The sequence below is a fragment of the Erinaceus europaeus genome, chromosome 10 (genome assembly GCF_950295315.1).
Source record: "Erinaceus europaeus chromosome 10, mEriEur2.1, whole genome shotgun sequence".
Lineage (NCBI taxonomy): Eukaryota > Metazoa > Chordata > Mammalia > Eulipotyphla > Erinaceidae > Erinaceus > Erinaceus europaeus.
Genome location: NC_080171.1, coordinates 94,197,854 through 94,269,942, shown reverse-complemented (window position 1 = coordinate 94,269,942; position 72,089 = coordinate 94,197,854). Strand labels below are relative to the sequence as shown.

Sequence of the window (72,089 nt, the reverse complement as noted above, 5' to 3'; positions counted from 1 at the left end):
AACTTCTTACACCTATTATTGGGACTTAGGCAATAAGACACATGGAGTGCTTGCTCCTACCAAATAATACAGAGACTATAGGCAGGAGAACATTTTCAAGGGCAGTGTCAACATCAACCTAAATAAGGCAGTAAGCATTTCTCCATCTTCTATGAAATACCTCACTGTGTATAATATCAGCTTCTAATTATAATAATGGACACCTAATGGCATTCAGGTTCAAAGATTTCAAAATATTCTCTTTGACAACATAAAGTCTCTCTTCCTGGATCTTCATCCTGCATATGAGCTTCTTCATATCCAATATCATGTCCTTTATTCTCCAGAAAGTTTCCATATAGAGGCCAATATGGCATAATGTCACTGCCCACCTTCTATAATGTGATAGAACAATTGCCTAAAATGTGTGTGGCCCTCCACATAATATCTTTAAAGAGTGGTTTTTTAAACCACAATTGTAAATCAAATCCAGGACCACATTCATGTGCTTATTCTATAGCTAAGCCACCTCCTAAGCAGAATTTTTATTAGTGGTCTAACAATATTTTACAAAAGTAGAAGATTCCAGGGATACAATTTCACACCTATGTGTGGTTTATGAGTCACCACACCAAACAGTTCTGTACACCGACTACCCCCACCACCCATAACCAACATAATTTTCACAAAGTCCAAGACAGTTTGGTTACCTTTGTTGTTGCAAGTTCATTTGCTTCAGTCAACATTTCATATATGAAGAAAACCATCATCTGATAGTTGTCTTTTGCTTCTTAATGCATTTAGCAGAAGCACTCCCAGATCCAGGCATTTTGTATCAAATGATATAATACCATTATTTTTAACTGCATAGTACTATTCCATTGAATATATATTCCAAAACTTCTTTATCTAGTCATCTGTCTATGGGCACTAAAGTTGATTCCTTATATTAATTATTATGAATAATCACTTAGCTATATATTTTCTTGTGTAGTATTTCCCTTCACAGCATCATAAAAGCAAGCAACTGAATACTTAAGTAGAACTTTTTAAAAATTTTTCTTATTGGGAGATTAATGTTTTATATTCGACAGTAATACAATAGTTTGTACATAACATTTCTCAGTTTTCCACATAACAATACAACCCCCACTAGGACCTCTGTCATTCTTCTTGGACCTGTACTCTTCCCCCAACCCGCCCCATATGTTTTACTTTGGTGCAATACACCAATTCCAGCTCAGGGTCTACTTGTGTTTTCTTTTCTGATCTTGTTTTTCAACTTCTGCCTGAGAGTGAGGTCATCCCACATTCAACCTTCTGTTACTGACTTATTTCACTTAACATGATTTCTATTTTTTAATTGAAAGATCAGTTTTATTATGACACCCAAGTAAACAAGTAACACATCTCCCATCTCCACTGCATGATTGAAAATATATTCATTTCTCAATGAGAAATTTTGAAAGTGTTTCTTCCTGTCTATACTTTTAAATAAAAGCATGTATTACAATTAAAAAGTAGGAACACTTCTTAGGAAACCAATGATTCTAACTACACACCTAGCTAGAGCTTTGTGAATTACTAATATCCACAGCAAGTGTAGGTAGTGTTTTTTATTTCACTGTCTTTTCATTGAAATGATGAGATATGAAGTATGTATGTAGCATGCCTGTGAAAATTTATATATTTTGACCCACATACATGTAGAAAGCATATTCTCTGGCATGTGTGCACACAAATACTTAATATGTAAGTAGTTTGGCATTTTAACTCTGTTTTACACTGAGGAAATACATTCCCTCAGCTGAATTTTCGTTTTTCTGTTATTTTATTGTTGTTGTTGTTTTGTTTGTTTAGCGCAGAGCACCACACAGCTCTGGCTTACAGTGGTGGTTCTGGGAACTGAATGTTTGGTGCCTCAGGCAGAAAAGTCTTTTTTTGTGTGTGTGTGCATAAAAGCCATCTTTCCAACCCTGCATTTTCATTTTCTTTTTAAAAAAAATTTTAAAATTTATTTAAAAAAGGAGACATTAACAAAACCATAGGAGGGGTACAACTCCACACAATAACCACCACCAGATCTCCGTATCCCATCCCATCCCCTCCCCTGATAGCTTTCCTATTCTTTATCCCTCTGGGAGTATGGACCCAAGGTCATTGTGGGTTGCAGAAGTTGGAAGGTTGGAAGGTCTGGCTTCTGTAATTGCTTCCCCACTGAACATGGGTGTTGACTGGTCTATCCGTAATCCCAGCCTGCCTCTCTCTTTCTATAGTGAGGAAGGGCTCTGAGGAAGTGGAGCTCCAAGGAAAATTGGTGGGGTTGTCTGTCCAGGGAAGTCTGGTGGCATACAGCTAGCATCTGGAACCTGGTGGCTGAAAAGAGAGTTAACATACAAAGCCAAACAAATTGTTGAACAATCATGAACCTAAAGGCTGGAATACTGCAGATGAAGTATTGGGAGGTACTCACTGCAAACTACTGTGTCCTTTTGATTTCAGGCATATATTTTGCCCTAGTTTATGGATACGTGTGTACACATATGCTCTATCTCACCGGGCCTGGTCTATATAGGTTTGGGGACTTTGTTAGCAAGTGAACCTCCTGGAATGGAATTAGAGAGTACTATGAAAGGAAAGGTCTCACCCGAGTGATGAAGCTGAAGGGTTGTCATTCCATACCTGAAGTCTCTGGACACAGTCTGAAGTGAAACATGCTGAGGTGGTACTCATTGCGTTGATTAGGTTGGGATGGACGGATGCAATATTACTTGGTATGAATTGAAAGAAGCATGCAGGAAAGTGTGCCCCACCCTGTGGTTCCAGGACTGGGGGAAATATAGGCTCTATAGTGGAAATGAGAGGTTCCTGCTGTCTTAGGGTTAAAGAAGACAATAGGTAGTTATTGTTATAATCACACTATTTGGTAATTGGGTTAACTTTGAAAAATCACTTTGTTAGGATTTGTTGTATAAAACCCAACATCACCATAATTTATGTCCTTTGATATTATTTGTATATAGCTGTGTCACCTGTTGCTTCTGTTCTCCCTGGTCTAGGTTTTTGAGAGAGTCAACATATCAATGACTAAGCCTATGTATTAAAAGACTCAGTCTGTGCTTTAAAAAGTTTGAAACATGCAATCAATTTTCCCCGCTCACATAAATTAAACAGAGATTTATATGACTACAAGTTAATAGGAGTGTACATAAATACCATTCCCACTGCCAAAAGACTGTGTGCCAACCCCTACCCCTGCCGCTGTGGGAAGCTGAATATCCACCCTCAACCTCACACCAGGGTTTTTACTTTGGTGCCCTACCCCAGATTTAGTCAAATCCTGCTTTTAGTTTCCCTTTCTGTTCTTCTTTCTGAACTTCTGTTGATGAGTGGGATCATCCCATACTCATTTTTATCTTTCTGCCTTAGCTCACGTAACATAATTCCTTCAAGGTCTGTCCAAGATGAGTCAGAGAAGGTGGGTTCATTGTTCTTAATAACTGCATAGTATTCCATACCACAGCTTTCTCAGCCACTCATCTGTTGTTGGGCACCTGGATTGCTCCTAGGTTTTAGCTATTACAAATTGTGCTGCTATGAACATAGGTGTACACATATATTTTTGGTTGGGTGTTATAGAGTCCTTGGGGTATATCCCCAAGAGAGGAATTACTGGGTCATATGGTAGGTCCCTGTCTAGCCTTGTGAGAGTTCTCCAGACTGCTTTCCAGAGAGGCTGGACCAATTTACGTTCCCACCAGCAGTGCAGAAGGTTTCCTGTGTCTACACCGCCTCTCCAATATATGTTGCTGTTGTCCTTTTTGATGTATGCCATTCTCACAGGAGTGAGGTGGTATCTCAATGTTGTCTTTATTTGCATTTCTCTGACAATCAGCGACCTGGAGTAGTTTTTCATATGTTTGCTAGCCTTTTGGATCTCCTCTGGAGTGAATGTTCTGTTCATATCCTCTGCCCATTTTTGGATGGGGTCATTTGCTTTTTTGGTGCTAAGTTTACTGAGCTCTTTGTATATTTTAGTGACTAGTCTCTTGTCCAATGTATGGCATGTGGAGATCTTCTCCCATTCGGTGAGGGGTCTCTTTGTTTGTGTGATAGTTTCTTTGGCTGTGCAGAAGCTTTTCAATTTGATGTAGTCCCATTGATTTGTTTCTAACTTAGTCTTTCTTGCCAATTGGGTTTGGATCATCAAAGATGTCCTTGAGGTTTAGGTGGGAAAGAGTTCCACCAATGTTTTCCTCTAAGTATTTGATAGTTTCCGGTCTAACATCCAAGTCCTTGATCTATTTGGAGTTTATTTTTTTTCTGGTGAGATATAGTGGTTCAGTTTCATTCTTCTGCATGTTTCAACCCAGTTTTCCTAGCACCATTTATTGAAGAGAGCGTCCTTCTTCCATTTAATACTTTGGGCCCCCTAATCAAAGATTATATGCCCATAGGTTTGGGGGTTTAGTTCTGGGCTTTCAATTCTGTTCCACTGGTCTGTGTGCCTATTTTTGTTCCAGTACCAAGTTGTTTTGATGATGATGGCCTTATAATATAGTTAGAGATATGGGAGTGTGATGCCTCCATTTCTGTTTCTTTTCCTCAAAATGGTTTTGACAATTCTAGGTGTTTTCAGGTTCCAGATAAATGATTGTAGTTTATGTTCTATTCTCTTAAAGCAGCTTGGTGGAACTTTGATGGGTATTGCATTAAATTTGTATATGGCTCTGGGGAGAATATTCATTTTGATGATATTTATTCTTCCAATCCATGAGCATGGGATGTCTTTCCATTTCTTGGTATCAGTTTCTATTTCCTTGAATAGTGACTCATAGATTTCAGTATACAATTCTTTTACATCTTTGATCAGCTTAACTCCTAGGTATTTTATTGATTTTGCTGCAACAGTTAATGGGAGTGATTTCTGGATGTCTTCTTCTTAAACTTTAGTGTTTTTATAAAGAAATGACACTGATTTTTGTACATTGATTTTGTAGCCTGACACCTTGCTATATTGCCTAATAACTTGCAGTAGTTTTATGCTGGATTCTTTAGGTTTTTCTATGTATCCTATCATATCATCTGCAAATAGTGAGAGCTTGACTTCCTTCCAATCTGTATTTCTTTTATTTCTTTCTCTTGCCTGATTGCTATGGCAAGAACTTCCAATAGTATGTTGAAGAGTAATGGTGATAGTGGACAGCCCTGTCTAGTCCCTGATCTAGGGAAAGTGCTTTCAGCTTCTGTCCATTGAGTATGATTTTGGCTGTAGGTTTGCTATATATGGACTCCACTATCTTGAGGAATTTCCCATCTACTTCCACTTTTTGTAGTGTTTTGAGCATGAATGGGTTTTGGATTTTGTCAAAGTCTTTCTCAGCATCTATTGAGATAATCATTTGGTGTTTGGTTTTGCTTTTATTGATGTGGTGTATGACATTGTTTGACTTATGTATGTTGAAACAGCCTTGCATTCCTGGGATAAATCCCACTTGTTTGTGATGAACAATCTTTTTGATATACTGCTGTATCCTGTTGGCCAGGATCTTGTTTAATTGTTTGGTATTTATGTTCATCAGAGACATTGGTCTGTAGTTTTCCTTTTTTGTTCTGTCCCTATCAGCTTTTGGTATAAGGGTGATGTTGGCTTCCTAAAAGGTATAATAAAGTATTCCTATTTGTTCAATTTTTTTGGAAGAGCTTTAGAAGTATAAGTATTGTTTTCAGAAAGTTTTGTGGAATTCGTTTGTGAAGCCATTTGGTCCAGGACTTTTGTTGTTGGGAAGATTCTTAATAACTGTATTGATTTCTTTGTCTGTGATTGCTGTGTTTAGGTTTTGTAGTTCTTCTTCATTCAGTTTTGGAAGGGTATATGTTTCCAGGAATTCTTCCATTTCTTCCAGATTCTCTAGGTTGGTGGAGTATAGTTCTTTGTAGAAATCTTGCATTATTTTCTGGATTTCTGTGGTGTCTGTTCTGATATCTTCTATATTGTTTACAATTCTATTTATTTGAGTCTTCTCGCTCTCTCTCTTTTAGTGAGTCTGACTAGGGGTTTGTCAATCTTGTTTAATTTTTCAAAGAACCAACATTTGGCTTTATTGATCTTTTGTATGTTTCTCTTATTTTTGATGTTTATATCTGCTCTATTTTTAGTGCTTCCATCCCTCTTTTGCTTTAGGGTCACTTTGTTATTCTTCCTCTAAATCCTTAAGGCATGCAATAAAGTTGTTTATTTGAGCTTTTTCTTGTTCTCTAATATGGAATTATATGGCTATGAGTTTCCCTCTCAATACAGCTTTAGCTATGTCACAAATACATTGATAACTAATATCTTTGTTTTCATTTGTTTCCAGGATCATTTGAATTTCTTGCTTGAGTGCCTCTCTGATCCAGCAGTTCTTAAGCAGCATGTTGTTGAGTTTCCAAATTCTGTGACTTTTAGTAATTTTCTGTTTTTTGTTGAATGTTAGCTTTACCCACTGTGGTCTGAGAAGGTACTTGGGATGATTTCAATACTTTTGAATTTGTTGACGTTGTTTTTGTGGCCTAACATGTGGTCTATCCTTGAATGGGTTGTGTGGATATGAAAAGTATGTCTATTCCAGTTTTTTGGGGTGAAGGACTCTGAAAATGTCCAGGAGGTCTAGTCTGTCCATCTCTTCATTTAATTCTCTTGTTTCTTTGTTGATTCTCTGCTTTGTTGATCTGTCTAATTGTGAGAGTGGGGTGTTGACGTCTCCCACCCTTATTGTATTACTGTTGATGTATTTTTGTAGTTCTTTCTGTACATGCTTGATAGCATGATTTCTTAAAGCTCCAACCAAGATGGGCTGAAAACAGTGAAGTCAACGTTTTTAATAGCTTAGTAGTATTCCACTGCGTATATAGACCCCAACTTGCTCAGTCACTCTTCTGTTGTTGGAAACTTGGTTGCTTCCAAGTTTTGGCCATTACAAATTGTGCTGCTAAGAACATAGGTATACACAAATCTCTTTGGATGGATGTGTTGGGTCCTTAGGATATATCCCAAGGAAAGAAATTGTAGGATTATAGGGTAGGTCCATTTCTAGCATTCTGAAAGTTCTCCAGACTGCTTTCCACAGGGGTGGACCAATTTACATTCCCATCAGCAGTGAAGAAGGGTTCCTTTGACCCCACAACTCTCCAGCATTTGTTGATGCTACCTTTTCTGATGTATGACATTCTCACAGGAGTGAAGTAGTATCTCATTGTTGTCTTATTTGCATTAATCTGACAGTCAGAGACTTGGAGCATTTTTTCATGTGTTTCTCAGCCTTTTGGATCTCTTCTGTGGTGAATATTCTTTCCATGTCCTCTCCCCATTTTTGGATGGGGTTATTTGTTTTCTTGTTATTGAGTTTGGCAAGCACTTTATATATTCTGGCTATTAGCCTCTTGTCTGATATATGGCAAGCAAAGAGTTTCTCCCATTCTGTGAAGGGACTCTTTGTTTGGGTAATAGTTTCCTTTGCTGTGCAGAAACTTTCTAATTTGATGTAGTCCCATAGTTTTTATTGAAGATGACTTTAAAATTTATGCGGAAAAGAGTTCTGGCAATATTTTCCTCTAAGTATCTGATAGTTTCTAGTCTAACATCCAGGTCGTTGATCCACTTGGAATTTACTTTTGTGTTTGGTGAGATACAGTGGTTCAGTGTCATTCTTCTGCATGTTTCAACCCATTTTTTCCAGCAACATTTGTTGAAGAGACACATCTCTTTTAATAGTCTGGGCACTTTTGTCAAGGATAGTTGTCCATAGGTGTGTGGGCTTACTTCTGGGCTCTCAATTCTATACCACCGGTCAGTGTGTTTATTCATGTTCCAGTACCAAGCAGTTTTGATGACAATGGCCTTATAATACAATTTGAGGTCTGGGAATGTGATAACTCCAGTTCTGTTCTTCCTTCTCAAGATTGTTTTTGGCAAAACAATCTTGAGGGGGAAAAAACTAGTATAGCCACAGGCCCTTTGGAATATAACTAAAATATGGCTACTAGCTATATACAAAATGTAGGGCCCCCCAACTATTCATCTGCACTAATGCAGCCATTAGGTCCATGATTGGTCAATAATTTGTTTGGCTTTATATCTTAACTCTTTTCAACCACCAGGTTCCAGATGCTAGCATGATGCCAACCATACTTCCCCAGAGCCCCACCCTACTAGGGAAGGAAAGAGGCAGGCTGGGAGTATGCATTGACCTGCCAATGCCCATGTTCACCTGGGAAGCAATTACAGAAGCCAGCCCTTCCACTTTCTGAATTCCATAATGACCCTGGGTCCATACTCCCAGAGGAATCAAGAATAGGAAAGCTATCAGGGGAGGGGATGGGATACAAAGATCTGGTGGTGGGAACTGTGTGAAGTTCTACCCCTCTTATCTTGTGGGTTAGTCAATGTTTCCTTTTTTATAAGTAAAAAGTTAAAAATAAATAAATAAGTAAATAAAATAAAATCTTTAAAAAAATTAAATAGAATCTTCTCATAATTATATTGGAAATATTAAGGTGAATGTTGCAACCAATAAAAAATGATAGTTGAAGTAATTTAAGTGGAAGGAAGTATACAGGATAGAGGAGTTGTTTAGTTTTAAATATTTTGTTTATTTTCTTTTAATGAGAGCAACACAGAAAGACAGAGAGAGAGACCAGAGTAGTGCTCAGCTCAGGTTTACAGTGGTGCTAGGGATTGAACCTCAGAGTCTCAGGCATGAGAGTCTTTTGCATAACCATTATGCTATCTCTCCAGTCCTTAATCCTTAATTGTTTTTTTTTTCAGGAAGGCAGACTGTCAAATGCAGAACCTCATTTGGATGTATCTGCAGTCTTGGAAGCTTGACTACCCTACATTCTCCTACACATGGACCTTGAGATCTTGTTTGGAGGTTCTAGTATGGAAGTGCTGCTATTATACAAAAGACTGGTCTTCTCTATTCAGGAAAGGCATCCTCTTTGACCAAGTGTGCAGCATGAAGCAGTGAGGGAGGAAGGAGACACCTGCCTAGCCAGCTAGATCAGCAGAATCAATCCTGGTGATCAATACGGTGACAGATGTCACAGCCAGATCACACTCTCATCACCCTTAATTGTACCTTAAAATAGTCTACTCTTAACTCCTGAGCCCTGGGTTAATTATTTGAACTAGTTGTGATAGGTAATAAATGTTTATAGAATTCTATAGTCATGTATGTATTATAGTGTCAAATCTTTGGTGTTCTGATATATTGTTTTGAAATTCTAATAATTCCTACATTGTTGTTGTTGTGGTCAGGTGTCAGGCAGCACTGCAGAAAAGAGAGAAAGAGGAGGTCTGGAGGAATTGGGATACACGAATCTTTATTATAGGATGGGGGGTGGCTCAGGCCACGTGGAGTCAGCAGACAATGGCCGACCCCCTACCTCACCATGCAGAGAGAGAGAGAGCACGACCCGAAGGAGCCCGAGAGAGAAAGCGGGAGTTGAGAGCCCAGAGAGAGAGAGAGAGAGCAGTAGCCAAGATCCCAGAGAGAGCGGGGGGGGGGTGAGGGGGCTTTTATTGGGTGACAACCAGGGGTGATGTGTGGGGGCAGGATTGGTTGAAGGGGGCACTGCTAGGATAACGTGGGTCGTGGTAAAACCTGGGGGTGGAGACTGCATCCGAATAATTCCTCAGCGTCATCTCCTCCTTTCCCTTATATCTAAATGGACACAGTAAAGAAAAATGGAATGGAGCAGGCTTAAATGTTATTAAAGAGTGCTGTGCTCAGGTGGCAAGATGTAGGACTTTCTGTGGAGGAGGGAAGGCTTAAATGGCTGCCAATCTTGTGAGATTTATGTGTCCCGCTGTGCTCAACCCCTTTTTAGAGAGAGAGACTTACCTGAAGGGACTCATCTCATAGGTTTAAGCACAGCCTGCTTAACCATCTCTTCACAAAATCTCTACATCCTTTTTTATCTTTCTACCTAGTAATAGCATAAGATGGTTCAAAGTCTGTAAAAGACTATCATGGAGCAGAAACCTTTTGGGCATAAACCTAAATGATATAACAAAACAGGAAGGGACAAGTAGGGGAGTAGTAAAAGCCAGTGTGAAGTGAAGGGAAGGATTGGTGTGTAAAGGAACGTTCCCTGCTTGGGGGGGGAAGGGGCAAGGGTACATAATGAGGGGGAGAAGGGATGGCATGACCCACCAAACTGAGGGGCTATTTGGCATTGTATAGTCCTCAAGGCAACAGTCTGTAAAGTCTATGAACTACTCAGGATCAGTCTATGAAAAACCAGCAGCATGAGGGGAAATAAGCTGCTTTAAAATTGTGTAAAATGTCTATAGGGTATGCCAGCAAGTCCGAGACAAGTCTCAGTCCAAAGTAGATGTCTAGGGGAAGAATTGGCAGGGGATGAGACACTGCATGAGGGAGGTCAGCCGCTGGAATTCTGCTTTTCTGTAGATAGCCAGCTGGAACCACCAACACGTGACAGGCAAATCAGAAGCAGGAACGGCAAGCAGGTATTAAGAAAGTTCTGTCCTTGGGGTCTGTGTATCAGGTTCTTCAGATCACGTTGAGTGACATCTAGGGTTTTGGGGGTTTGTCACTGTAGTTGTGCTATCTAGTAGGTGACATCAGGGTGTGCAGGGGTTTAGATGGTTTTTCCGGGATTCCTGTGAAAGAAACACAAACAATCTGCTTCTCGTGGTTATATAACTTGTAACAAGTTAGAGGTTTATTATAGTTGATACCTCAATGATTATAATTGGTTTAAATATCTTTATGATTTTATTTAAAGGTCATCTAATGTGACCTCCTGTAGCAGTCTCTACAGCAGGATCTTGAGACCAATTTTAGCTAATATATGTATTTTAAACAGACTCAAATTGCTTAGAGAGTTAACGCATTTTCGTGACAATGATTTTAACATTTACAGTGCCAGATTGATGCCAGATCTGTTGTGGATTAATTTCCACAAGACAGTTTACAGGGCACTTTTGGGGGCCCTCCAAAGGTGTCCTGCATAGAGAATTTATATTTTAGTTTTGGGAATGTATAGTCACGTTAAACATTTAGACTTTTACCTTAAATAGTTACCTTAGCAAATTAATTTTTACCTTGTCTGGTAATAATGTAGCTGTAGGGTTACACTTTTGACCGTTAAGTTAGTGTTACCAAACTTGAGACATACACATAAACATTTAGTTATAACACACTGGAGGAAAAAGAACTTTTGTTATAAAAACATATCATTTTAAAAACAAATTTATATCTGTCATTAGTCACACAGTTTAAGACTAAACACTTACATATATACCAAAACTATATATAAAAATCAAAAGAGGGAGAAAACCAAAAAATTTGGAATGTTTCTGGACGTCTCCAGAAACTTTGGCTGCGTCCAGCATTTTTATATAAAGCCAATTACCTTTTAGAGTACTCCGAGCAGATGGGTCATGCAAAAAAAATTTTTGGTCATTCAACACAATCACTCACAAAACACAACTGGCCAGTTATAACATAAGACATTCAGGGAAAGGGTAGGAGAGAGGTCTTTGTGAGCCATATTTTGTAGGTTCAGCCATATCGTATTATGGGCCCTGGGATGTATCCTGCATCTGGTCCTCTTGCAGTATTTCTTGTTCTTCAGGGATAACAGCGCCATCCTGCGGGTATTGTCGGACATGGAGGGCAGGAACCCAGACAGGTTTAGAGAAATTTTGAGGGAAAACGCATGCGAAACCCCTTCCCATGGTCAATAAGGGGTCAGGCCCTTTCCAAATTTTATCGAGTGGGTCTCTCCATTTGACCTTAATGGATGGGAGGGTAGATGGTGTTTGCCAGTGAAGAATAATAGGAGGTAGGTCCGAATTATTGTAAATATTAAAGATATTTAATGTTGTTAAGGCTTTTGCTAGCTGGATATTAGGGGGATATGTTCCTCCATTATCTTTATTTAATTGAGCCTTCAGAGTTTGATGGGCTCTCTCGACAATGCCTTGTCCCTGTGGATTGTAGGAATGCCTGTGGTATGAGTAATATTCCAGAGGGAACAAAAATCTTTAAATTGTTTGCTGGTAGACATCGACGAGTTGTCTGTTTTCAAACAAAGTGGGAACCCCATAACGGCAAAACAAGAGAGCATATGGCTTACAAGATTTTTAGCGCTTTCTCCTATCTGAGCTGTAGTCCACATAAATTTAGAAAAGGTATCAATTGAGACAAACACACATTTTTGTTTGCCAAAGTTTGGTATGTGGGTGACATTGATTTGCCAAATAGCATTAGCTTTTAAACCTCGGGGGTTAACCCCAAGGGTCTGGATAGCAGGTGTCTTTATGAGACTTGCACAAGAAAAGCATGTAGTGAGAATATGTTTTAACTGTGGTAAAGGAACATCAGGAATTCAAGCTCGAAGGCCTTTAAGATTAACATGGGTTAGAGAATGAAAATTAGCAGGATCAGAGACAGATACTGGGAAAGTTCCTGTGGAGGCAAGGCGGTCAACTGCAGCATTCCCTTCGGAAAGGGAACCAGGAAGAGGGCTGTGGGAACAAAGGTGTTGAATATACAGCGATTGGGTTCGAGAACAGAGCATAGAGGCGATTTGAATCAAGAGAGGGGAAAGTGGGTTGTCATCAATTTTCACATAAGAACGAGCAAGCCATGGAAGTAAGTTAACAGTATACACACTGTCAGAAAAAAGGTTGAATAATTCTGGTACAGCTTTTAATGCAAGGAAAACAGCATAAAGTTCTTTGTACTGAGGGGAATTCTCAGGAAGCACAGTAAAGAGAGGTTTAGGAGATTGTTTGTCTGGGTAATATATAAGGGCAGCAGCTCCCCTTTTTCTGCAATCAGTAAAGACTGTAGGAGCAGAGGGAATGGGATCCCGAGAAAAAAGTTTAGGTGCTAATAGAGGCAAAAGACGTAAAGAAGCTATCAATTTATTAGAAGGAAAATGGTTATCTATTTGTCCTGAAAACCCCACGAAGCTTATGGCAAAGTGGGAATGATGGTGTATAAGCCACTCTGTATCTGTGAGAGAAAAGGGCAGGATAATTAAATCCGGTTCTTTCCCTAAGACCTGCAGAGACCTATTTCTCCCTGGGCGAACCATGAATGCTAACACGTCTATCTCAGTGAGGAGTCTTGGAGCTCCTTCTACTGGCATGTGAAGCCACTCGAGAACCCCATGGTCTTGCCACAATGCCCCTACTACTGTGGGAGTGGAGTTAAAGATTAGAAGGTTTACCGGAGAGGAGGGGGAGAATCGAACAAGGTGCATGTCCTAGAGGGCCTGGTTAACATTTTCCAGTGCCGAGGAGGCCTCAGGAGTCAACTTACATTTTGAGGAGGGCTGTTTGTTCCCTTTCAACAGGGCAAACAGTGGTTGGAGGCAGCTTGTAGGCAGGTAGAGATACTGCCTAAGCCAATTTAAATTTCCTAGAAAACTTTGTAAAGAAGCAAGAGTGAGGTTAGAAGGAAAGGTGACATTAGGTTTTAAGGGACAAATTTGCACTAGAGAAATCTCTGAACCTAGGAAAGGTATTGGAGGAATTAGCTGTATCTTCTCAGAAGCTACATTAAGGCCACTTTTCTTTAATGCAGGAATGAGAAAATCACATAAGGCATAGAGATCTGTATCTGATTTTCCCCATATTAAAATATCATCTGTATAATGAAAAACATTAAGGCCCTTATGAATATATGGGAAAAGGGCAGATTTAATGGCCTCCTGACAAATTGTAGGACTATTGGCCATAACCTGGGGTAGCACCACCCATTCAAATCTATCAGGAATATTGCCAATCTTTACTGTCATAGAAGGGTGACCTCGTTCTAAAACAGGAGTGGTCCACAAAATCTCAGGCCCCAAATTTGTACTATTCAGGGGCGTGCCATCTTTGTGAAAATTTGACCAACAATCTCTCTTCCAGTGAAACCCTTTATGACATCTTGGACAGACCATACGTGGCTTCTGGCTCCCTGACTGAAGGCGGGGTTGTCCTGCTTAGAGGCAGGGTTGCCCTGACTGGAGGCGGGATTGCCCTGACTGGAGGCATGGTAGCTCTAACTGGAGGCGGGGTTGCTCTGACTGGAAGCGTGGTCGAAGCTTATCATGACATTGGTTACACCAATGCCCTTGGCGACTGCACTGAAAGCAGGCCCCGTTTTGACTACGTGGGGTAACTGCATAAACCTGTGTCACAGCGGGTGCCCCATAATTGCCTGATGTAAGTTCTTGTGTCGCTAAAATCCAATTATCTGGGTGTAGGTGTTTAAGATTAAGTCATGCCTGACGGAATTGTGGTGTCATGCCATCCCAGACAATAGAGCGCAGGAGTAGAGAGCGGACGTCAGGATTATAAACCTTTCTCTCTAAGCTTGTCCTCACCCTTTTGATGAAGCTCGCTAATGATTCATCAGTGCCTTGGCGAAGAGAGTTAATGGAAACTGATGAATCTACATTGGGTGGGGTCACCCTTTCACATGCTTGTGTTGCGCAGATGCATACCTGTTCAAAATAACCAGTTGGAAACCTGGCTTCTGCCTTCTGAGTTCCAGATTCAAATGCTCCTGCTCCAAACAGAGCATCAAAATCCCATTCTACCTGTTTGTTACTATTTTCCTGAGATTGTCTAGAGCATTCATTGCAGAAGCATGCTTTCCACTGAAGGTAGAGGGGGTCTGGGAGTGCAGCACAAGCCAGGTCTTTCCAGTCCTGGGGGGTGTTAAGGTGCTGGTAAAAACTCCTTAAAATGGACTTAGTCCATGGCGCATGAATCCCATCATCCCTGACCACTTGTCTGAGTTCTCTGAGCTCTTTAGAGGAGTATGGGTGCCACGCCTGAGGGTTTTGTCTATTGGGGGCCACGTTTACTGGGAAGGTGTGGATTTGGTTCGATGACACTGGGGAGAGAGCTATGGAAGTGGAAGGTGCCGTGGAAACTGCTGTAGTGGCCTCAGGGGAAACTGAACACGTATCTACAGGGACGGAGCTCTCGGGGTGGACTGCAAATGGTTTAAGGTCCTTAAATGCTGAAAAAATATCCTTTAACTCTTGTATCTTAGCCACAAGATCTCTTAATGATGACGTATCAGCAGGGGGAGGATTTAGAGAAGCAGGGACCGGGACCGCGGGGTCAACAGAAGGTGGGTTTAGAGAAACGGAAACCGGAACTAGACCGACAGGAGGCAGGCTTAGAGGAGCGGAAACTGGAACTGGACTAACAGGATCAGCTGGGGGCAGGGTCAAAGGAGGAGCCTCCAAACACGTGTGCGTGTCGGTGGGAACGGAAGCTTTGGGTCTAGCTGCTGATCGCTTAGGGTGTCTAAGTCTTAAGCACATATGCTTTAACTCTTGTATCTCAGCCTCAAGGTCGCGTGTCCTCAAGGCAGACCACGTTGTACACATCTTGTAAGTCGCGATTATAGCTATGAGAACCCATGGTGTAGCGAAAATTAAAGCATCCCTGAGAGCATGAATCTGTCCCAGGAGAGAAGGAGATAATGTCTGGGACACCTCCTCATAAGACAAAAAAATTCCCATGGTGGAGGGAAACGCGGGGCCACAGAGGTGGGCGGATGCCACTTACCTGTGTCTGGGAGGCTTTTGGGGACCTCAGGCCAGGCCACCCAGTGGGGTGTGGGTGCAGAACATGATGGGCACCAGATGTTGTTGTTGTGGTCAGGTGTCAGGCAGCACCGCGGAGAAGAGAGAGAGAGGAGGTCTGGAGCAAGTGGGATACACGAATCTTTATTATAGGATGGGGGGGGTGGCTCAGGCCATGTGGAGTCAGCCCACAATGGCCGTCCCCACTACCTCACCATGCAGAGAGAGAGCGCGCGACCGAAGGAGCCCAGAGAGAGAGAGAGAGCGGGAGCTGAGAGCCCAGAGAGAGAGAGAGAGAGAGAGAGTGGGAGCTGAGAGCCCAGAGAGAACGAGGGGGGGTGAGGGAGCTTTTATTGGGCGACAACCAGGGGTGACGTGTGGGGGCAGGATTGGTTGAAGAGGGCACTGCTAGGATAACGCGGGGCGTGGTAAAACCTGGGGGCAGAGACTTTATCAGAATAATTCCTCAGCATCACTACATAAATACTAGATTCTTCAGTATATCATTTTAATCATCTTATTGAGGGCTTACTGATTTACAATGCCATTGCTGACATATGGGTAGAATTTGTCATCATCTCATGACAGATGTCTGCAAAACACTCTCAGCCCCAACTTAAATACACTTCCAGGATGCCAATATCCTCTACAATCCCTCCTTTCCCCTCTTCTGCAGAGTCCTCTGCTCTTCTATAACACTCTATATCCACTCCAAGTTTCACTTGGACTATTCCTCATTACATCTTATAACTATATCTTTCTTTGGAGAAATGTCTTTTCAAATCCCTTGTTAGTTCTTTAATTGGCTTGTTTACCTGTTGAGTTTTACACTACCTTATATATATTGGTCATTAAGTCTTTATATGAAACATATGCTTTATAAATGTTTTCTTCTATTTTCCTTGTTTTGCAATTTGTTGGCTGTTTCCTATGGCATAAACATCAAGACACTGTAAGAAATTTTAGGAAAAATGAAGAAGAACAGTGGTAGTTGGAGTAGAAGACATGATTTTCCTGGTTCCTTAGAGGACTGTCTTTCATAATTGAAAATAATTAGTTGTTTTCAACTTAATTTTCTAACTGAACACTGGGGATTTGATGAAAAGGTACAAGACAAAAAAAATGAAAAAAGGTTCAATACAACTTCATCAGTTGGGAGAGCCTGGCAGTACCTGGGAATGCACTCATATTGAAGAAGAGTTGAAAGTTTGCCAAAGGTAAGTAAGTGTTAGCCAACTGCAGCAGTGATTGAGATAGTCATAGAAGAAAATTCACAGTTATAAAGCAGACAAAGAGAATAAGTGCATAGCAGTTCTCCCTGTTGTGTGCCTTGAATTGGGACTGCCAAATGAGTCATGATCTCATAAAAATAATATGCCCACAAGTTGGTAACTAAGAATAGGATATGATTAAAAATAAGAAAGAGGCTAAATCTATGCGACACTAGATTCAATGTTCTGGGCCTTTTTTTTTTCCTAGTTAAGTAATAATTCATCTGGGGTTTGGGAAGATATTTTGATCACAATGAGGGCAACAAAAGGGTTGTAAGATAATATCAATATTCAATGTCCAAATTCCAAAATAAAAAATCAAGGAAAAAACTTACAAATTAAAAGTATAGGTGATCCCAAAATAACTACCCAAGCAAGCAATACAAAATAACCAATACCCAATACAAAATACCCAATACAAAATACCCAAGCAATACAAAATACCCAAATAGGCAAAGATTTTTCCCCCAGGTTCTAACTTGTACCTGAGTTGTATTATGATAAAGCTGAATCAGAATATGATTATCAGACAGAATTCTAGATGAGAGAGGAGGTTGTTCTCTCTATGCCCATTTCATCCTCTGATATTACTATCCTTTCTGTAGTCTATTTCCCAGATTCTCTATGTGTCTCTGAAATTAAAGGGAGCTAGAAAAATGAATTTATTGTCTGTTGTAGAAATAGTTCCCATTTCTTATAATTTGTATTAGTCATTTAATAATGATGAAAAATACTGTAAGATAACAAGGGTACAATACCACACAGTACCCACCACCAGGGTTTTATATTCCATCTCCTCAATTAGAAGCTTCTGAGTTCTTTACCCCTCTCTGTGAGTGTGGAACAATATTCTTTATTCGGTGCAGAAGTTGGAAGGAAGGTCTGGCTTCTGTAATTGCTGAGCATGGACATTGACATGTTGATCCATACCCCCAGCCTGTTTCTATCTTTTCCTAGTGGGGTAGGTCTCTGGAGAGGTGAGGTTTCAGGACACACTGGTGAGGTCATCTGCCCAGGGAGGTCAAGACGGTGTCAAGGTAGCATCTGCAACTTGGTGGCTGAAACATGGTAAGATGTGAAGCAAATTGTTCAATAAACAGGAACCTAAAGGTAGGAATAAATCAAATGAAACTAGAGGTATTCATATGAAAAGAAGCTAAGAAGTCTATTTTAGATTTATTACGTGTGGCCCATGACTTGAGTAATGTTTGCCTGAGGTCAGTAAGAAACATGCAGGAGAATTAAAAGTATTATCTTGGAAGATGGTGTTAGAGTTCAGACTATGACTAGAGAGCTGGATTAATGCAGAAAATAGCTCCAAAAATGAGGAAGTTATATAAATATCATTAATTGTTTACCCCATTGATCTGAAGTAAGGCCCATGTCTCATCATATTTAGCACAGAAGCCTTTGTAACCTCTGACTCCCTGTCAATCTAAACTTGCAGTCTATGATCACAACCAGGAACATTCTGATGCACTCATTCAGGATCAGTCTTCCTCAAGTGGCAGAGTATGTTGACCAAATGTCCCTTCAGAGAGTGGGGCTGTCCCTACTATTGCTGCTCTACAGTGAGGGCAAGCTCCTGGAAAGGCCCACAAAAGGACTGATGATGATTTCTTGATGGAACTTACCAGTGATGGTGGAGGGAAGTATCTATTAGAGGTGTAGGCCTATCATTTCAATATGCGAATCCAAAGATTGCCTGACTAATGCCCCAGATGATGGGATGGCCTGGCAGTGACCAAAAAGGTCATTAAAGTCTGCCAGTCTCATGCCCTTATATAGCTTTTGTCGTTCTTACTTTATCTGACAAGGTTAGACAAGGTTGAATTTATTGAGAGAAGTGAAGTAGGAGATAGGAGAGGTGGGTGTGTAGGCCTAAGTAGTGAATATTTGATTAGGTACTTGATGTCTTCTTTAGTTTTTTCTACTTGCTTGCTGAACTTATTGAGTCTATGTCTAGCCACAGCAGATTAGTGAGAACTTTTACTTTGAGGTATATATTTTCTCCTAACTGAATGGATACATGTGCACATGTACCCTGCCCCTTCGGCCCTGGACTATATCTAGAGTCTGTAACGTTGTTAGGGAATGAACCATATGAAATGGAGGTAGGAAGTCCCATGTGTTAGGTAATAAATCTCACCAGATTACTGGAGTTTGAGGGTTGGTAACCGGCTTGGCATCTCTGGATACAGTGTGAAGAAAAACATGGTATGGTGGCCCTGGTTACATGGATTTGATTGAAGGCAGCAGAGACAGTATCATAGGGGAGGAAATCAAAAGGAGAAGCATGAAGAAATACAAACAAAGTCTCATAGTTTCTGGGACTGGAAGAAATGTAAATTTTAAAGAGAATGAGGAAGTTTCCTTGCTGTCTTAGAATTTAAGAAAGCAACAGAGACTTACTGATATACACAAGTTATTTGGCATTGGTTTACTTTGAAAATATCATGGTTAGGTTTAGTGTACCAGAAGAGATGTTACCGTGATTTATGTCCTGTAATGCTATTTACAAATAACTATTAGATGATGACAAGACCGGTTGCTTCTGGGATACCTGGTCTAAGCTTATAAGTGATATAGTATTTCAAAAAATTATTATTAGAAATGCTTTAACAATGTAAGGTCAGTGTCCAAATACATTTGGTGTATAAATCTGAAACATTAAGTTCTTAGACTAAAGAAATATCTACTCAGAGCTGAAATCTATGAATTTAAAGAACTCAAGGCAATCAACTTCCCCCTAACATTGAATAACTAGTGACTTATAAGACTATAAATCAGAGTATAGATTAACACCATTCCCACCATCAAAGATCTGTGCCCCATGTACAAACTATTGTATTTTACTGTTGACTATAAACTTTTAATCCCTCAATGAGGATTTAAAAAAAAAAGGTGTGTCACTACCCCTACCCCCATATAGTGGAGCTGAAAATCTACCCTCCCTCAATCCTGAAACATGTACTTTGGTGCAATACTTCATACCCAGTCCAAATTCTGCTTTGAGTTTCCTTTCTGTTTTCCTTTCTCAACATCTAGTTTATGAGCAGGATCATCTCACTCATCTTTCTATTTCTAGCTTATCTCACTTAACACAATTCCTTCTAGCTCTATCCAAGATGGGTCAAAGATGTTGTATTCTTTATTCTTTATAGCTGAGTAGTGTTCTATTGTGTATATATACCACAATTTTTCTCAGCCATTCATCTGTTGCTAGACATCTGGGTTATTTCTAGTTTTTGGCTATTATAAATTGTGTTGCTATAAACCTAGTTATACAATTTAGATGCACCTGCATATCAGATATCAGGCTCAGGAAAAAGAAACATCTAGTATAGTCTTAGGCCCTTTGGAATATAACTAAAATAGGCCTACTAACTATCTATGAAACAGAGATCCCCCACCCCAACTCTTCATATGAACTTTTCCAACCTTTAGGTTCAGGATTAGTCAACATTTTTTTTTTTTGATTCTATGTATTAACTCTTTTTTCAGCCACCAGGTTCCAGATGCTAACATGATGCCAATCAGACATCCCTGGGAAGATGACCCCACCAATGTGTCCTTGAGCCCTGCTTCCCCAGAGCCCTGCCCCTCCTGGGAAAGAGAGAGGCTGGGAGTATGGATCCACCTGCCAGTGCCCATTTTCAATGGGTAAGCATTAGAGAACCCATACCTTCCACCTTCTGCAGCCCATAATAATCCTGGGTCCATACTCCCAGAGGGATAAAGAATAGGAAAGTTATCTAGGCAGGGAATGGGATAGGGGCTTCTGGTGGTGGGAATTGTGTGGAGTTGTAGCTCTCTTAACCTATGGTTTTTGTCAGTGTTTTCTTTTCATTAAAAAAACAAACAACACAGGTATAAACAGATTTTTTTTTTTGGATGAGTGTGTTTGATTCCTTAGGTGTGGAATTACTGGGTCATAAGGAAAGTCCCTTTATACTGTTGTGAGAGTTCTCCAGACTGCTCTCCATGGGGCTTCGGCCAATTTGCATTCCCACCCACAGTGCAAGAGTGTTCTTTAGTCCCCACAGCCTCTCCAGAATTTGTTTTTACTCTCATTTCTGATGTATGACATTCTCACAGGGGTAAAGTGGTATCACATTATTCTCTTTATTTGCATTTCTCTGACAATCAGTGATTTGGAGCACTTTTTCCCATGGCTGTTGGCCTTTTGTGTCTCTTATGCAGTGATAGTCACACCCCTGTTTTTTTTTTTTTTGCTTCCAGTGTTATTGCTGTGTTTGGTGCCTGCACCAGGAGTCCTCTGAGAGGGCTGCAGTGATGGCAGGCAGCGGGTGTTGTGTGGCAGGTGTGTTATGTCAGTGCAGGTGGTGGGTGACTATGGTGGTTGGGTGCAGGGTTAAAGGTTCACTTTTGAGGCAATTTACCTCAGAGACAACAGGAGACAGCTGAATTAGTCTGGAAATTGCTTTTTTCCTCAGTTAATGATGAAATTCATTTAGTCATTTTGATGAGAGAGCTTCAAGTTTCCATGATCAGGTCATAATACCCCTTCTTGGAAATCCAAAAAAAAAATTATATGATGAATAATCTACACTAATGGAGGAAAGTAGCAGTATGATAAACATTCCATTTACTGTAAGTGGGAGAATAAGTCTTAAATGCTTGGGAAATGTGTGCTATGTATAATAAAAGTCTGTTTTATTTTTAAGGTAAGTCAACACCATGAGATGGAACAACCTAACAAGACCTTCTGAATTTATCCTAATGGGGCTGTCCTCTAGGGCAGAGGATCAGATGCCTCTCTTTGCCTTATTTCTAGCCATCTACCTGGTCATTCTGATGGGAAATCTAATCATTATCCTTGTCATCTATTCCGATAATCGCTTGCATACTCCCATGTACTTCTTTCTAAGCATCTTGTCTTTTGTTGATATTTGCTACACAACAGTTACTATTCCAAAGATGCTGACAAACTTCTTATCAGAAGCAAAGTCCATCCTTTATACTGAATGTCTGACACAGATGTATTTCTTCTTATCCTTTGGAAATGTGGATAGTTACCTCCTAGGCGCCATGGCCATTGATCGTTATGTGGCCATTTGCAACCCCTTTCATTACGTCATCAAAATGAGCTATAAATTCTGTGGCATCTTATTGGTAATCGCCTTCATCATCCCATTTCTTCATTCACTACTCCATGTCCTCTTAGTGAATCGACTCACCTTTTGTGCCTCCAATGTTATCAGTCACTTCTTCTGTGATCTAAACCCAGTGCTTAAGTTGTCCTGCTCATCTACATTTGTCAATGAGATAGTGATAAAGACAGAAGCTCTGTGTGTCATAATGACCCCCTGTACAGTTATCATAATCTCCTACTTGAGAATCTTCATCACTGTTCTGAAGATCCCTTCAGCAGCTGGGAAATATAAGGCCTTCTCTACCTGTGGTTCTCATCTCACTGTGGTTATTTTGTTTTATGGAAGTGCAAGTTATGTATATTTTCAGCCCCTATCTAGTTATACAGTCAAAGATCAGGTAGCAACACTTTTCTATACTATACTAATTCCAATGCTAAATCCATTTATCTACAGTCTGAGAAACAAAGACATGAAGCGGGGCTTGGGGAAGCTGCTTGTCAAAATAAAATCTCAATAATATGGGTTTCTGTTAAGCATTTGTTGAACTATGCAGCTTCTCTAATCCCTAATTTAAAATGCTTTTTATGAATAACTGAGAAATATTAATAAAGGCACATCATGGGTGATGGAAAAATATATAGGTCTTTTAAGGCTTTTCCTTAACATTGCTGACGTTGTACCCAGTAATACTTATGATCCATTAGTTAAGATGAGCTCTATCTGAATCTTTCTACATGGTTTTATCTTTACTCCAATGTATCTTACCTTTCCAGGTAGTCTTACTGTATTTCTTTCAAACTCAGCTGAAAATTCCTCTAATCACAGGCTGGCATATGGATTGACCTGCCACCACACATACCTAGTAGAGAAGCAATTCCAGAAGCCAGAATTCCCACCTTCTACACCCCAAAAATATATTTTTAGTAGTTTCTTGTGCTCAATCATTTTTTAAAAAACTTCTTTATTGGAGAATTAATGTTTCACATTCAACAGTAAATACGATAGTTTCTACATGCATAACATTTGCTAGTTTTCCATATAACAACAGAACCCCACTAGGTCCTTTATCATACTTTTTGCACCTGTATTCTCCCCACGCAAACCCCAGTCTTTTACTTTGGTGCAATACACAAATTTCAGGTCAGGTTTTGCTTGTGTTTTCCCTTCTAATCTTGTTTTTCAACTTCTGCTTATGAGTGAGATCATTCCATATTCATTCTTCTGTTTCTGACTTATTTGACTTGACATGAATTTTTCAAGGTCCAACCAAGATCGGCTGAAAATGGTAAAGTCACCATTTTTTTATAGCTGAGTGGTATTCCACTGTGTATACATACCACATCTCTTTCAACCACTCATCTGCTGTTGGACACCTGGGCTACTTCCAGGTTTTAGCTATTACAAATTTTGCTGCTAAGAACATATGTGTACACAGATCTTTTAGATGGGTGTATTGGATTCCTTAGGATATACCCCCCCCCCCGCAGGAGAGGAATTGCAGGATCATAGGGTAGGTCCATTTCTAGCCTTCTGAGAGTTCTCCAGACTGTTCTACACAGAGGTTGGACCAATTGACATTCCCACCAGCAGTGAAGGAGGGTTCCTTTGACCCCACAACCTCTCCAGCATTTGCTGCTGTTACCTTTTCTGATGTATGACATTCTCACAGGACTTAAGTGGTATTTCATTGTTGTCTTGATTTGCATTTCTCTGACAATCAAAGACTTGGAGTATTTTTTCATGTGTTTCTCAGCCTTTTGGATCTCTTCTGTGGTAAATATTCTCTCCATGTCCTCTCCCCATTTTTGGATGGGGTTATTTATTTTCTTGTTGTTGAGTTTGGGAAACTCTTTATTTATTCTGGTTATTAGCCTTTTGTCTGATGTATGTCATATAAAGATCTTCTAAAAAATAATTTTGATCCATAAACCCAGTGGGAAAGAAATGATAGGGGGAAGATGACCAGATGGTTGTGAACTCCAACTCCATCAGTAACCACAGAGATTCAACGTGGTAATAGGTATATATGTGACTTGGAAAAGGCAAAGATGGAACCTTAAGCAAAAAAAAAAGGATAAATATATATAAATATAGACAGACAGTCATAGAAATAATAGTTAACCCAGTTCTGCAACCTTTGGAGAACTGCTGTAGCTTCCAATAGAGGGATTGGGGATTTGGAACTTGGGTGGTGGGAGCAGTGTGGAGTTGTTATCTTTTAATTTTGTAAATCAACATCAAATCACTATTAAAAAAAGGAAAAAATCCTCTAAACTGTGTGAAGGGATATTTTCTCCAATGATTTAGTTTTTATAAATTATATATATTTATATAATTTTTATTTATTTATTATCCTGCCTTATGTTTTTGTTCATTAATCCTTTCCTAAATAAAAAAAATTTTTAAAAAAAATATTTTTTTATAACTTAACTAAAAGCAGCCATGTGGTCTGCTACAAAACTCTGCAAGTAGGTACCCACTTCTATCAAACCATTTCCATTAACCTAAGGAAAATTTTTTGAAGTTAGGAGTTTTATTGGGGAAAATATCCCTTCACATTTAATCTCAACCCAATAAATTATAAAATATGTCTGAGTGTTTTAGCAACAGAAGTGGGAATCCTGCAATGCTCTTGGTCATCATTTTATGCAATAGCTAGGGCAGGGGAAAAAGAGAGAAACTTACTCATATATGTTATAAAGAACATGTTCTGTAAATAGAATCAAAAGAACAGAGTTGAGAATTGAGGAATATTGCAAAAATTAATAAATTAAAGTTGATTGCCACCTAAATGCCCAACAACAAAGCACTAATCATCAGTATATCTGTGATGGAACAATTTGCAATCATAAAATAGAATTACGAAAATCAGTTAATTTCATACCATAACTGATAGTGCAGGTTTAAAAATATGCACGCTTTGCTTATCATTTTGTTTTAAAAGGTCACTAGATACTTCATACATGTATTTAAAAGATTTCAATGTTAAAAGTCTTCTTCCTCTCCCCTGGATTTCATCCCTGGGGTCTCAGGCTTGCCAAGCGATAACACTACCATAGCATTTTATCTCTCTGAATCTGCGGTCAAGTATTTCCCTTTTGCTAATGATATCTGATACATAATAGAACATTGTAAAGGCATGCTAGTAGACTGGCCTAAAGGAAGCATCACAAATTCTTGAATCCTATATTTATTACTTAAGCCTAAACACCCTCCTCCACTACCTCTTTTTACTTATTTTTTTATTTTTATTTAAGAAAGGATTAATTAACAAAACCATAAGGTAGGAGGGGTACAATTCCACACAATTCCCACCACCCAATCTCCATAACCCCCCCCCCCACCCTGATAGCTTTCCCTTTCTCTATCCCTCTGGGAGCATGGACCCAGGGTCATTAAGGGTTGAAGAAGGTAGAAGGTCTGGCTTCTGTAATTGCTTCCCCGCTGAACAAGGGCATTGACTGGTCAGTCCATAATCCCAGTCTGCCTCTCTCTTTCCCTAGTAGGGTGTGTCTCTGGGGAAGCTGAGCTCCAGGACACATTGGTGCGGTCTTCAATCCAGGGAAGCCTGGCCAGCATCCTGGAGGCATCTGGAACCTGGTGATTGAAAAGAGAGTTAACATACGAGGCCAAACAAATTATTGAGCAATCATGGGCCCAAAGCTTGGAATAGTGGAGAGGAAGTGTTAGGGAGGTACTCACTGCAAACTCTAGTGTACTTCTGCTTTCAGGTATATATTTTGTAGTAGTTTATGGATATGTGTGAACATAAGCTCTCTCTCACAGAAACTGGTGTATATCTAGGTTTTGGGACTTTGTTAGAAAGTGAACCACCTGAGATGAAATTAGAGTGTACTATAAAAGGAAAGGTCTCACCCGAGTAATGAAGCTGAAGGGTTGTCATTCCACACGTGAAGTCTCTGGACACAGTCTGAGGTGAAGCATGTTGAGGTGGCAATCGTTGAGGTGGTTAGGTTGTGATTGGCGGATGCAATATTATTTGGTATGGATTGGGAGAGGCATACGGGAAAGTGGGCTCTATCCAAGGGTTCCAGGACTGGGGGAAGTAGGGGCTCTATAGTGGAGATGTGAGGTTCCTGCTGTCTTAGGGTTCAAAAAGACAATCGATAGTTAATGTTATCATCACATTATTTGGTAATTGGGTTAACTTTGAAAAGTCCTTTTGCTATGGTTTGCTGTACAGTATCCAGTATCTTGTATATAGCTGTGCTATTGGATGCTTCTAATCTACTTGGTCTAGGCTTTTGAGAGAGTCCGCATATCAAATACACAGCCTATATATTAAAAAGATTCAGTTTGTGTTTTGAAAAACTTTGAGACATACAATTGATTTTCCCCCTCTCATATTAATTAACTACTGATTTATATGTCTACATTTCGCTAGGAGTGTACATAAACACCATTCCCACCACCAAAGGACTGTGACTCATCCCTCCCACTCACTCCCACCCCCCACTGGCCCAGGAAGCTGCATGTCTACCCCTCACTACAGGGTTTTTACTTTGGTGCCCTACTTACAATTTGATCAGGTCCTGCTTTTAGTTTCAGATCTTCTTACTCAACTTCTGTTGATGAGTGGGATCATCCCATACTCATCTTTATCTTTCTGACTTAGTTCACTTAACATAATTCCTTCTAGCTCTATCCAAGATGGGTCAGAGAAGGTGGGTTCATGTTATTGATAGCTGCATAGTATTCCATTGTGTATATATACCACAGCTTTCTCAGCCAATCATCTGTTGTTGGGCACCTGGGTTGCTTGCAGGTTTTAGCTATTATGAATTGTGCTGCTATGAACATAGGAGTACACACATCTTTTTGGTTGGGTGTTATGGAGTCCTTGGGGTATAACCCCAGGAGAGGAATTACTGGAAATATGGAAGGTCCATGTCTAGCCTTCTGAGATTTTTCCAGACTGCTCTCCACAGAGGCTGTACCAATTTACACTCCCACCGGAAATGTAAAAGGGTTCCTCTGTCCCCACAGTCTCTCCAGCATTTGTTGCTGCTGTCCTTTTTAATGTATGCCATTCTTACAGGAGTGAGGTGGTATCTTAATGTTGTCTTAATTTGCATTTCTCTGACAATCAGTGACCTAGAACAGTTTTTCATATGTTTGATAGCCTTTTGGATCTCCTCTGAGGTGAATGTTTTGTTCATTTCCCCTGCCCATTTTGGGATGGGGTCATTTGCTTTTTTGGTGCTAAGTTTGCTGAGCTCTTTATATATTTTGGTGATTAGTTTCTTGTCTGATGTCTGGCATGTGAAGATCTTCTCCCATTCTGTGAGGGGTCTCTCTGTTTGTTTAATAGTTTCTTTGGATGTGCAGAAGCTTTTTAATTTCATGTAGTCCCATTGGTTTCTTTCTGCTTTAGTCTTCTTTGCAATTGGGTTTGATTCATCAACGATGTCCTTTAGTTGTAGGTGGGAAACTGTTTTACCAATGTTTTCCTCTAAGTATTTCATTGTTTCTGTTCTGACATCTAGGTCTTTGATCCATTTGGAATTGATTTTTGTTTCTGGTGCGATAAAGTTGTTCAATTTCATTCTTCTGCATTTTACAACCCAGTTTTCCCAGCACCATTTATTGAAGAGAGCCTCCTACTTCCATTTAATCCTTTGGGCCCCCTTATCAAAGATTATGCCCATAGGTGTTGAGATTTATTTCTGGACTTTCAATTCTGTTCCTCTGGTCTGTGTGCCTATTTTTGTTCCAGTACCATGCTGTTTTGATTATGATGGCTTTATAATATAGTTTAAGGTCTGGGAGTGTGATGCCTCCATTTCTGTTTCTTTTCCTCAAGATGGTTTTGGCAAATCTAGGTGTTTCAGGTTCCAGATAAATGATTGTAGTGTTTGTTCTATTCTCTTAAAGAAGCTTGGTGGAACTTTGATGGGTATTGCCTTATATTTGTATATGGCTCTGGGGGGAATATTCATTTTGATGATATTTATTCTTCCAATCCATGAGCATGGGATATCTTTCCATTTCTTGGTATCAGTTTCTGTTTCCTTGAGTAGCGACTCATAGTTTTCAGCATACAAGTCTTTCACGTTTTTGGTCAACTTTATTCCTAGGTATTTGATTGATTTTGCAGAAACAGTAAATGGGAGTGATTTCTGGATGTCTTCTTCTTCAGATTTAGTGTTTGCATAAAGAAATGCCACTGATTTTTGTACATTGATTTTGTGGCCTGATACCTTGCTATATTGCCTAAGAACTTCCAGTAATTTTCTGCTGGATTCCTTAGGTCTTTCTATGTATACTATCATATCATCTGCAAATAGTGAGAGCTTGACTTTTTCCCTTCCAATCTGTATTACTTTGATTTCTTTCTCTTGCCTGATTGCTATGGCAAGAACTTCCAATACTATGTTGAAGAGTAACGGTGACAGTGGACAGCCCTGTCTAGTCCCCAATCTGAGGGGGAATGCTTTCAGCTTCGGTCCATTGAGTATGATGTTGGCTGTAGGTTTGCTATATATAGATTCCACTATCTTGAGGAATTTCCCATCTATTCCCATTTTTTGTAGAGGTTTGAGCATGAATGGGTGTTGTATTTTGTCAAAGGCTTTCTCTGCATCTATTGAGATAATCATGTGGTTTTTGGCTTTGCTTTTATTGATGTGGTGAATGACATTGATTGACTTATGGATGTTGAACCAGCCTTGCATTCTGGGATGAATCCCACTTGGTCGTGATGAACAATCTTTTTGATATGTTGCTGTATCCGCTTGGCCAAGATCTTGTTTAATATTTTGGCATCTATGTTCATCAGAGATATTGGTCTGTAGTTTTCCTTTTTTGTTCTGTCCCTATCAGCTTTTGGTATCAGGGTGATGTTGGCTTCATAGAAGGTGGAAGGGAGTATTCCTGTTTCTTCAATATTATGGAATAGCTTAAGAAGTATGGGTATTAGCTGTTTCCTGAAAGTTTTGTAGAATTCATTTGTGAAGCCATCTGGTCCAGGACTTTTGTTGTTGGGGAGATTCTTAATAAGGGTTTCAATTACTTTGTCTGTGATTGGTGCATTTAGATTTTGTAGTTCTTCTTGGTTCAGTTTTGGAAGGGCATATGTTTCTAGGAATTGTTCCATTTCTTCCAGATTCTCTATCTTGGTGGCATATAGTTCTTTATAGAAGTTTCGCAGGATTCTCTGGATTTCTGTGGTGTCAGTTGTGATATCTCCTCCATCGTTTACAATTCTATTAATTTGAGTCTTCTCTCTTTTTTGTTTGGTGAGTCTGGCTAGGGATTTGTCAATTTCGTTTAATCTTTCAAAGAACCAACATTAGGCTTCATTGATGTTTTGTATGGTTCTTTTATTTTCGATGTTGTTTATTGCTGCTCGAACTTTAGTGATTTCTGTCCTTCTGGTTGCTTTAGAGTTCCTTTGTTCCTCTTCCTCTAAGTCCTTGAGGTGTGCAGTAAGGTCGTTCATTTGAGCTTCTTCTTGGTGTTTAATATGTGATTGTATGGCTATATGTTTCCTTCTAAGTACTGCTTTAGCTGTGTCCGAAATGTTTTGATAGGTTGTGTCTTCATTTTCATTTGTTTCCAGGTACATTTGAATTTCCTGTTTGAGTGAGTCTCTGACCCAGTGGTTCTTAAGGAGTATGTTATTTAGTTTCCAAATTCTGTGTCTTTTAATAATTTTCTGTTTGTTGTTAAATGTTAGTTTTACTCCTCTATGGTCTGAGATGGTGATCTTGGGATGATTTCAATGCTCTTGAATTTATTGATGCTGTCTTTGTGGCCTAACATGTGGTCTATCCTTGAGTATGTGTTATGTGGATTTGAAAAGAAGGTGTATTCCAGTTTTTTGGGGTGGAGTAGTCTGAAAATGTCCAAGATGTCTAGTCTGTCGATCTCTTCATTCATTTCTCTTGTATCTTTATTGGTTCTCTGCTTTGTTGATCTGTCTAAGTGTGAGAATGGGGTATTGAAGTCTCCCACTATTATTGTATTACTATTGATGTATTTTTGAAATTCTTTCAGTAGGTGCTTAATGTATTTAGAACGTCCCTCATTGGGTGCATAGATTTTAATAATTGTTAATAATTGTTAAGTCTTCTTTGCTTATTGATCCTCTAATCATTATGTAACGTCCTTGCCTATATTTTATTACTTTATTTAATTTAAAATCTATCGTGTCTGAGATGAGAATGGCTGTTCCTGCCCTTTTTTGTGGTCCGTTAGCCTGTATGATAGTTTTCTATCCTTTCACTTTAAGTCTGTGTTTATCTTGTTGTGTCAGATGGGATTCTTGCAAGCAGCATATGGTTGGGTTATGTTTTCTGATCCATCCCCCCACCCTGTGCCTTTTGATGGGTGAATTTAAGCCATTGACACTCATTGATATTATGGATTAAATGTATTGTAGTGCCATTGTTCAAAAAAAATTTGTTTGTTGTGATATATTGCAAGTGTTATAGTGATGTTCTTGTTTATAAGAGGTCTTTTAGAACCTCTTTCAGGGCCGGCTTGGTGATGGTTGCCTCCTTTAACTGTTGTTTATCTAAGAAGGTTTTGATCCCTCCATCTTGTTTGAATGAAAGTCTAGCAGGATATATTATCCTTGGTTGAAACCCTTTTTCATTCAGGGCTCGATAGATATCTTGCCACTCCCTTCTGGCTTTTAGAGTTTGAGTGGAGAAGTCTGCAGATAATCTTATTAGTTTTCCCTTGTATGTGACTTTTTGTTTCTCTCTTGCAGCCTTTAGGATCCTTTCTTTATCCTTATTTCTTCTCATTGTGACTATGATGTGTCTTGGTGTCTTCAGGTCTGGGTTGATTCTGTTTGGTACTCTCTGGGCCTCTTGAATCTTGATGTCCTTTCTGTTATTCAGATCTGGGAAGTTTTCTTCTATTATTTCCTCTAGAATGTTTGCTTCCCCTTCCTCTCTTTCTTCCTCTGGCAGGCCAATTATACGAATGTTACTTCTTTTGAGATCATCCCATATGTCTCTGTTGTTATTTTCAGTGTCTCTCAATCTCTTTTTAAGCTCTTTCACCTCTTTCTTAGTTTTCTCTAACTCATCCTCTGTCTGACTAATTCTGTTTTCTGCTTCTGTCAGTCTGCTTTCCCTTGCCACAGCTTCTGTCTTCATTACAGCTATTTCAGCTTTCAGTTATCTAATTGCCTCAAGATAATCAGTATTTTCCTTGGAGGTCTCAACTGTTGTTTCCCTAATACTGCCATTCCTTTCCTCCAGTGTTGTTTTCATTTCTGTGATTAATAAGTTTATTATTGCTTGCATACTTTTCTTATCTTGTTACTTCTGGCTGATTTGTAGTTTCTTCTGGGATCTTGTCTTCATTCATTGGAGTAGCAGTTTTATTTGTTTTTGACCTACCCATTTTTTTGATTTATGTGTTTTTTTTATGCTCTGTTGTTCCTCAGTTGTTGTGTCTTGAGTACAAGTAACCCCGTACTAAATACCTTTATGACAACTGCACTCACCAACCTCAGGAATTACAATAGCAACTGAAGCAAGTATTGAAGTAGTTTAATCATTACCAGTTAGCTAAACAATTTCTCCAATCCGTGAAAAAATAGTAACCAAATCCCAATGAAGAAAGAGAAAAGAAAGAAAGGATAGCAAGAATAGACAGTTATGCAAATCTACTATCCACTGTAATCCATTCTAGGGGTAACAAGAGGGGAAAGGGAACTAGAGCAGAGATACACACATAGAGAGTCCACTCTGAGTCAGATTTCTTCCCCAAAATAATTCACAAATTCAGAAAGGCAAAGAAGGAAGAAGTGTATGACAAGATTTAAAAAAAAAGAGAGAGGGAGGGACAAGAGAGAGAAAAGGGAGAAGATAAGAAAAAGAGTTGTAATTAAAGAGCAGTGAAAGGAAATTCCCAAATGTGTATCAGTGAATTCAAAAAAGCACACTGTTTGTTGGTATGGGGGCTGGGGGCTGTGACTTTGGATGCTGTAGGATTAAGGAAGAAGGGATGACAAGAATGAGAAAAAGAAAAAAAAAGAAGAGAGAGAAAAAAAGAAAAAGATAAGAAAAAGAACAGTCTTAAAAGGGCAGTGAAAGGAAAGTTTTTTAAATGTATTTATTTTTAATTATTTAATTAGGTATGTGGGGTGAGGTGGGGGGGTTGGCTACTTAGAAAGAAAAAAGGCCAGAGGTTTCTGAAGGGTATAGACTTAGAATTTTTGATACTCCCTGGTGGGACAGGAATTTGGTAAAGAAAAGGACTGGTTATTGGGGGGGGGGGCCGGGAAGGAGGTGTGCTTGAAAATTAAAAGGAACAAAAAAAATTTGTTTTTCCTTTTTTTTTTCCCCCTTTTTTCCCTACTCTAATTCTTAACCCAAATTAAGTTATAGTCACCTCCTTGGTGTCGCTGCTAGGACCCTTTATTGGCTGGCCTGCTAAAGGCAGAAAATCCTACCGTTTCCAGGAGATGTGGTCAGAGCTCAGCCACTAGCAGCTTCTCAGTCTGCCATCTTCCGGGAAACCCCCCCCCCCCCGAAGCTTTTTTAAAGGATTTCTCAAAGATGAAAACTAGCTCCAAGTCCTTTGATCCAATGAGAGCTGTACTCAAGGATGTCCTCGGATCCGCCCTCAGGCTTGCGGTGGTCCCCGGAGACTCCCAAGAGGAAGCCCCCGAGCTACAGTGCTCCCTCCCGGTCCTCTGCCGGCCGCCCAGCAGCGCTCTGCAACCAGCGGAGGAGCCGCCTTCCCAGGCCGAGGACAATGCCCGGCACACCCGCCTTGCCTCCTGCAGCCTGGGAAGTCTGGAGCAGCCCGCCCGCTAGTCCGTGCCACCTCTACTCTAATTCTTGACCCAAATTAAGTTATAGTCACCTGCTTGGTGTCACTGCTAGGACCCCTTATTGACTGGCCTGCTAAAGGCAGAAAATCCTACCATTTCCAGAAGATGTGATCAGAGCTCAAGCTACTAGCAGCTTCTCAGTCCGCCATCTTCCGGCACCCCCCCACTACCTCTTATGTCACTTCCCTCAATCACTCTACCTGCTCAATGAACTATACAAAAGGAAGTAAGGAGCTGGGGAAATATCATAATGGTTATGCAAAAAGAATTTCATGCCTGAGACTCTGACCTCCCAGTATTAATCAGTAGTACTACCATAATCCAGAGTAGAGCAGATCTCTGGTGTCCTTTTTTCTTATTAAAATAAATAAATAAAATATGGGAAAAAGAATGTACAAAAAAAGGAAGTAACATATACTCTTTTTATGAGTAAAATAGTTGAAATAATTATTTTATTCTAACATATCATTGCTACCTAATGCCTTATTTTAACATCAAATAAACAACAATAAAAACAAAACAAAACAAAAACAACACCAAAAGTATGTAATAATTTGAGGCTACTCCCCCAGGACTTACATTTAGTGAGATTCAAGGGACTGATATTAAAAAATTTTAGTCCGCAAAAGCTCAATAAGGGCAAGAGACTAGCATACTTCATAACAATGATTCTTTAGTCACTATCAGGCCATTCCACCAGCTGGGGCCCTAATCGAGGAGTCCTGAGATTCTAAACAGACCTGATGGGCCTAGAACTCGAATAAATCCCACTCTCCATTGTTACCAGTACTTTCTATCAGGAACAACAAAATAGACCCCTTTGTGGGCCCCCATAGGACCTTGCCCTCAACTTGGATCAGCAATGTTAGAGAATGTTCCATCCTCCTTTTGGAGGATGGACAACATACTCTATGCTACACCTGAGGAAGATGGGTCAATACTGGGGCAGCATGGAATGTTCCTACTCATGTCCACAGAATGTGAGCTCAGATCTAGGGGGATATAGAGGTCACACAGGCTCCTAAGCTAATTAATGTTTCTTTTTTTTTAATTTAAGAAAGGATTAATTAACAAAACCATAGGGAAGGAGGGGTACAGCTCCACACAATTCCCACCACCTAATCTCCATAACCCACCCCCTCCCCTGATAGCTTTCCCATTCTCTATCCCTCTGGGAGCATGGACCCAGGGTCATTGAGGGTTGCAGAAGGTAGAAGGTCTGGCTTCTGTAATTGCTTCCCCGCTGAACATGGGCATTGACTGGTCAGTCCATACTCCCAGTCTGCCTCTCTCTTTCCCTAATAGGGTGTGTCTCTGGGGAAGCTGAGCTCCAGGACACTTTGGTGGGGTCTTCAATCCAGGGAAGCCTGGCCAGCATCCTGGTGGCATCTGGAACCTGGTGATTGAAAAGAGAGTTAACATACGAGGCCAAACAAATTGTTGAGCAATCATGGACCCAAAGCTTGGAATAGTGGAGAGGAAGTGTTAGGGAGGTACTCACTGCAAACTCTAGTGTACTTCTGCTTTCAGGTATATATTTTGTAGTAGTTTATGGATATGTGTGAACATAAGCTCTCTCTCACAGAAACTGGTGTATATCTAGGTTTTGGGACTTTGTTAGAAAGTGAACCACCTGAGATGAAATTAGAGTGTACTATAAAAGGAAAGGTCTCACCCGAGTAATGAAGCTGAAGGGTTGTCATTCCACACGTGAAGTCTCTGGACACAGTCTGAGGTGAAGCATGTTGAGGTGGCAATCGTTGCATTGGTTAGGTTGTGATTGGCGGATGCAATATTATTTGGTATGGATTGGGAGAGGCATATGGGAAAGTGGGCCCTATCCAAGGGTTCCAGGACTGGGGGAAGTAGGGGCTCTATAGTGGAGATGTGAGGTTCCTGCTGTCTTAGGGTTCAAAAAGACAATCAATAGTTAATGTTATCATCACATTATTTGGTTGGGTTAACTTTGAAAAGTCCTTTTGTTATGGTTTGCTGTACAGTATCCAGTATCTTGTATATAGCTGTGCTATTGGATGCTTCTAATCTACTTGGTCTAGGCTTTTGAATGTTTCCTTTTTATAAATAAAAAATTTTTAAAAATTTAGTCCACATTCAGATATGCCAACATCTTCATTTATTTACTCTGAATAGTTTGTTTGCTTGTCATGTAGTGATTTCTGACAAAAATCTGTCTATGCTTAGTTGCAACTTGTCTATACATGTGAATTTCTATTTGAGTATATGACAAATTTGGCAGCATATAACTAGATTGTTCACTACCTAGTTAAAATATCACTCTTAGAGCAAACTTAAAAAGGTATATTCTTTCATCCTTTTTAATCTCTCTGACCAAGCAACAACATTATTGTTACTCCTTCATAAATTTGAAAAGAAACACTATACAACTGGCCAAAAGTTACACTGGCAAAAACTTATATATCAAGTAAAGTACAAGTGTTGTCCTTATGACATCCTTTATTGGAATTATCAAACAAATAAAGCTAATTGAATCTAATTAAGATCCCACTAGAATCCTGGGTCTATTTCCTCCCTAACCTAAGTCCAGATCTCACAAACCTAGTACTGGTTTGGGTACAATGAATGACACTCAAAGATTTCACAACTGAAAGAAAGTCTAAGCTTGTTAGATAAAGAGGTAATTACAAAAGGTAGATGGGGGCAGGAGACTGGCTCACTTTATGATGGCCTTTTTGGACACTTTGAGGCCACCCCATTACCCAGGGTCCTAGACAAGGAATCCTTGGACTCCCCCACAGATAATATGAGCCTAGACTTCCCTCTGTCTACCATCACTGGTCACATCTGTTGGGAACATATTATGGTCCCTTTTATGCATTACTTCAGGACCGTACCCTCACTATGAACTAGCAGTGGTAGGGACTGCCTCACTCTGAAGGATGGTTAAGTCACCTGACGCTGCCACTCAAGGAGGATTGGTTCTGGAATGAGTGTAGCCAAGAATGTCCCCAGATGTGACTATGGACAGAGCTCAGTCCAATGGGGACTTGGAGGTTGTACAGGCTCCTTTGCTAAATATGAATGGATATAGGCCTGGGTTAGATCAATGCGGTAAATAGTTAATTGCATTTATATATCGTCTTCAATTTTGCAAGCAGCTCTCTGCCCTAATCCTTACTCCTAGTTCTACTGTCAACTCTGGTGCCATCTTCCCAGACAATATTTCTAGTCCACCCCCATGTTAGTTATGAAACTCATGCAAGAACTATAAAAGTCATGGATCCCTAGGAATTTGTTCCTAGGAAGTCTAAAATTCTTAGACTTGTTCACTTCTTTCCACCCTAGGATTCCTCTCTCTCTCTCTCCCTCTCCCTCTCTCTTTAATTTTATTTATTTATTATTAGTTAAAAACACAGAAATTGAGAAGGGAAGGAGATAGAGAGAACCTGCAGCTCTACTTCACTACTTATGAAGTTTTCCCCCTGCAGGTGGGAACCAGGGGCTTGAACAAGGATTTTTGCACACTGTAGTGTGTGCTTAACTAGGTGCAATACTGCCTGACCCCCACACCCTAAGAAATCTTTTCCTACTTTTTGGTTTCTGTTCATTAATCATTTTGTCCTGCTTAAGTATTTTGCCTACTATCAGCCACTAAGTTGCAGATACTATCGTGATTCCATCCTGACATCCCTGGGCAGACATCTTCAGCAGTATGTCCTAGAACCTCGTCTCCCCAGAGCCCTACCCCATTAGGGAAGGATGCAAACAGGCTGGGGGAATGGATATACCTGCCAATGCCGATGACCAGTGGAGAAATAATTACAGAATCCAGAACTCCCACCTTCTGTACCTCATAAAGAATTTTAATCTAGTTTCCAGTGGGGGAAAAAGGATAGGGGAAGATGACCAGAGGTTCTGAACTCCAATTCCATTAGTATCTGGAGAAAGAAGAGATAAAAAGGTGGGCATTTGGAAGTAGTAACTGGTGTAAGCGTGACTTATAAAGGAAGAGAAGGCTGGAGCTTAATAAAGGGCAAATATATAGTTATAGAATTAATGGTCAACCTATATCAGCAACCTTGGGAGAACTGCTGTAGCTTCCAATGGGGGAGATAGGGAACAGAATTCTGGTGGTGGGAACACGTGGAATTATATCCCTGTATATATATATAAGTATTTTGTAAATTAATTAATATTAATTAATTTATTAATTATTAATAAATTTTAAAAATGAAATAAATAATAACCCATGTGCTTATGAAGAAATATCATGCCTTCACCATATATGTTTAAATTTCAGAGTTAAGCCATTCTCTTCAATCCCTAAATCTGGTAGTGTATATGGTTAATATATTTCTTTTTTAAATTTTTGTTTATTTATTATATAGAGACAGAAATTGAGAGGAGAGGGAAGGGGTGATAGAGAAGAAAAGAGACAGAGAAAAGCCTGCAGCCCTGCTCCACCACTCCTGAAGCTCTCCCCCTCCAGGTGGGGACCAGAGGCTTGAAACTGAGTCCTTGTGCACTGTAGTGTATGCGCTTAACCTGGTGAGCCACCACCTGGCCCCGATGGTCAGTATATTTCTAAGGAAATTGTACCATCTTTAAAATGCTGTAAATAGTTCCCAGGTGTTGTGTAGGATGATCTAAATTTTAAGTTAGTTAAAATACTTGGGAATATTTTTACCATATAATTCTATTAGATTCCATTAATCTTGTCAATGTTTTAGATACTGTCTGGAGCAGAAGAGATTTGGATTCCATGCCTTATATAACTTACCATTCCATGTCTTATGAAGTTAAGTATATATGTAATTAACTGTTATACAGATTTAATCATGATAATTTCTCTATAAAGTTTAAAAGTGTATTTTATGCCACTTTCTGAACTGTGTAAGTGTGTTGTGTAAGAATACAGGTATACTCTGGAATGTCAGCTCTCACATGCTTTGATTTTCTGTTGCCAGTGATAATGTTTGTACCGATACAGATTCATATTGAGGTAATATGTACACTCTAAATGCTTAGCACTATGTTATGCACTACTGGCAAAGTGTAGAAATGAACAGCATATCTATAAATGGAACAGTCATATGTTCAAGTTAGAGTTAATTTAGGTGCCATAGTGCTAGAATATTGAAGGAAGGAAAATAATTCTGCCTAAAAATGATCAAGTGTAATTTTACCCATTAGGTGGCATTTTAGTTGTCTCTAATTCATCCTCGATCTTGCTAATTCTGTCTTCAGCCTCATTCATCCTATTCTCTCCTCTCTGTTGTTTTTGTAGCTCAGCTATTTTGTTACCCTGTTCTGATACTGTATTAGCTTATTCAGCTAGTTGTGCTCTTAGCTCAGCTATTTCAGCTTTCAACTCTCTAATTACCTCGAGATATTGTTTTATCTCAGAGTCTCATTTGTTGTTTCCCCATTTCTGATGATATTTCTTTCAAACTCTTTTACTCACTCCTGTGACTAATGAGGATGTTGTCCTCATTCTTATGTGCTTCTACCTTTGATGGGATTTTATCTTGGCTTTTGTCCTGGTTCACTCCTCCAGTGCTTCTTCTTGATTTAATCATTGTACATAGTATTTTATGAGGACCCTCTCTCAGTACTTTTAAGTCTACTGATTACTCTTGCCTGGATTGATTTGTGTCTATGTGAGTTAATTAAATAGTTCACAGTTGTGGAAATTAATAGTTGTTTCAATGTTATCTTAATCCTTAGTTGAAGCACAATGGCTGTTAAAATCTCTCTTGTTCTTTTTCTTCCCTGTAGGCTATGGTAGTCTGAGTATATGAGTTCCTTTCTGGTTTTATTTATGACTTCTTTCTCTAAATAAACCTTTATTAGACTCAAAGATATTAATCAATGTAGTATTCTTGAGCTTCTTACTTTAAGTGCTAATTATTTAATTCTCCAGTAGTTTCTCTCATCTGTTATATTTTCTATTTGTAATAGAATTTAATAGTTTTATTTTTAACCAAGATTAAAATGTACATATGTCCAAAGGCATTGCTACAGAAGAGATCAGGGTGACACGAGTTTGTGGATATGTTCAAGCCATACTTTATTTATACCAGTAAGAAAATTTTCTGTTCTATTTAGTTTTGTCTCTAGCCTGGGATAGCTAATTGCTTTTTTTAAAAAAATTAACATTCATTTATTTATTTTCCCTTTGTTGTCCATATTGTTTTTTATTGTTGTTGTAGTTATTATTGTTGTTATTGATGTCATCGTTGTTAGGACAGAGAGAAATGGAGAGAGGCGGGGAAGACAGAGAGAGGAAGAGAAAGACAGACACCTGCAGACCTGCTTCACCACTTATGAAGCGACCCCCCTGCAGGTGGGGAGCTGGGGGCTAGAACCGGGATCCTTAACAGGTCTTTGTCCTTTGTGCTACGTGCACATAACCTGCTGTGCTACCATCTGACTCCCTGATAATTGTCTTTTCATTGGGGATATAATCTATTTTTGGAACTTAATTTTTTATAATTATAACTTATTATTATTTAATGATGGTATGGAGGACTGAACCTGGCACTTGGGAGCTCCAGGCATGAGAGTCTGTTTGAATAACCATTGTGCTATCTCCCCCTACCCCCAAATTGGCATTATAATCTTCATGTCGGTTCCCGGAAGATGGCGGACTGAGAAGCTGCTAGTGGCTTGAGCTCTGACCACATCTCCTGGAAACGGTAGGATTTTCTGCCTTTAGTAGGCCAGTCAATAAGGGGTCCTAGCGGTGACACCAAGGAGGTGACTATAACTTAATTTGGGTTAAGAATTAGAGTAGGAAAAAAGGGGAAAAAATTTTTTTCCTTTAATTTTTTTTTTGAGATTTTTCTATAGAAATTTTATTTCTCAACCTGCAGACAAACATATGTCCAGAAATTTCTATGCTTAATATTAGCATGACAATAGGCTGCAGGCCACTGTTTATTTCTACTAATATTCTTTATACTATTTAAAACCCCAAATGCCGCAAATGAAAAATACAACAAAATCTGTGCTGAGGTGTCAGATTCTGGTTTAAGTACAGTAGAATGTTCCTGAATATTTACCAAGAATTATCTAACTAGTGGCCATTCTTTATGTCTCAGTAGCTCAAGTTTGTATTTCAATCAAATAGAAGAAACTGAAACCTATCACATTATTTAAAAACAAAAAAACCAAGCAAAGTATACCAAACTCTTCTCACTAATTTGGGTTTTGTCTTCTTCTAGTGAACAAATTCACTGCTTAGAGTCTCAGTGTTTTATTCTAAATCTCATTTTGGAATCTTAACCAAATCTAGTTTTCATAAACATAATACATTCCTTTTTCCTCCCCTTTCTTTCTCCTGTCACATCTCTTAAAATAAGTGCTCTGCCCTTCAAGAGAATTTAGAATAAACTGCAAAGGTTTCCCTCTTCAGAAACAGAACAGTCAAAAGCACACATTCGGTTAAGTGGCTTCATTTTCCTCAGATCAATGCTTATAACCTGAGGTTTATTTTCCCCATTAGCAGGGTGTGCTTGAGTTGATATAAAGAATAAAAACCAGCTTATGAAAAAATTTTAAAATGTCTCTTACTAAAAGATTATGTCTTTAGAAAGAGCAATTCCAAATAATCCAGTCTAGAAGTTTAAATAAAAGTAGATGACTTTAAAACAAACTAACTATATATATATATATATATATATATATATATATATATATATATATATCTGAAGTCACTGCCTTGGATAATTTATACACTGCATCCAATATTGTATGGAGGACATTCATTCTTAAGGCAGAAAAATTGAATTTAACATGTAATGTAATGACTTGGCTCTTACATCCAAGGGTCAAACTGGGAGTAGATGTAAGCAGGTTCCTTGCTAATGAGGACTTATCTGTGGTGACAATTCCATTCTTAGAGTATGTTATGGAGGAGATATACATTTGAGAGAACAGAAATGGTTGAACTTTTTGACACATAGTGATGATTTTTCAACAACAGGTCAATAAGATGAGGCTTTCTTTTATGAGGTGAAACTACTCCCATAACCAAACTAACAAAGCCTGACATACTCTTTCTGATATGGTACATAAAATGTTTCAAATATTGGAGGATTACCTTTTTGGAGTGCTGTTACTTTAGATTCTAGTTTTCATGGTCCAGTATAAAAGGTAGCCCGAACAGTTAAAGGCAGTTGAATGTCAACTCATACTGCTACTCAGAGGATTACTACCCCTTAGGATATTTCCTTGCCCATCAAAAAAACCCTGTGTGGGGAGGATATCAACATGTATTAAAATAAAAATGAACCCTCCTCCGAACATATGTGCAAAAACACTTGTCAGTTACTGGCAAAAAATGTCTTTAAGGAAACTCATCTTGATTACAGGATCAGAGGCCTTGAAGGCAGAGAGCCATAGGGGTGGTACCACCCAATTGGGGGGGGAGGGGCAGATAAGTGGTAAAGCAACCGTTCAAGGAGAGCCTTGGCAGATGTGCTACCCAGGATGAAAGCTGCTAGAGGAACTAGGCCCAGAGGTGGGCTGCCTCATGTACACCAAGGCCCCAAGCCCCCTGAATTCAGTACAGGCCTCTTCCCCTCTGCATCCTGATGCCAAAACCGGAAACCAAATCAAACTCAATTCAAACCTGGCTGACTCTCTAACAGGTGGTGGTGACTTTAACTGTGTGCCTACTTCTTAGTTCTGCCATAGCTCTGGCAATCATCAGCGTGTACAAAGATTACCTGCCTACTGTTTGAAGACATGAAGGTTTTCTTCTTTCATGGTGGCAGGAGTCCATGCAGAATCTGTAAACCGATACAAAATACTGTAGACATAACTTAACCATTTGTAGAAAACAGAAGGAAATCCAAATTTACAAGTGGGTAAAAAAAAACAGAGGGCAGCTTCATACAAAGTTCTCCCTCCTGTGCCAAGTGATTTTTTTCTGTTTGTTTTTTGCTTTTCTGATTACAAATATAATCCTGAGCTGAAAAACTGGGATTTGGGGAAGAGCCATCTTTGCACACAAAATATCCAAAGGATGTTTATTTATTTATTTATTTATTTATTTATTTAAACTTTTCTGTCGTGATAGTCAATTGCCGTGACAGTTCTGAGTCAATGACTTTGGAGACGTTTACAGTTTGGTGTGGTGGCCTGGCCGGGAGCCAGCAGCGGCACTGCCCATAGAGGCTGACACAGCTGCATCCTCGGCTTCCTCCAGTTCATCCTGCAGCTCCTGGTTGACACTGGACTGCAGGGCTGCCAGAGTGAGCCACTCCTTCCAGAGGCAACTCTGGAGAAAGGGTATGCAGGAACTGAAGTAGGCCAGGCGATTTATCCAGCTCGGAATGTCTTTCCCACAAAGAATCTCTGATAAAGCTGAAGAAAAATGATTGCAGTTTTTATGCATCAAATGATAGGCATTGCCTTTGTATTCTTTTCCCAGTTCTTCTACAATTTTTTCTATATCATCTTCTAGGAAGTCAGGACTCCCTAAAACAACAGCTTCTTTAAATTTAAATGTTTCTCCCAATTCAGAAGCATTTCCAGGGGAAATTTCAAATATTCCAGAAAGGGGTAAGGATGGCCACCATAAGCAAATTCTCCGCCATATACTTCAATTCCTGAATGAAAAACTCCAATTCCAATGGATGAGGTGTATTCGTTCATCCAGTACATGTCGTACACGTTGAGCACCACTAACTGATTAGCCCTCATCCTCCTCCCGGTGGCCACCGCCTCGTCCTGCTGCCGCTCTGTAACCGCGGGCTGAGGCCGCTGCCACCCCCACGGGCGCCTCTGCGGGCTAAGCACACAGGCCAGGCTCCACTGCTAGGAGTCTCTTTCTTTACCAAATTCCTGTCCCACCAGGGAGTATCATTCATTCTAAGTCTATACCCTTATGAAACCTCTGGCCTTTTTTCTTTCTAGGTAGCCAACCCCCCCTCACCCCGCATAGCTAATTAAATAATTTAAAATAAATAAATAAAAAAAACCCTTTCCTTTCATTGCTCTTTTATGACTGTTCTTTTTCTTATCTTTTTCTTTTTTCTCTCTTTCTTTCTTTTTTTCTTTTTCTCATTCTTGTCATCCTTTATTCCTTAATCCTACAGCTTCCAAAGCCACAGCCCCCAGCCCCCACACCACCAAACAGTGTGCTTTTTTGAATTCACTGATACACATTTGGGAATTATTTTGGGGAAGAATTCTGACTCAGTGTGGACTCTCACTGCGAGTGTCTCTGCTCAACTTCCCTTCTTCCTTTAGCCACCTCTAGAATATACAGTGGATAGTAGATTTGCATAACTGTCTATTTTAGCTATCCTTGTTTAGTCCTGAGTTTTTTTTTTTCTCATTCTTAACAATCAGCTGCCTCTGATCACAAGGTTTGAGGTAATCTGGGACAGGGTTTTTATTTATTTATTTATATATTTTTTACCCTGCTCTATTTTACTATTAATATTATATAAAGGCATATATCTTCCCCCCCCCTTTAGGTTGATCAGAATTAACTCTTAGCATATATTTCAGTGCTAGGGTAGTGGGCATCTTATGTATTGTGGGAGGAACTTGTCTCCTTAATCCTACCTCCTCCACAGACTCTCCCCTCCCTGCCCCTCCTAGCTAATCAAAAAAAATAAATTAAATTAAAAATAAAGTAATAAAAAAAACTTTCCTTTCACTGCTCTTTAATTATAGCTCTTTTTCTTATCTTTTCCCTTTTCTCTTTCTTGTCCCTTCTTTCTTTTTCTTTTTCTTTTTCTTTTTCTATCTTGTCATATACTTCTTCCTTCTTCTTTGCCTTTCTGAATTTGTGAATTATTTTGGGGAAGAAATCTGACTCAGAGTGGACTCTCTATGTGTGTATCTCTGCTCTAGTTCCCTTTCCCCTCTTGTTACCCCTAGAATATACAGTGGATAGTAGATTTGCATAACTGTCTATTCTTGCTATTCCTTCTTTCTTTTTCACTGGGATACTATTTGGTTACTATTTTTTCACGGACTGGAGAAATTGTTTGGCTAACTGGAAATGATTAAACTGCTTCAATACTTGCTTCAGTTGCTATTGTAATTCCTGAGGTTGGTGAGTGCAATTGTCATAAAGGTATTTAGTACAGTGTTGCTTGTACTCAAGACACAACAACTGAGGAACAACAGAGCAAATAAAAAAAAGAAACACATAAATAAAAAAATGGGTAGATCAAAAACAAATAAAACTGCTACTCCAATGAATGAAGACAAAAGCCCAGAAGAAACCACAAATCAGCCAGAAGTAACCATAGATAAGAAAAGTATGCAAGCAATAATAAACTTATTAATCACAGAAATGAAAACAACACTGGAGGAAAGGAATGGCAGTATTAGGGAAACAACAGTTGAGACCCCCAAGGAAAATACTGATTATCTTGAGGCAATTAGATAACTGAAAGCTGAAATAGCTATAATGAAGAAAGAAGCTGAGGCAAGGGAAAGCAGATTAACAGAAGCAGAAAACAGAATTAGTCAGACAGAGGATGAGTTAGAGAAAATGAAGAAAGAGGTGAAAGAGCTTAAAAAGAGATGGAGAGACACTGAAAACAACAACAGAGACATATGGGATGATCTCAAAAGAAGTAACATTCGTATAATTGGCCTGCCAGAGGAAGAAAGAGAGGAAGGGGAAGCAAACATTCTAGAGGAAATAATAGAAGAAAACTTCCCAGACCTGAATAACAGAAAGGACATCAAGATTCAAGAGGCCCGGAGAGTACCAAACAGAATCAACCCAGACCTGAAGACACCAAGACACATCATAGTCACAATGAGAAGAAATAAGGATAAAGAAAGGATCTTAAAGGCTGCAAGAGAGAAACAAAAAGTCACATACAAGGGAAAACTAATAAGATTATCTGCAGACTTCTCCACTCAAACTCTAAAAGCCAGAAGGGAGTGGCAAGATATCTATCGAGCCCTGAATGAAAAAGGGTTTCAACCAAGGATAATATATCCTGCTAGACTTTCATTCAAACTAGATGGAGGGATCACAACCTTCTTAGATAAACAACAGTTAGAGGAGGCAACCATCATCAAGCGGGCCCTGAAAGAGGTTCTAAAAGACCTCTTATATACAAGAACATCACTATAATACTTGCAATATATCAGAGCAAACAAAAAAAATTTTTTTGAACAATGGCACTACAATACATTAAATCCATAATATCAATAAAGGTCAATGGCTTAAACTCACCCATCAAAAGGCACAGGGTGGGGGGATGGATCAGAAAACATAACCCAACCATATGCTGCTTGCAAGAATCCCATCTGTCACAACAAGATAAACACAGACTTAAAGTGAAAGGATGGAAAACTATCATACAGGCTAACAGACCACAAAAAAGGGCAGGAACAGCCATTCTCATCTCAGACATGATAGATTTTAAATTAAATAAAGTAATAAAAGATAGGCAAGGACATTACATAATGATCAGACATTACATAATGACAGAGTGCAACTCAGGCATCAAAGTTCGACATCCTCGAGGAAACACTCACGAAAGACATGTCTCTGATATCTGATTACTGTAAAAAATGGCGTCTAATCCCTAGCACTGCAAAAACGGTATCATCTGTTTTCCATCTACACCATGCCTCGGCCTTGCGTGAGCTTAATGTGCAGCTTGGCGATACGAGAATCCGGCACAAAGCCCAGCCAGTCTATCTTGGTGTTACTCTCGATCGTACTCTGTCATTTCACAAACATATCATAAAAACTGCAGCAAAGGTGGGTGCGAGGAAAAACATCATTGCAAGACTGGCCAGCTCCTCATGGGGTGCGAGCTCTTCCATACTATGATCATCATCTCTGGCATTATGCTATTCCACTGCAGAATACTGTGCCCCAGTATGGTTCCGTAGCCCCCATGTCCACTTGGTCAATTCCAAATTATATTCCTCCATGAGGATAATTTCTGGAACCATCCGTTCCACCCCGGTTCCATGGCTGCCAGTTCTTAGCAACATCGCCCCGCCAGATATTCGTTGGGATGCAGCATCATCTAAGTTCATTTCCCACGTCTACGCTCGACCGGACCTGCCAATATATGCGGATATCTTCGCCCACCCTGTTCAACGCTTGACGTCTCGTCACCCAATCTGGTCCCCTACACCTACACTGAACTTCTCTGTTCCAGTCTCTTGGAAACAGAGTTGGCAGTCAGCTGAGGTAAAGAACAAACACCTCATCACAGACCTCTGCAAGTGTCAACCCGGCTTTGACCTAGCACGTTATGATTGGGCTCTCCTAAATCGCTACCGAACAGGCCATGGCCGGTGCACTGCTATGTTCCATTGCTGGGGAGCCAGAGACGACCCGAACTGTCTCTGTAGCTACAGACAGACTATGACCCACATAGTCAACGACTGCCACCTCTTCAGATTCAAAGGAGGTCTCGAAACTTTACATCAGGCTTAACCTGATGCTGTTGACTGGCTACGGAAGAAGGGCAAACGCTAGAAGAAGAAGAGGATCAGTCAGCCAAGAAGACTTAACAATTACTAACATCAATGCACCCAATGAGGGACCATCTAAATACATTAAGCACCTACTGAAAGAATTTCAAAAATACATCATTAGTAATACAATAATAGTGGGAGACTTCAATACCCCACTCTCACACTTAGACAGATCAACAAAGCAGAGAACCAATAAAGATACAAGAGAATTGAATGAAGAGATTGACAGACTAGATCTCTTGGACATTTTAGAGTTCTTCAGCCCAAAAAACTGGAATACACTTTCTTTTCAAATCCACATAACACATACGCAAGGATAGAGCACATGTTAGGCCATAAAGACAGCATCAATAAATTCAAGAGCATTGAAATCATCCCAAGTATCTTCTCCGACAACAGTGGAGTAAAACTAACATTTAACAACAAACAGATAATAATTATTAAAAGACACAGAATTTGGAAACTAAACAACATACTCCTTAAGAAACACTGGGAAAGAGACTCACTCAAGCAGGAAATTCAAATGTTCCTGGAAACAAATGAAAATGAAGACACAACCTATCAAAATATTTGGGACACAGCTAAAGCAGTACTGAGAGGGAAACTTATAGCCATACAATCACATATTAAACACCAAGAAGAAGCTCAAATGAATGACCTTACTGCACACCTCAGGGACTTAGAGGAAGAGGAACAAAGGAACCTTAAAGCAACAAGAAGGACAGAAATCACTAAAGTTCGAGCAGAAATAAACAACATCGAAAATAAAAGAACCAAACAAAACATCAATGAAGCCTAATGTTGGTTCTTTGAAAGATTAAACAAAATTGACAAACCCCTAGCCAGACTCACCAAACAAAAGAGAGAGAAGACTCAAATTAATAGAATTGTAAACGATGGAGGAGATACCACAACTGACACCACAGAAATCCAGAGAATCCTGCGAAACTTCTATAAAGAACTATACTCCACCAAGATAGAGAATCTGGAAGAAATGGAACAATTCCTAGAAGCATATGACTTTCCAAAACTGAACCAAGAAGAATTACAAAATCTAAATGTACCAATCACAGACAAAGTAATTGAAACCCTTATTAAGAATCTCCCCAACAACAAAAGTCCTGGACCAGATGGCTTCACAAACGAATTCTACAAAACTTTCAGGAAACAGTTAGTACCCATACTTCTTAAGCTATTCCATAAGATTGAAGAAACAGGAATACTCCCTTCCACCTCCTATGAAGCCAACATCACCCTGATACCAAAAGCTGATAGGGACAGAACAAAAAAGGAAAACTACAGACCAATATCTCTGATGAACATAGATGCCAAAATATTAAACAAGAACTTAGCCAACTGGATACAGCAACATATCAAAAAGATTGTTCATCATGACCAAGTGGGATTCATCCCAGGAATGCAAGGTTGGTTCAACATCCGTAAGTCAATCAATGTCATTCACCACATCAATAAAAGCAAAGCCAAAAACCACATGATTATCTCAATAGATGCAGAGAAAGTCTTTGACAAAATCCAACACCCATTCATGCTCAAAACAATACAAAAAATGAGAATAGATGGGAAATTCCTCAAGATATTGGAGTCTATATATAGCAAACCTACAGTCAACATCATACTCAATGGACCGAAGCTGAAAGCATTCCCCCTCAGATCAGGGACTAGACAGGGCTGTCCACTGTCACCATTACTCTTCAACATAGTATTGGAAGTTCTTGCCATAGCAACCAGGCAAGAGAAAGAAATCAAAGGAATACAAATTGGAAGGGAAGAAGTCAAGCTCTCACTATTTGCAGATGATATGATAGTATATATAGAAAGACCTAAAGAATTCAGCAGAAAATTACTGGAAGTTATTAGGCAATATAGAAAGGTATCAGGCTACAAAATCAATGTACAAAAATCAGTGGCATTTCTTTATGCAAACACTAAATCTGAAGAAGAAGACATCCAGAAATCACTCCCATTTACTGTTTCAGCAAAATCAATCAAATACCTAGGAATAAAGTTGACCAAAGAAGTGAAAGACTTGTATGCTGAAAACTATGAGTCGTTACTCAAGGAAATAGAAACTGATACCAAGAAATGGAAAGATATCCCATGCTCATGGATTGGAAGAATAAATATCATCAAAATGAATATTCTCCCCAGAGCCATATACAATTTAATGCAATACCCATCAAAGTTCCACCAAGCTTCTTTAAGAGAATAGAACCAACACTACAATCATTTATCTGGAACCTGAAAACACCTAGAATTGCCAAAACCATCTTAAGGAAAAGAAACAGAAATGGAGGCATCACACTCCCAGACCTTAAACTATATTATAAAGCCATCATCATCAAAACAGCATGGTACTGGAACAAAAATAGGCACACAGACCAGTGGGACAGAATTGAAAGCCCAGAAATAAATCCCCACACCTATGCACATCTAATCTTTGATAAGGGGTCCCTAAGTGTTAAATGGAAAAAGGAGGCTCTCTTCAATAAATGGTGCTGGGAAAACTGGGTTGTAAGATGCAAAAGAATGAAATTGAACCACTTTATCTCACCAGAAACAAAAATCAACTCCAGATGGATCAAAGACCTAGATGTCAGACCAGAAACAATCAAATACTTAGAGGAAAACATTGGTATAACACTTTCCCACCTCCACCTCAAGGACATCTTTGATGAATCAAACCCAATTGCAAGGAAGACTAAAGCAGAAAGAAACCAATGGGACTACATCAAATTGAAAAGCTTCTGCACATCCAAAGAAACTATTAAACAAACAAAGAGACCCCTCACAGAATGGGAGAAGATCTTCACAAGCCATACATAAGACAAGAAACTAATCACCAAAATATATAAAGAGCTCAGCAAACTTAGCACCAAAAAAGCAAATGACCCCATCTAAAAATGGGCAGAGGAGATCCAAAAGACTCAGAAACATATGAAAAACTGCTTTAGGTCACTGATTGTCAGAGAAATGCAAATTAAGACAACACTAAGATACCACCTCACTCCTGTAAGAATGGCATACATCAAAAAGGACAGCAGCAACAAATGATGGAGAGACTGTGGGGACAGAGGAACCCTTTTACATTTCTGGTGGGAATGTAAATTGGTACAGCCTCTGTGGAGAGCAGTCTGGAAAACTCTCAGAAGGCTAGACATGGACCTTCCATATTTCCAGTAATTCCTCTCCTGGGGTTATACCCCAAGTATTCCATAACACCGAACCAAAAAGAGGTGTGTACTCCTATGTTCATAGCAGCACAATTCATAATAGCTAAAACCTGCAAGCAACCCAGGTGCCCAACAACAGATGATTGGCTGAGAAAGCTGTGGTATATATACACAATGGAATACTATGCAGCTATCAAGAACAATGAACCCACCTTCTCTGACCCATCTTGGACAGAGCTAGAAGGAATTATGTTAAGTGAACTAAGTCAGAAAGATAAAGATGAGTATGGGATGATCCCACTCATCAACAGAAGTTGTGTAAGAAGATCTGAAAGGGAAACTAAAAGCAGGACCTGATCAAATTATAAGTAGGGCACCAAAGTAAAAACCCAGTGGTGAGGGGTAGACATGCAGCTTCCTGGGCCAGTGGGGGTTGGGAGTGAGTGTGAGGGATGAGTCACAGTCCTTTGGTGGTGGGAATGGTGTGTATGTACACTCCTAGCAAAATGTAGACATATAAATCAGTAGTTAATTAATATGAGAGGGGGAAAATCAATTGTATGTCTCAAAGTTTTTCAAAACACAAACTGAATCTCTTTAATATATAGGCTGTGTATTTGATATGCGGACTCTCTCAAAAGCCTAGACCAAGTAGATCAGAAGCACCCAATAGCACAGCTATTGACAAGATACTGGGTACTGTACAGCAAACCATAACAAAAGGACTTTTCAAAGTTAACCCAATTACCAAATAATGTGATGATAACATTAACTATCGATTGTCTTTTTGAACCCTAAGACAGCAGGAACCTCACATCTCCACTATAGAGCCCCTACTTCCCCCAGTCCTGGACCCCTTGGATAGCGCCCACTTTCCCGTATGCATCTCCCAATCCATATCAAATAATATTGCATCCGCCGATCACAACCTAAGGAACGCAACGATTGACACCTCAACATGCTTCACTTCAGACTGTGTCCAGAGACTTCACATGTGGAATGACAACCCTTCGGCTTCATTACTCGGGTGAAACCTTTCCTTTCACAGTATACTCTAATTTCATCTCAGGTGGTTCACTTTCTAACAACGTCCTAAAACCTAGATATACACCAGTTTCTGTGAGACAGAGCATATCTTCACACGTATCTATAAACTACTGCAAAATATATACCTGAAAGCAGAAGTACACTAGAGTTTGCAGTGAGTACCTCCCTAACACTTCCTCTCCACTATTCCAAGCTTTGGGTGCATGATTGCTCAACAATTTATTTGGCTTCGTATGTTAACTCTCTTTTCAGTCACCAGGTGCCAGATGCCATCAGGATGCTGGCCAGGCTTACCTGGACTGAAGACACCACCAATGTGTCCTGGAGCTCAGCTTCCCCAGAGACACACCCTACTAGGGAAAGAGAGGGGCAGACTGGGAGTATGGACCGACCAGTCAACGCCCATGTTCATGGGGAAGCAATTACAGAAGCCAGACCTTCTACCTTCTGCAACCCTCAATGACCCTGGGTCCATGCTCCCAGAGGGATGGAGAATGGGAAAGCTATCAGGGGAGGGTGTGGAATATGGAGATTGGGTGGTGGGAATTGTGTGGAGTTGTACCCCTCCTACCCTATGGTTTTGTTAATTAATCTTTTCTTAAATAAAAAATAATAAAAAAAATCTTTATGTCATGCTCCCATGGTCAGCATAATTGTGTCTTTGTAATTATTGCTGCAAAATTTAGCTCTGATGCACTCAGAGAAAAATTAATATTCAATTGTAATGCTAAATGAAATTTTATTTCAAATAAAATATACTAGTTGTTTTATAATTTTCCTTTTGCACAAAAGAAATAAAGGTTCAGAGGAGTTAATTACTTGGGGCCACTCTCGTAAATAAAGTTCGTAATTGAAATCTGTCTTTTCCAAATCTTCTCTCACAACTATATGGCATTTAGTTGCAGAAACATTTGGGATTTATCCTTAAACTAAATATAGTCTTGGAGAAAGAGGTTCTTCACTAGATGCAAAAGGAATGACTAGTTAGACTTGGTACAATCCTGGGTTCACTAAACTGAACTAAATAGAAATGAATTTCACAAAAACAGTTTGGTTGAGAAGGCACTAAACATTGGGATCTATACAAGGCTTCAGTCTCTCTGTGTGTGCTGTATTTTGCATTCCCTACCAACATGGAAAACTATGTTTTGACTGAACCTCATAATGTGGTCAGAAAGCTTCATGGACAACTCATCTAAGTTCTGTAAGGTTGATCATATATCCAAATCATAAAGAAGTTATTAATCTTTAAGTGGAGTAGTTGGTAGTGTTCTGGAATTATAAATATTTTTATATAAATCTACACAATTTCTTCTCCTGACCAACTATCATAACCACCTAAAACAAATATATTGATACATTCTTTCTCAATCACTGGATGGGAGGTAAGGAAAGGAAAAACTTTACAAATTCCCAGTTCAGTAACTTTCCATGACAAAGAGACCCTGTTACCAAAGTCTTTCAATAATCCAAAAGAATGCATAAATTCCCAATATCCCATTCCTCCCCTCAATCCCTGGGGGTTGAATTATGTTCCCTGGTTCTATGAATTTGATCATATTATTTTTACAAGTCTTTTTATTTATTTTACTTTAAAGGGATTTTATTCTTATTTTCAGAAAATATTTACTTTTATATGAGAAATTAGAGTACTGTTCACGTCTGTTATATGGTGGTGGTACCTCAGGAAAACAGACCTGTCTTCTAATACTGAACTCTCTTCCTAGGCCTAAAACTTGTTTAAATTTTTAAAGGTTTATTTATTTATTGAGATATGGAGATGATATAGATAAAGAGGCTAGAGTCCTACTCTATTCAGTCATATGCAGTACCAGTGATAGAATTCGGGTCTTATTCATGCAAGTTCTGATCTCTACCCACTCAGTCACTTGTCAGTGTTTACTCTATGTTCCATACATAAGTTGAAATCACATAGTTTTTGTCTTTCAGAATGGAAATTATTTCTCTTAGCATTATATACAAAATTTCTGTTATGCAAAATGTGACCAAGGTCTTAAGTTCTTAAGAGTAAATGCTTAGCATGGCAACTAGAGGTATCAATACTGTGTTGTTTACTCAGTATTATCTAGGAGGGTGAATCTAAAAATGTCTTTCAAACACACACACACACACACACACACACACACACACACACACACACGACAGACACACAGCAATTATATGAAAGTGATATACATTAGTTTGATTGTGGTAGTCATTTCAAAATGTATGTATCAAAGCATCAAGCTGTATACTTTAACTATATGCAATATTTATATGAAAATTACGTCTTACTAAAACTGCTTACACAAAAAAGCTAATAAATTTCCAGGAAAATAAAAGTTGACATATAAACTTTACTAGCTATATAATTTCTAAATCTATTGAAATGAGCAATAACCCATAATGTCAATTCAGAAATTATCATTAATATAAAAGCATTCCCAGGGGGAAAGAGAGTAACTAACAGTATTATTCAAACTATCTAATATCTACTGGACATTCATTCTATGCTGAGATGAAGAAAATGGATGCAGAATTTGGGAATATATGTCTGCTGGAAAGAAGAGCAAGTATCACTGAGATGAAACTGTGACTTTGTTAAAAAGTTTCTCAAGGGCCCCTTTCATGTCTCTGTTCCTTAGGCTATAAATGAAAGGGTTCAACAATGGAGTGACCACTGTGTACATCATAGAAGCAATTATGTCCTTGTTATGGGAAGTGCTGGATGAAGGGATGAAATACAGCCCAATAATTGTTCCATAATATAGAGAAACTACAGAAAGGTGGGAGCCACAGGTGGACAAGGCTTTGCAGATCCCCTTGGTAGATGGAACCTTCATGATGGCGGCCCCAATCCGGCCATATGAGACTAAGATACATATCAGTGGGAGTGTAATGACAACCACACCTACTGTGAAAATGACCAGTTCATTGAGAGATGTATCTGAGCAGGAGAGCTTGAGCAGGGCCCCAAGGTCACAGAAGAAATGGGGGATGGTATTCTGTCTACAAAAAGACAGCTGTGCCAGAAGAAGGGTGTGGGAAAGGGCACTGGCACAGGAGAAGATCCAGGATACAGCTACTAGAAAGACACACAGTCCCTCCCTCATGATGGTGGTATAAAGAAGAGGGTGGCAAATGGCCACATATCGATCATAGGCCATTGAAGTGAGAAGGAAGCTGTCCAGGTCAGTAAAGAATATGAAAAAATACATCTGTGCTATGCACTCTGCATAAGTTATAGATTGATATTCACTCTGCATGTTCATCAGCATCTTAGGGACAGTGACCGATGAGAAGGAGATGTCAGTGAGGGCCAAGTGGCTGAGGAAGAAGTACATGGGGGTGTGGAGGCGAGAGTCCAGTCGGATGAGCAGGATGATGAGCAGGTTCCCCAGCACCGTGGTCAGGTACATGCCCAGGAACAGGGCAAAGAACATGGCCTGCTGCTCAGGTGGGATGGGGAGTCCCAGGAGGAGAAATTCAGACACGTTGCTCTGGTTCTCCTGGTTCATGATACTCTTCTCTCTACTGAAGATTACAGGAAAAAAGGTGAAAAAAGTAGAAATGGTCAAGTGTTGACTTATAACAAGCAGATAAAAATGAGGTACTTTGTATTGTTGTATGTACATTGGTATCTGTTTGCATTGCCACATCTCTGCAAAAGATCCTTTGAAGTCAATGTATGGAAAATGAAAGAATTTTCCAGTAGAGATGAGAGTTTGATGAAGAGACAAGCTAGCTCGAATGGAGTTTTTCCATTAACAAAGGGAGAGTCAGACCACACCTCATCATAATTGTAGCAATGCCTAGTCAGTAAAGAGAAAGTTTCATACTCTAATCAGAGGACTAGTAAACTAATGCCTTAATTCTACTTCAGGTGGCCCACTTCCTAATAAAGCCACAGAACCTAGGTGTAGACTATGGCCCATGAAATAGAGTACATGTGCACATATGTCCATAAATTAGGTGAAAATATAGACCTTAAAATAAAAGTGCACAATAGTTTGCAATGATTCAATAAGTGTAGCAAGCAAGTAGAAAGACCTAGAAAAGACATGATAAAGCACTTAATCAAATAGTCTCTATTTAGACCTAGATAACCCTCTTTAGCTACTTTTATTTAACTTACATCAATCACTCTAAGGCTACTCTTGTCAGATAAAATAAGGACTACAAAAGCTGGAAAAGGGCAAAAGATCTGCATACTTTCATGATGGCTTGCTTGGTCACTACCAGGCCACCCCATACTCTGGGACCATAGTTAGGGAATCCTGTGATTCCCACATAGATATGATGAACCTAGATCTCTAGCAAATCCTGATCTCTAGCATTGCTGGTCACCTCCAACAGGAACAGCATCGTGGACCCACTTGTGGATCTCTACAAGACCTTGCCTTCAATGTGGAACAACAATGGTAAGGACTGCCCCAATTTCCAAAGAGAGGCTATGTCAACATACTCTTCCACTTGAGGAAGATGGATCCTGCAATGAGCACAGACTAGAATGTTCCTAGTTATGACCACAGAATGCAAGCTCAGACCCATAGGGATGTAGAGGTTACACAGGCTCCTGTGCTGAATATGAGCCACAGATCAGATTGGTGGGGGTTTACAGTTAACAATATTTATATACTTTTCCCATATTTGGGAGCTACTCTTTTCCTTGATCCAGCTTTCTAGTCCTGTTTCCAACTCTGACACCATCTCCCCAGACAATACCTTTAGCTCACCTGCATATTAGCTGTGGGATTTGGGCAAAAATTAATATTCAGGGCACCTTGGAATAGACCTAAAATAGACCTACTACTTTTTCTAAAATGGAGACCTCAAATCTCAACTGCTAAACTCTTACCTTTAGGTTCCTGGTTATTAAACAATTTGTTCTGCTTTATATCTTAATGCTTTTCAGGCACCAAGTTTCAGATACTACCACAATGCCAACCTGACTTTCATGGGACTTCACTGATATGTCCTGGAACCCCACCTCTCCACAGCCCTGCCCAAATAGAGAAAGATAGAAACAGGCTGGGAGTATGGTTCAACCAAATGGGAGAAGCAGTTACAGAAGCTAGACCTTCTTTCTACCTTCTGTACCTCATAATGATCCTGGTATATCCTCCCAGAGGGGTAAAGGGTAGGAAAGCTTCCAATAGAGGGGATGAAATATAGAAGTCTGGTGGTGGAAATTGTGTGGAATTGTACCCCTCTTATCCTATGGTCTTGTTGATCATTAATAAACTAAAAAAACCAATATCTGACTGAGGTTTGAACTTTGAGTTGTAATATACTGAATTTTTGAAATGTTAATTTATTTTTATTTTGTTTCCAGGGTTATTGCCAGGGCTCAGTGCCTGCACTATGAATCCACTGCTCCTGGAGGCTATTTTTTCCCTTTTGTTGCCCTTGTTGCTGATTATTATTGTTGTTATTATTATTGATGTTGCTGGATTGGATAGAGAGAAATTAAAAGTGGAGGGGGAGACTGAGAGAGGGAGAGAAAGATGGACACCTGCAGACCTGCTTCACTAATTGTGAAGCGACCCCCTGTAGGTGGGAAGCCGGAGACTCGAACCAGGATCTTTACACCAGTCTGGCACTTCGTGCCATATTAACTCACTGTGCTACTGCATGGCCCCTGAAATCTTAATTTAAAATCCATTAATAAGTATATGAAAGAAGAGTTGATGCTATCTACTCAAGGGAAAGTTCATCAACAATAAATAGCTAAAGTTTCTCCTCCTCCTACATTTATTTATTTATTTATTTTCCAGCAGTGTTATTTTGGGGCTCTATACATGCACAATTACAATACTCCTGGGGTTTATTCTTTTCTTTATTCTTTTTTTTTAACAAAGAAAGTGAAAGATAGAGAAGGAGAGGAAGGTGAAGGATAGAGATAGCACAGCACTGCTCCACCATTTATAAGCTTCCCTGTACAGGTGCTTCTTTGTAATGATCAGGGACTCAAACCCAGATCTTCATGCATGATAAAGTGTAGGATATACCAGAACTATCTCCTATCTCCCATTTCCATTATTTATAAATGTCAAAGGGAATCCTTAAACAAATGGATATGTCGCATGATACAGCAATTCTACTACTAGATATATGCCCAAGAGATATAATAACATTGATTCAAAGGGATATTTGCACCCGCCCACGCTCATAGCAGTTTTATTCACAATAGCAAAAACCCAGAAACAATCAACATGCCCTTCGACAGATGACTGGATAAAGAAGTTGTCAGACATATACTCAATAGAGCATTATTCAGCAATAAAAAGAGACGATATTGTGTCCTTTGGGATAAAGTGGATGTGATTGAAGAAGATTATGCTTCGTGAATTAAGTAAGGAGGTGAAAGACAACTACAGAATGGTTTCACTCATGCAGAATATAGAGAATTGACTAAATGAATGTGAAAAAAACAAAATGTCAATCTATATCAAAGACTTTGGGAGAACTATAGTGATTATCTATGGGGGTGAGGATGGGAACACAGACCATTAGTGACGGGAGTGGTAAAAAAAAACTTTCAAATTAAAGATCAAAGGCTGGGGCTTGGTGGTGGCACACCTGGTTGAGCACATGTTACAATGTGCAAGGACTGGGGTTCGATCCCTGGTCCCCACCTGCAGGGGGAAAGCTTCACAAGTGATGAGGCAGTGCCGCAGGTGTCTCTCTGTCTCTCTTCCTCTACCTCTATCTCCCCTACCCTCTTGATTTCTGAATGTCTCTATCCAATAAATATAGTAAAAGTAATATAAAAAAGAGATCAAATGGAAAAGAATTATACCTGTTGATTAACTCAGTTTCTCAGAGTTCAGCCTGGCAATATTACTACTATCAAATGTAAAAATATAACTGATAGCTGTATATTTTATTAGTTCCTGTGTTATCAGCTGCATTATTGTATCTCCTGATTCAATGAATTATCAGCCCCATAAACTTTACAGTCCATAAAAAGGAAGAGTCATTGTCAAAAGAGGTCAAAGTGAGAGAGCACTGAGATGTCCCCAACCATTTCAAAATTCCCATTTGGTCTTCAGATAACTGCTTCAGTCCCAGATATAATGAAAGTTCCAGATATATTCAAGTTTCTGTGGTCATCAAGGTTTTATATTTTATAAAATCTACTGGTATCCTCCCCCCAATTCCCCAACCACTTTTTATTCATTAAGTTATCCTAACTTTAAATTGCCAAATCTTGCAAGATGACAAAATCTCAGTGTTTTCATAAAAAAATTCCTTTAAGCCAAAAGGCAATGCCAGATGCTACGATTTCATTATACCAGCTCTTTCATTTGGGAGTGGGGGGAGGTTGTGCCCAGGATTGAATCCAGGGTTCCATATAATCAAGACATATGCTTCACTACTGAGCTAGTCCATGGAACCAATAATTTTAATGACTCCAGAATCAATTCAGCCATGCCTTTTAAATTTTTTTGTGTGTAAGTTCTATGTGAAGACCATATGTAAATTCTCATGCCACCAAATCCAGCCCCTGCTTCCTGATAATTTATATTCTCTGACAACAAGGCTGTATGCTATAAAAGATAAAGTATGGGTTTTCGAATCAGATAAAACAGATTTAAATCACGTCTCTTCCATTTGCCATATCTTTTTCTTTGGTTAAATTCTTATATCACTGGGATCCTCACTTTTTCTGAATTATTTTTTAAAAATTATCTTTATTTATTGAATAGAGTCAATGAGAAATTGAGAGGGAAAGGGAAGATAGAGAGGGAGAGAGACAGGGAGTCAGGCAGTAGCGCTTACAGGTTGGAGCCACAGGCTCCCCACCTGCAGGGGATTTGCTTCACAGGCAGTGAAGCAGGTTTGCAGGTGTCTATCTTTCTCTTCCCCTCTCTGTCTTCCCCTCCTCTCTCCATTTCTCTCTGTCCTATCCAACAACGATGATATCAACAACAACAACAACAACAATAACTACAACAATAAAAAAGAACATAATTAGGGTGTCGGGTGGTAGCGCAGCGGGTTAAGCATATGTGCCTCAACGTGCAAGAACAGGCGTAAGGATCCCTGTTCGAGGCCCCGGCTCCCCACCTGCAGGGGAGTTGCTTCACATGGGGCCAAACAGGTCTGCAGGTGTCTTTCTCTCCCCCCTCTGTCTTCCCTTCCTCTCTCCATTTCTCTCTGTCCTATCCAGCAATGATGACATCAATAACAACAACAACAATAATAATATAAAAACAAGGGCAACAACAGGGAAAATAAAAAAAAAAGAACATAATTAGAAAAAAAAAAAGAAAAAAAGAGGGATAGAGACAGAGAGAAACTGCAGCCCTGCTTCACCACTCACAAAGCTTTCCCCTTGGAGGTGGGGACTGGGGAATTGAACCCAGGTCCTTGTGCACTGTAACATTTACGCTTAATCAGGTGTGTCACTGCCCTCCCCCTGATCCTTGTTTTTTTTCTAACAGTCAAATTCTAGTCCCTGAATCACAGTGACAACTAAAATAAGGCAATGTATGCACAAATATTTCCTAGAGATGTCCTATATTAGGTGGCGTTGCTTCCTTTACACATAAAATACAGGGGCTCAGTGGTGGCATACCTGGTTGAGTGCACATGTTACAATGTGCAAAGACCCAGGTTTGGCCCCTGGTCCCCCCTGCAGGGGGAAAGCTTTGCAAGTGGTGAAGCAGGGTTGTAGGCATCTCTTTTTCTCTCTCCCTCTCTATCACCCCTTCCCTCTCAATTTCTGCCTGTCTTTATCCAATAAATAAATAAAGATATTTAAAAAATCTTAAAAAAACTTAAAATACAAAAATGTTTAGTGAAGAAGGTCAGTATCTTTAGCGAGACCCAGAGAGGTATGATTGCAGATCTTTCCTAAGTCTAAGGTTTGAGGCTTTCAAAGACGGCATGAGACTAAACTATGCATTATAGATGGGAAATCATCAAGCTTATTCCACCAAGGATCTGTAATGTATGTCCTACATTAAGAAAAAGAGGAGCCAAAAGCAGTAGGTAAAATTGTCCTTTAAACAAACATACTTACAGGTAACATCAGTAACACTGATGAGAGAAATAGTACAGAAAGATGCGTAAGAGTATGTGCACTAGGTAAACACACATTCTAATACCTAAAACTTGAATTAGGAGAAAGAGCCCCCTGTCTCAATTTAGTGATATGTCCGCTAATTTATACAATTGACTAATCCTATTCCTCCTCTCCTCAAGGCTCAGGCTTAAAGATGTGAGAGTTATTGCTTACAGATGACTATTATACACACACACACACACACACACACACACACACACACACACACACACACACACACACACACACACACACACACACGTGTACACTCACACTCACACCACTCTACTACTCCTGATGAAGGATACAGACTTCAGCTCTGAGCTTTGTACTGAAGTTATCTAGCTCTCAGCTGTATAGACTGGCTTCTTGGTTTCTTTATCAAAAGTCCAGGGATCAGATTTGGCCTAAAACTTCTGTGGTCCTAAGTGTTTCATAGATGTCAAAGAGTAAAGTCCTGAGCCTGGAGTATACTTAAGTCAATTTACCAGCTTCAGAAATGGAGATGTGATGCCTTCAATCCACTTACCAGGGAGAGGACCCAAGGGAACAAGCCACCAAGCTCTTGGTAAGAAAGACATGCACCATACACAGCATGAAATGCTCAATTTTCTTCTTATTCCCTTCAGGGTAGTGCCCTGTGGCACTGGGTCCTTAAACTTTGATGTTCAACGAAATCACCTGGGGAGCTTGTTAACAATGCAAATCCCAAATCCACCTCCAGAGATACTCACTGATGAGAGTTTGGGCCACCTAATCTGAAGCAGATGATTCTCAGTAAAGACACTGAGGAACCAATGTCAAATAATGCAGAAATAAAAACACATGAAGAAGTCAAAGTTTTTCACCATTCCATTGCTTATTTCTTAGCTTTGTAAAATGTTCTGAATTTGTCTGTTTATAGGAATGGATTATTTTACACAAAATTGAGTATCTTTCTTTTTCTATAACATTATAAACACATTTATATTTCTACTATAAATTTATTATTTATTTATTTATTGGGGGATTAATGGTTTACATTTGACAGTAAATACAATAGTTTGTACATGCATAACATTTCTCAGTTTTCCACATAACAATATAACCCCCACTAGGTCCTATGTCATCCTTTTTCAGGACCTGTACTCCCTCCCCTCACCCACACCAGTCTTTTATTTTGGTCCAGTATACCAACTCCAGTTCAGGTTCTACTTGCATTTTCTCTTCTGATCTTGTTTTTCAACTTCTGTTTGTGAGTGAGATCATCCCATATTCATCCTTCTGTTTCTGACCTATTTCACTTAATATGATTTCTTCAAACTCCATCCAAGATGGGCTGAAAACGGTGAAATCACCATTTTTAATAGCTGAGCAGTATTCCATTGTGTATATATACCACAACTTCCTCAATAATATTGCATCCACAGATCGCAACCTAATCAACGCAACGAGTGCCACCCCAGCATGCTTCACTTCAGACTGTGACCAGAGACTTCAGGTGTGGAATGACAACCCTTCAGTTTCATCACTCAGGTGAAACCTTTCCTTTCATAGTATTCTCTAATTCCATTCCAGGTGTTCCACTCCCCCAAAAGTCCCTAAACCTAGATATAGTCCAGGTCCTAGGAGATAGAGCATAGGTTCACCCATGCCCATAAACTAGGGGAAAAATATATACCTGAAAGCAGAAGTACACAAGAACATGCAGGGAATACCCCCCAACATTTATCTGCACTATTCCAGTCTTTAGGTCCATGATTGTTCAACAATTTGTTTGGCTTTGTATGTTAGCTCTCTTTTCAGCCACCAGATTCCAGATGCCAGCAAGATGCTGACCAGACTTCCCTGGACAGACGCCCTTATCAATGTGTACTGGAGCTCTGCTTCCTCAGAGCCCCACTCTACTAGGGAAAGAGAGAGGCAGACTAGGAGTATGGATCGACCAGTCAACGTTCATGTTCAGCGGGGAAGCAATTACAGAAGCCAGACCTTGCACCCTCTGCAACCCACAACGACCCTGGATCCATACTCCCAGAGAAAGACAGAGAATAGGAAGGCTATCAGGGGATGGGATGGGATATGGAGATTGGGTTATGGGAATTGTGCGGAATTGTACCCCTCTTATTCTATGGTTTTGTTAATGTCTCCTTTCTTAAATAAAAAAATTGTGCAGAAGAGAGTTATGCCATTTTCCTCTAAGTATTTGATAGTTTCTCATCTAACAACCTTGATTCCTTGATTCACTTGGAATTTACTTTTGTGTTTGGTGAATATAGTGGTTCAGTTTCATTCTTGCATGTTTCAATCCATTTTTTCCCAACACCATTTGTTGAAGAGACTCTGATTTCCCCATTTAATAGTCTGGGCACTTTTGTCAAAGATTAGATGGCCATAGGTGTGGGGGCTCACTTCTGGGCTCTCAATTCTATTCCACTGGTCAGTGTGTCTATACATGTTCCAGTACCAAGCAGTTTTGATGACAATGACCCTATAATACAATTTGAGATCTGGGAGTGTGATGCCTCCAGTTCTGTTCTTTTTTCTTAAGATTGTTTTGGCAATTCTAGATCTTTTCTGGTTCCAGATAAATGTTTGTAGCATTTGTTTTATTCTCCTAAAAAATGTGATTGGAATCTTGATGGGGATAGCATTAAATTTGTATATGGCTCTGGGTAGTATATTCATTTTGATGATGTTAATTCTTCCAACCCATGAACATGGAATATCATTCCACTTCTTTGTGTCTTTTTCAATTTCTTTGAGCGGTGACTCATAATTTTCAGTATACAAGTCTTTCACTTCTTTGGTTAGGTTTACTCCTAGATGTTTTATTGTTTTTGTGGCTATAGTAAAAGGAATTGATTTCTGGATTTCATCTTCTTCTAACTTAGTGTTTGCATAGAGGAATGCCACTGACTTTTGAATGTTAATTTTGTAGCCTGGCACCTTACTGTATTGCCTGATAATTTCCAAAAGCTTCTTGATGGATTCCTTAGGTTTTTCTATGTATACTATCATATCATCTGCAAATAGGGAGAGTTTGACTTCTTCTCTTCCCATCTGTATCCCTTTAATTCCTTGCTCCTGCCTGATTGCTATGGCAAGAACTTCCAACACTATGTTGAATAGTAATGGTGATAGTAGGCAGCCCTGTCTAGTACCTGATCTGAGTGGAAATGCTTCCAGTTTTTCACCATTGATTATGATGTTGGCTGTAGGTTTGATATATATAGGCTCCACTGTCTTGAGGAATTTTCCATCTATTCCCATTTTTGTACTGTTTTGATCATAAAGGGATGTTGTATTTTGTCAAAGGCTTTCTCTGCATCTATTGATATGACCATGTGGCTTTTTGTCTTGCTTTTATTGATGTGATAGATCACGTTGATTGATTTGTGTATATTAAAGCAAACTTGCATCCCTGGGATAAATCCCTCTTGGACATGATGAACAATCTTTTTAATATACTGCTGTATCCAGTTGGCTAGAAATTTGTTCAATATTTTGGCATCTATGTTTATCAGAGATATTGGTCTGTAGTATTATTTTTTGGTTGTGTCCCTGTCTGCTTTTGGTATCAAAGTGATCTTGGCTTCATAGAAGCTGGAAGGGAGTATTCCAGTATCTTCAATCTTCTGGAAGACTTTTAAAAGTAAAAGTATTAGTTCTTCTTTGAAGGTTTTGTAGAATTAATTTGTAAAACCATCTGGTACTGGACTTTTATTTTTGGGAAGGTTTTTGGTAACTGTTTCAATTTCATTAGCTGTAATGGGCCTGTTCATGTTATCTAGTTCCTCTTTATTTAATTTTAGAAGTTCATAGGTATCTAGGAAATCGTCTGTTTCTTCCAGGTTTTCTAGCTTGGTGGCATATAGTTGTTCATAAAAGTCTCCCTTGATATGCTGAATTTCTGTGGTATCTGTTGTGATATCTCCTTTTTCATTTATGATCCGATTTATTTGTGTCTTCTCCCATTTTTATTTTGTGAGTCTGGCTAAAGATTTGTCGATTTTGTTCACTCTTTCAAAGAACCAATATTTACTTTCATTAATCTTTTGTATGCTTTTCTTACTTTCAATGTTACTGATTTCTGCCCTAACTTTAGTGATTTCTGTCCTTCTGGTTGCTTTAGGGTTCCTTTGTTCTTCTTTTTCTAGGTCTTTAAGGTGTGCAATCAGGTTTTTTACTTGTCCTTTTTCTTGTTTCCTAATATGTGCTTGTATGGCTATGAACTTCCTTCTCAGTACTTCCTTAGCTGTGTCCCAAATATTTTGATAGCTGGTGTCTTCAGTTTCTTTGAACTCGAGAAACATTTTGATTTCTTCCTTTATTTCCTCTTTGACCCAGTAGTTGTTAAGTAGTGTACTGTTGAGCTTCCACATTTTGGGACTATTACTAATCTTTTGTTTATTGTTAAGTTCTAGTTTAATTCCACTATAGTCTGCGAAGATGCTTGGTATGATTTCAATGCTCTTGAATTTGCTGATGCTGTCTTTGTGCCTAACATATGGTCAATCCTTGAGAATGACGCATGTGGACTTGAGTAAAATGTGTATTCCAGTTTCTTGGGATGAATGACTCTGAAAATGTCCAATAGTTCTAGTTTATCTATCTTCTCATTTACCTCCTTTGTTTCTTTATTGATTTTCTTCTTGGATGACCTGTCAAGTGGAGAGAGTAGGGTATTGAAGTCCCCTACTATGACTGTGTTGCTATTAATATATTGCTGTAGCTCTTTCAGTAGATGTTTGATATATTTAGATGGCTTCTCATTGCGTGCATAGATGTTAATAATTGTTAAGTCCTCTTGATTGACTGATACTCTGAGCATTAAATAGTGCCCATCACTATCTTTTAAAATTTTATTTATTTGTTTATTTATTTTTATTTAAGAAAGGAGACATTAACAAAACTGTAGGATAGGAGGGGTACAATTCCACACAATTCCTGCCACCCGATCTCCATATCCCATCCTTTCCCCTGATAGCTTTCCCTTCTCTATCCCTCTGGGAGTATGGACCCAGGGTCATTGTGGGTTGCAGAGGTGGAAGGTCTGGCTTCTGTAATTGCTTCCCCACTGAACATGGGTCGATCCATACTCACAGTCTGCCTCTCTCTTTCCCTAGTAGGGTGGGTCTCTGGGGAAGCAGAGCTCCAGGACATATTGGTGGGGTCTTCAGTCCAGGGAAGCCTGGTCGGCATCCTCATGGCATCTGGAATCTGGTGGCTGAAAAGAGAATTAACATACAAAGCCAAACAAATTGTTGAACAATCATGGACCTAAAGGTTGGAATAGTGCAGATGAAGTGTTGGGGGGTACTCACTGCAGACTCTAGTGTACTTCTGCTTTCAGGTATATATTTTGCCTTAGTTTATGGATATCTGTGAACATATGCTCTATCTCCTGGAACCTGGTCTATATCTAAGTTTGGGGACTTTATTGGGGAGTGGAACACCTGGAATGGAATTAGAGAATACTATGAAAGGAAAGGTCTCACCCGAGTAATGAAGCTGAAGGGTTGTCATTCCACACCTGAAGTCTCTGGACACAGTCTAAGGTGAAGCATGTTGAGGTGGCACTTGTTGCATTGATTAGGTTGTGATTGGAGGATGCAATATTATTTGATATGAATTTGGAGAAGCATGCAGGAAAGTTGGCCCCACGCTAAGGTTCCAGGACTGGGGGAAATATAGGCTCTATAGTGGAAATGTGAGGTTCCTGCTGTCTTGGGGTTCAAGAAGACAATGGATAGTTATTGTTATCATCACATTATTTGGTAATTGGGTTAACTTTGAAAAGTCCCTTTGTTAGGGTTTGCTGTATAATACCCAGTATCTTGTATATAGCTGTGCCACCAGTTGCTTCTGATCTACCAGTTGCTTCTGGTCTAGGCTTTTGAGAGAGTCCACATATCAAAGACTCAGCCTATGTATTAAAAAGACTCAGTCTGTGTTTAAAAAGTTCGAGACATACAATCAAATTTTCCCCTCTAATATTAATGAAATAGTGATTTATATGACTACACTTTAATAGGAGTGTACATAAACACCATTCCCACCACCAAAAGACTGTGTCCCATCCCCGCCACCCACCCCTGCCACCCTGGGAAGCTGAATATCCATCCTCAACCTCACACCAGGGTTTTTACTTTGGTGCCCTACTCCAGATTTAGTCAAATCCTGCTTTTAGGTTCCCTTTCTGTTCTTCTTACTCAACTTCTGTTGATGAGTGGGATCCTCCCATACTCATCTTCCCCTCCTCTCTTTCTTTCTCTGCTAACCAATAATTTGTATATTATTTCTTTTGAGGTCATCCCATATGTCTCTATTGTTGTTTTCTTTGTCTCTTAATCTCTTTCTGAGATCACGTACTTCTTTTTTAGTTGTCTCTAACTCATCCTCAATCTTGCTAATTCTGTCTTCAGCCTCATTGATTCTATTCTCTCTCTCCTCTACTGTTTTCTGGAGTTCATCTATTTTGTTACCCTTTTCTGATACTGTTTTAGCTTGTTCAGCTTGTTGTGTTTTTAGCTCAGCTATTTCAGCTTTCAGCTCTCTAATAACCTTGAGATAATTAGTGTTTTCTTTCAGGGTCTCATTTGTTGTTTCTGCATTTCTGGTGACAATTCTTTCAAACTCTTTACTCACTCCTGTGACTATTTCCTTAACTAGTGTTTGGATTTTGACCTCATTATTTTGTCCTTCAACCTTTGTGGGACTTTTAACTGGACTCTTGTCCTGGTTCATTTCTCTAATATTTCTTCTTGTTGGTTTAACTATTGTATATAGTATGTTATGAGCTCTGTCTCTCAGTACTTTTCAAATTACTGATCATTCTTGCCTGGATTGACTTGTGTCTAAGTACAGTACTTAAAGAGTGCACAGTTGTGGAAATTAAATGTTTTTTCCATATTATTTCAATCCCTGAGTTGGAGTCTTTTTTGTTCCTTTTCTTCCCTGTAGGGTATGGGAGCCTGAGGGACTTTAAACTATAAGTAGGCTTCTTAGCTCAATCAATCACTCATGTCCAAGAGATAAAGCAGGATGGGGGAGAGATATAGAAGTGGTTATGCAAAGAGACTCTCACAGCCCAAGGATCCAAAGCTTCAGGCTCAATTCAGCTTCTCTGCTTAGCTGAGCAGCACTGCTGGGCCCTGTGAGTTTCTAAACTAATCACATTTATAGTCTGTAGGTTCTGAAGCAATTATTAACTATGCTCATGTCAAGAGAACTATGTGGAAAAGCTCCCACTATATAGTTCCACCGCTAGGCCACCAAGGTGTAGATATTCTCCTGAGTTTCCTGGTCAGTTCTCTAACTGGATGTCAGCACAGTGCCTCCCCCATACTGCTCCAGCCTCTGAGCCAGTAGCAATGGAGACTCACAGTTGTATTTGGTGAGTCTGAGGGTAGTCCTCTCCTTTCAGCAGTCTTTTTGTTGGTAAAGCAGACTGGAGGTGGTGTCTCAACTGGTAAACTACCAGACTTTTATCAGTCAATCTCTCCTTAGGCTTCTCTCTAGCCATGAGCCACATGTGTTTGCACTTACCAGTGATTCAGTAGGTTCCTGAAGTCATTCTAGTCCTGTTTTGTTGCAGTCCCAGGTGATCTCCTTTGGTATTCCTAGTTGACCTGGGAGAGGAGAGGAGAGAAACACAGCTGCTCTATAAATTTCAATACATATGCTGTTATTTAAAATGATAAATTTTTATTCAACTTCATACTGATTCACTCATTGTGAAACTTTATTAAATATTACAATATTCCTTGAAATAATATTTTTGTAACTTGCTTGATCAAGGCTACTTTGAAATCTAAAATATCAATTTTAAGATAATTTGTTATTTGTAATTCAGCAGTGGTTTAAAAAATTATGTGTTCTATGTCCAGGGAAGTCTGTTTGGCATCATGCTAGCATCTGGAACCTGGTGGCTGAAAAGAGAGTTAACATATAAAATCAAACAAATCATTGACTAATCATGAACCTAAGGGCTAGAATACTGCAGATGAAGAGTTGAGGGGGGTCAATTTTTTAAATAGCTTATAGGCATATTTTAGTTATATTCCAAATGGCCTGTGGCTATGCTAGTTTCTTTTTTTTTTTCTCCTGATCCTGAAATCTGATATGCAGGTAGATCCAAGTTATTGTCTGAGGATATGATGTCACGACCCACTAGGGAAAGAGAGAGACATGCTGGGAGTATGGATAGACCTGTCAATGTCCATGTTCAGTGGGAAAGCAATTATAGAAGCCAGACCTTCCACCTTCTGCATATTACACTGACCTTGGGTCCATGCTCCCAGAGGGTTAGAGAATAGGAAAGCTATCTGGGGAGGGGATGGGACATGGAGTCCTGGTGGTGGGAATTCTGTGTAATTGTACCCCTCTTATCCTATGGTTTTTGTCAGTGCTTCCTTTTTATAAATAAAAATTTAAAAAATTATGAGCGGTAGACATGCATCTTCCTGGGCCAGTGGGGGGTGGGAGTGGGTGGGAGGGATGGGTCACAGTCTTTTGGTGGTGGGAATGGTGTTTATGTACACTCCTAGCAAAATGTAGACATATAAATCATTAGTTAATTAATATGAGAGGGGGAAAACCAGTTGTATGTCTCAAAGTTTCTCAAAACACAAACTGAATCTTTTTAATATATAGGCTATGTATTTGATATGTGGACTCTCTCAAAAGCCTAGACCAAGTAGATTAGAAGCATCCAATAGCACAGCTATATACAAGATACTGGATACTGTACAGCAAACCCTAACAAAAGGACTTTTCAAAGTTAACCCAATTACCAAATAATGTGATGATAACACTAACTATCGATTGTCTTTTTGAACCCTAAGACAGCAGGGACCTCACATCTCCACTATAGAGCCCCTACTTCCCCCAGTCCTGGAACCCTTGGACAGGGCCCACTTTCCCGTATGCGTCTCCCAATCCAAACCAAATAATATTGCTTCCGCCGATCACAACCTTACCAACACAACGATTGCCACCTCAACATGCTTCACCTCAGACTGTGTCCAGAGACTTCACATGTGGAATGACAACCCTTCGGCTTCATTACTTGGGTGAGACCTTTCCTTTTATAGTACACTCTAATTTCATCTCAGGTAGTTCACTTTCTAACTAAGTCCCATAACCTAGATATACACCAGTTTCTGTGAGAGAGAGCTTATGTGCACACGTATCCATAAACTACTGCAAAATATATACCTGAAAGCAGAAGTACATTAGAGTTTGCAGTGAGTACCTCCCTAACACTTCCTCTCCACTATTCCAAGCTTGGGATCTATGATTGCTCAACAATTTGTTTGGCTTTGTATGTTAACTCTCTTTTCAATCACCAGGTTCCAGATGCCACCAGGATGCTGGCCAGGCTTCCCTGGATTGAAGACCCCACCAATGTGTCCTGGAGCTCAGCTTCCCCAGAGACACACCCTACTAGGGAAAGAGAGAGGCAGACTGGGAGTATGGACCGACCAGTCAACGCCCATGTTCAGCGGGGATGCAATTACAGAAGCCAGACCTTCTACCTTCTGCAACCCTCAATGACCCTGGGTCCATGCTCCCAGAGGGCTAGAGAATGGGAAAGCTATCATGGGAGGGGGTGGGTTATGGAGATTGGGTGGTGGGAATTGTGTGGAGTTGTACCCCTCCTACCTTATGTTTTTGTTCATTAATCCTTTCTTAAATAAAAAATTTAAAAAAATTATGAGCTCTCAAGGGTGTAGTTTCACATTCACTTACGTATATAATTCATCATATCCACCAGCAAAGTTCCTGTGCCTCTTTTACCTACTTCCCTTTGATAAACACAATAGTTTTCACAAATTCCAATAGTTCAGTTAGTAATTTCTGCAAGTTCCTTTGTTTTGGTTGTCTGTGTTCCTCATGTGAACAAAAACATCTATCAGTTATTTTCTGCCCCTATTTCACTTTATATAAGCACTGTCTGTTCCATTCATTTTGTCCCAAACAACATAATCTCATATTTTTAATTACAGAATAGTACTCCACTGACTGTTTCCCATATGTTGTTATCAAACACCTGTCCTTTTGCATTTAGGTTGACTCTATATTTGGCTTTAGTGAGTGTGAGCAACTATGAATATATAGATATACATATATATATATATATATATATATTTATCTGTTTGTTTTTTGGCTGTCTGAAACTTTCATTTCCATGAATTTTATTGTCTAAATTATTCAGTACTTGTGGTTTCTTCATTTGAAAAGAAAACCCAACTTTTATAATTTTAGAAAACTGGAGTTACAAATTAAACCTTATTGAGAGATAAGCAACATATCCAGATTGTTTTTATTCACTGATAGCCTAAGTTAAAGCTCAGAGAATGAAGTTGCATGAATAACAAATTGCTATTGTAATAGTACACTCATGTATTAAATACTAAATTCTGTCCAAGTTTTTTCCATTTCCATCTCCTCACCTGAGTAGAATAGACTTTGAGTTATCATGACAGCCTATATATCACCCCAGTTGCTGATTACACACTAGCAAATCTTAAATTTATGCTTGATCTTGGTTACATTTATTGTACTTCATATAGATAAAATGCCTTTGAAGTCATCTAGTGCTTCTCAGTAAATGTGCTTTTTATGTGAGTCATGTGTGAAATGATTATTTTAAAAATATTAAAATCTCCTTTTCTTTAAAATTTTTTATTTAAGAAAGGATTAGTGAACAAAAGCATAAGGTAGGAGGGGTACAACTCCACACAATTCCCAACACCCAATCCCCATAACCCACCCCCTCCCATGGTAGCTTTCCCATTCTCTATCCCTCTGGGAGCATGGACCCAGGGTCGTTGAGGGTTGCAGAAGGTGGAAAGTCTGGCTTCTGTAATTGCATCCCCGCTGAACATGGGCGTTGACTGGTCGGTCCATACTCCCAGTCTGCCTCTCTCTTTCCCTAGTAGGGTGTGACTCTGGGGAAGCTGAGCTCCAGGACACATTGGTGGGGTCTTCAATCCAGGGAAGCCTCCTGGTGGCATCTGGAACCTGGTGATTGAAAAGAGAGTTAACATATGAAGCCAAACAATTTGTTGAGAAAATCTCCTTTTTTTTGAGTGACATTAACAAAGTCATAAATTACAATGAAATTCCATGAGACATAATGGATACAAGAGTCCACCAGTAGATATGGACTGTATTTTGTCTATGGCCCTGGCTTGTGCATGGTAATAGGTACAATTAACCAGGTACACCACTGTCTGGCTCTGCAACCCCAACTTCCAAGATTTAACTCTTGACATTAGTGATCTTTGAATAGTTAACAACTCTACAGCCTCACTATTACACAGGAATTTGCTGGAAAAAAAGATTAGTGGACTCTATCCCAGAACAAATCGGAATTTGTAAAGGTAGGTAAAAGAAATCTTTGTGTTTGTCAATTTTCTAGAAATTCTTATGCACATAAAAATTGTTTTATTCTTCATTTGGGAAGGTAGGATGTTGATAAAGCACTGTTTATGCTGAATCAAGAGTGGCATTTGTAGTTAGGAAACGATGCTTTCAGAGGGAATGCTCTCTATATTTGATTATATTTACAAAAATAGTCAGCAGGAAACATACTTTTAGCAACGATTGCATATGGGAGGTAAACACAGTATTGGCAAAAATGGAGTTCCTGGGCAAGTGCTGCTCTTGATCCAACAAGGTCTTCCATCTTCAGTATTGATGTTGTAGCATTTTATACAGCGAACAAAAAATGACACATTTCCTCCATTTAAGTGAAAAGTACTTTGGATTCTGGTTTTCATATACCCACAGAGATAAAAAGAAAATCTATAAGGTCTCAATAAGAGAATGTAGGTAAATAATATATCTAACTATTTGGATCCTAGGTTATTTTAGTCTGAGTTTATGAGCCAGAAGTATAAAGGCATCATAAATCTATGGTAAAAAGGCTCACTAAACTTGTACTGTTTTAATCCTCCTACCCCTGGCCTACAGAAATAAGTAATAAAGTTAATTTAGTATCTTTAGGTTAAGAGCTATTTGTAAAGGAGATCATTGTCAATAATAGAAGGGAATGCTGGTCAACAAATCTTTACCAAGTACATTCTGCATGCTGCCATTTATCTTAGAACTTTGGGGAAGATGGATAATCCAGTGCATAAGAACAACCAAAAGGTAGTTCTGATTTAAGATATAAAGTTATATGTCACTTTGAGAAAAATGTTGCTCTACTGAAGAAATTTCCAAGAACCTTTTTCATGTTTCTTTGTCTAAGAAAGGGGTTCATCATGGGTGTGACCACTGTGTACATGAGAGCAGCAATGATAACCTTGTCAATGAAACTGCTTAAAGTTGGCAAAAGATACTGACCAAATATTGCTCCAGAGACAACACTGGGAGGTGGGAGCCACATATAGACAAAGCTTTGTAGATCCCCTTTGTTGATGGGACTTTCAGGACAGCAGCCCCATTGTAACTATAAGAGACCAGGATGCATAAAAATGACAATGTAGTGACCACCAACTCTGAATGAACATGACCAACTCATTG

At 39.4% G+C, this 72,089-nt stretch overlaps 2 protein-coding genes and 1 pseudogene across 2 annotated transcripts; 1 reads left to right on the top strand and 2 right to left on the bottom strand.

Moving 5' to 3' along the window:
* Positions 1-21,557: 21,557 nt before the first annotated feature.
* LOC103129008 (olfactory receptor 1L1-like) lies at positions 21,558-22,493 on the top strand. Its single transcript, XM_007539950.2, has one exon. The coding sequence runs from the start codon at positions 21,561-21,563 to the stop codon at positions 22,491-22,493; it is 933 nt and encodes a 310-aa protein (XP_007540012.1). The 5' UTR covers positions 21,558-21,560.
* An 18,605-nt stretch (positions 22,494-41,098) lies between these two features.
* Positions 41,099-43,063, bottom strand: LOC132540913 (deubiquitinase DESI2-like; annotated as a pseudogene).
* Positions 43,064-53,073: 10,010 nt separating this feature from the next.
* LOC103129005 (olfactory receptor 1J4-like) lies at positions 53,074-54,033 on the bottom strand. The gene has a single exon (XM_007539949.2). The coding sequence runs from the start codon at positions 54,013-54,015 to the stop codon at positions 53,074-53,076; it is 942 nt and encodes a 313-aa protein (XP_007540011.1). The 5' UTR covers positions 54,016-54,033.
* Between the last annotated feature and the right edge of the window lie 18,056 nt (positions 54,034-72,089).

Excerpts from the sequence above, each read along its gene's own strand:
- LOC103129005 (XM_007539949.2), bottom strand. The coding sequence starts at position 54,015 with ATGAACCAGGAGAACCAGAGCAACGTGTCTGAATTTCTCCTCCTGGGA.
- LOC103129008 (XM_007539950.2), top strand. The coding sequence starts at position 21,561 with ATGAGATGGAACAACCTAACAAGACCTTCTGAATTTATCCTAATGGGG.